Source organism: Peromyscus eremicus, chromosome 1, assembly GCF_949786415.1.
Source record: "Peromyscus eremicus chromosome 1, PerEre_H2_v1, whole genome shotgun sequence".
NCBI lineage: Eukaryota > Metazoa > Chordata > Mammalia > Rodentia > Cricetidae > Peromyscus > Peromyscus eremicus.
The window spans coordinates 181,516,537-181,588,625 of NC_081416.1; the positions used below are offsets into that span (position 1 = coordinate 181,516,537).

The 72,089-nt window shown below is 41.8% G+C and overlaps 3 protein-coding genes across 3 annotated transcripts; all 3 read right to left on the bottom strand.

Moving 5' to 3' along the window:
• Positions 1-1,384: 1,384 nt before the first annotated feature.
• On the bottom strand, positions 1,385-33,581 carry LOC131902818 (leukocyte immunoglobulin-like receptor subfamily A member 6). Its single transcript, XM_059253775.1, has 9 exons — positions 33,554-33,581; positions 30,982-31,042; positions 24,027-24,310; positions 23,436-23,738; positions 22,846-23,130; positions 22,656-22,699; positions 21,020-21,335; positions 20,581-20,883; positions 1,385-1,685 (listed from the first exon to the last, which is right to left on the bottom strand). The coding sequence occupies exons 1-9, from the start codon at positions 33,579-33,581 to the stop codon at positions 1,555-1,557; spliced, it is 1,755 nt and encodes a 584-aa protein (XP_059109758.1). The 3' UTR covers positions 1,385-1,554.
• Positions 33,582-33,596: 15 nt separating this feature from the next.
• Positions 33,597-40,418, bottom strand: LOC131902834 (leukocyte immunoglobulin-like receptor subfamily A member 6). The gene is made up of 8 exons (XM_059253776.1): positions 40,294-40,418; positions 40,101-40,139; positions 39,633-39,917; positions 39,021-39,323; positions 37,456-37,740; positions 36,405-36,707; positions 34,662-34,781; positions 33,597-33,985 (listed from the first exon to the last, which is right to left on the bottom strand). The coding sequence occupies exons 1-8, from the start codon at positions 40,325-40,327 to the stop codon at positions 33,597-33,599; spliced, it is 1,758 nt and encodes a 585-aa protein (XP_059109759.1). The 5' UTR covers positions 40,328-40,418.
• Positions 40,419-45,148: 4,730 nt separating this feature from the next.
• LOC131902850 (leukocyte immunoglobulin-like receptor subfamily A member 5) lies at positions 45,149-46,991 on the bottom strand (the record flags this gene model as incomplete). Its single annotated transcript, XM_059253777.1, has 3 exons — positions 45,149-45,182; positions 45,798-45,936; positions 46,676-46,991. Coding segments are annotated over 3 exons (489 nt in total), but the record flags the coding sequence as incomplete, so codon positions are not given.
• Between the last annotated feature and the right edge of the window lie 25,098 nt (positions 46,992-72,089).

The following is a 72,089-nucleotide window of genomic DNA, read 5'->3' on the forward strand; positions in this document are numbered from 1 at the left end:
GTTGCTTACAATGCTCTTTCTGTTTACTTAGATAATATTGTATCCTTCTGAGGTCTTTGATGTAGTTGAAGACTAGATAGTTATAATTATGATTTTCTTTGGTTATGATAAAAGATAAATTAGATATGAAACTTTAGACTCACAAATATAGAATAGACAAAATATTTTCTTTAATTTTGCCAAATACAAATAGACTAGATATTGTAACAGTAATTCTTGCTAGATAACTATTTTATTATATATAATTTTACTATATTAAAGTTAAAACCTTTCTTTTTGATTAGACAGAAATGGGGAAATGCTGTGGGATAATGATCTTGAACACTGGTTTAATAAAACACTGATTGGCCAGGCAGGAAGTATAGGTGAGGCAAGCAGCCTAGGAGAATGCTGAGAAGAGGAAAGGAGTCAGCAGTCCCCATCCAGACACAGAGGAAACAAGATGAGAAGGCAGAACTGAGAAAAGTTACCGAGCCACATGGCTAAATATAGATAAGAATTATGGGTTAATTTAAGTGTAAGAGTTAGTCAGTAATAAGCCTGAGCTAATGGCCAAGCAATTATAAATAACATAAACCTCTGTGTGTTTGAGTCTGAGCAGCTGCAGAACCAGGCAAGACACATGAAAACTTTCAAATACAATCTCATATGTATGTATCAGTTTCAGTTTAAAAGTCACATTGAACCCATCCCTAGGAGAAGAGCTGTCAGTAGCCCATGCAGATATTATCTCCATCACTAGTTCTACTGATTGATCATGAAAATTCCAAACTCAAGCTTTGCTTTCCCCTTCAATTCATATCATTTCACTTTATATTTCTATAACTTGACAGTTGACACTGTATCATTAAAAAAGAATATAATTAAATTAGCTGATAATTTATGGAAGATGTTAAGGCCAGTATCAGGCAACCCTACCTGCTCATCATTTGATGAGGATGCTATTTGCTATGTGAAAGAATGACAGAGGACCAAAAAAGGAGATAACCTGGTACAGAAAGGAAAGATGGCATTGTGATCATTGAATTGTATGCTAATATAATCCAGTAAGAATTCATCAGGGTCCCTGGGAGATATAGAGTAACTTAGGAGACTGATAACCACATGTATATGAATTTATTGATTTAGGTGTGACCTTACAGATCTCTTCAGGACAGATAGTCTTATAATACACAATGTGGTATGTGGTGATGTATAATAAAGGAAAATATCACATGAGACTGAGGAAAAGCAAAATATATACAGAGGTGAGAATGTAAACCTCATTGGTGACACTAGATGTTACCTTACATCATGGACTTAAAATAGAGGAATGGAAAAATCTTCAAAAGTGCACAACAAAGTACAGGGTAAGAGTCTTAATGTGGTGGTAGAAGAGCCCAATATTTAGGTCTTTTCATGCAACCAAAACACATTATCTTGCCGGATAGTTTATCACAAGTAATTCACAAAATTAAGCACTGAATTTTCTCTTAAAAAGCACCTGAGATCCTCAAATTTATTTCCAAGACTCGATCACCAGACTAGGCATACTATGGTCTCTCCTCTATACTTCTAGGATGAATTCTGGGTCCTTCTCTGGCTGCGGCAAGCCTCAAACAGCAAAATCCCAAGAGCTGTGAGGATCAAGGCAGACATGCCCATCCGGATGAGGTTCTCCACTGTGTGATCCTGGGGCTGTGAGACTGCAGATTGTGAACAAACAAGTCAGGACAAACCAAAGCCACCATAAAATAACTGAATTTCCACTCTGAACAGCTCCCTCCTCATTATTCAACTTGATCTTCTCTATCCATACCCAAACCAGAACTTTTCTTACTCACTTATCATGGCTTCTATTGAGAGCCGCTGGTAGCAAAAGCCCATGGGAGTATACAGCAGTGACAGCTAGAGTTCAGAAGGTCAACCTATCAGAACTAAGGGTTCTGTTAGAGGAAACCCTCATGCAAGGCGTTATGGAATTATCGCCTTTTGAATGAACTGGCTGTCTCTTGTTGCAAACTTCTTGTGCAGTCACGACTATGATTCTCCCCATTTACCATGCATCTCCATGTTAGTGTACATGTAATCTCATGACTGCATCTCAATCTTGGGTACAACTTTCCCTATACATTGGGGTAATTGGACAACTGTCCCCAGCTGTGTTTATTTTTCATTAACATTTATCTGGCAAGGGCAGATAATATTTTGTCTCTGGACAAAAGTATTTCAGCAAAGATACCTTTTTCCAAGGACAAAACTGCACATAGATAAACATTAGCTCATCTCACTCACAGATAGAGAAAAGAACCACTAACAATTAAATCCTCAACCCCTTACCTTCACCCCAGGTTATTTACATAAGACCCTAACTTAAGAGATTTACTGCTCACATTCCTGGGATGATATTTTAGCCATTTGCTAGTTACTGAGTTAAGGTAGTTACTTCCTGCTCACCCCAGGAGATTGCCTACAAGGCCAGACAGGTGATAGGTGTCAAGCTTCCTTCTTGTGAAAATTAAGTTTTAACTCCTCCTCAGCCAGGTGCTATTCCTAGATTTTCTCCTCAGCAATTACTCTGATTGAAAGTGCTTTTACTAACCAAATACTACAAGCTCTGACGTAGGTTGCTTAGCCACCTAGCATATGTCCCTCTCCCTATCAGAAAGCAGCTATAGCTGGGACTAGCAGGAAAAGTGGCACCAAAGACAGTTTACTTTCTTGTGACTTATTGACCCCTAACATTTTACCTAGCCATTTCTAGATTATAGTTTGAGCACATAAATTCCCTAATTGTTCTTAGCCTTTAGTTAACTCTACCAAAGAACTCCCCTTTAGTCACTCCCCTTTTGGGTTGTAATTAGAAGCAGATAATTAATTGTTTTATGTGTGGGTCCTTATCACCTCTCTCTGAGACCCTGAAAACTTCAAGCCTCACATTGCTTTACCAAAGAATTACTGTGTGGGTATATATACTGGTTCTCTGAGAGCACTGGGAGGATTGATGGAGAAGAACAAAGATGAGGATGGAGATGGAAAGAACTAGGTAGAATGATGAAAAAACAGCAGAAGGGACTGAGAGCAGGAGGGACTGAGAGGAGGAGGGAAAGAGAGCTAAGTAAGAGAGCAGGAAAGAAACTGTACAGATAAAATTGCCATAGAAGAATAAAGTGAATGAACTAAAGAACTTAGTGTGCATAGATTCATTGAATATTCCTCAGATTAGAATCCTCAGCTGGTTGGTAGACTCTTCTGCAGACCCTGGGAGGAAACAATATAGGCTAGACCTATTATTGTTTGTGTTAGGCTTCTGTCAAGTTTTGTGGCTGGGTGGTAGTCTCAGTCATTCCTAAGAAACAAAGACATGTTGGATATGTGAAGTACTCAAAAGTACTGATTCTTTTGTGAAGTTTTATCTTCCTTTATCCTGAAAATTAACATTATTCTCATCACATAACTTCAGGAAGATCTGGAATGAATGATTTCTGTGCTGTGGCAGGCTTCCTTGTGGTCTTTGGCTTTGTATCTTCAGCCTGACTGTGCTCTGAATTCAGGACTTCTGGCCATGGCTCTTATTTGTAGCACTCCAGAGAGATCAGATGGAAAAATATGGTCTCTCAGTTCAGAATGAAGTAGCCTTCCTGTGCTCCCAGATCAATCTGAAGTATAGAGTCCTGGAAGCTAATTCCCCTGGAGATTTGTTTGCACTGATTCACCAGCTAAGAACCCAAGATCCAGCTACAAAATTTGTTCTCAGTGGTTCATGAATATCTGGTGCAAAAAATAATGATGTCAACATGCAGAAGAATGCAAATAGATCCATATCTGTCACCATGCACAAAACTCAAGTCCAAGTGAATCAAAGACCTCAACATAAATCCAGTTACACTGAACTTGATAGAAGAGAAAGCAGGAAGTAGTCTTGAACGCATTGGCACAGGAGACCACTCCCTAAATATAACACCAGTAGCACAGACACTGAAACAATTAATAAATGGGACCTCCTGAAACTGAGAAGCTTTTGTAGAGCAAAGGACATAGTCAATAAGACCAAACAACAGCCTACAGAATGGGAAAAGATCTTTACCAACCCCACATCTGACAGACGGCTGATATCCAAAATACATAAAGAACTCAAAAAGCTAGACATCAAAATACTGAACAATCCAATTAAAAAATGGGCTACAGAACTTAACAGAAAATTTTCAACAGAAGAATCTCAAATGGCTAAAAGGCATTTAAGGAATTGCTCAACATCCTTAGACATCAGGAAAATGCAAATCAAAACAACTCTGAGATACCATCTTACATCTGTCAGAATGGCTAAGATCAAACACTCCTCCACTGTTGGTGAGAATGCAAACTTGTACAGCCACTCTGGAAATCAGTATGATAGTTTCTCAGAAAATTGTGAATAAGTCTTTCTCAAGACCCAGTTATACCACTCTTGGGCATATACCCAAATAATGCTCAATGTTACCACAAGGACACATGCTCAACTATGTTCATATCAGCATTATTCATAATAAAAAGAACCTGGAAACAACCTAGATGCCCCTCAACTGAAGAATGGATAAAGAAAATATGGCACATATACACAATGGAGTACTACTTAGCGGTAAAAAAAACAATGACATCATGAAATTGGCAGGCAAATGGATGGAACCAGAAAATATCATCTTGAGTGAGGTAACCAGACTCAGAAGGATAAACATAGTAATCACTCATTCATAAGTGGATACTAAATGTGAGGGAAGGGATGGCCAGACTGCAACCCACAACTCCAGAGAGGCTAGCTAATAGGGAAAGACCTTAGGAGGGTCTTTCACATGGATAACCCTGTGAAGGAGAAGTAGATGAGATCTACATGAGTGTACTGGGTGTGTAGGGGTGACAGAGGGTGAGGAGTAGGGGATGAGAACATAGGGAAATGGGAGGGTCAAGCTGGAACAGGGACAGAGTGGAAGGGCAGGGAGGAAGATACCATGATAGATGAGGACACCATGGGAATAGGAAGAGTCAGGGTGCTGGGGAGGCTCTCAGGAATCCATAAGGATGACCCCACCTTGGTCTGCTGGCAGTGGTCCAGAGGGTGCCTGGACTGGTCTACTCTGGTGACCAGCCTAGCAAATAACCTATCTGTCATCATAGAGCCTTTTTCCAGTGACTGATGGAGGCAGATACAGAGATCCATGGCCAGGCACCAGGCTGAGCTCTGGAAATCCAACTGATAAGAGAGAAGAGAGATACTGCAGGAGAGGGATATGGAGATCATGATGGGAGGACATGTGACTGGCCACACTAGTAAAAGCCGAGGAACTGTGGACTAGTTGCTGTGGAGCCCCCATGGGACTGGACTAGGTCTTCTGGATACAGAAGATGGATGTTTGGCTTGAACTGTTTGGTGGGCACCAGGCAGGGGGATCAGGATCTGTCCCTGGTCTACGGGCAGGCTTCTGGAATCCAGTGCCTGTGGTGTGACACCTTGCACAGCCTTGTTGCAGTGGGAAGGGCCTTGGACCTGCCTAGGCTCAGTGTGCTGAGCTCTGCTGACTCCCTATAGGAGACCTCTATATGGGGGATATGGGGATACAGTGTGGCTTGGGAAAGAGGGTGGGGGGAGGAGGGTGGACGGGGGATCTGTGGATAGTATGTGGAGTGAGTAGAAAATTTCTTAATAAAGAAAAATTTAAAAAAAATAACGATAGTCTGGGGTTCTCTCTCTGAATTCACCCCACCTAGCTCCCATAATGCTTCTGTTTAAATCTTTCTCTAATTATTAAACTGTTAGTAACACAGCAATACAATCACAAAAACATAAAAATATGCTCACAATGTACATGGAAGCAGATATGTTCTAATAAAGAGTTAACCTAAGACTGGCCCCACCTATACTGATTGGAAGAAGAGATGGGTGTCTGAACTCTGGCCTGGACAGTCACACTTGATAGGCTCTAGGCCCCCAGGAGAAAATCCCATGCCCCTTCCCCACCCATCGAAGCACAACCTAGTAATCAGCAGCACCCAGTGGTTCTACAACAGCAAGGGTTGAGCAACCCAGTGCAGATGAAGCAAAAGAAAATGACCTTAAAAATAACATTATGAATATGATACAGGCCCTTAAAGAGGAAGTAAAAACTTCCCTAAAGAAATGGAGAAAAAGACAAACAAAAAACTGGCAAACAATGAATAAATCCGTTAATGAAAGCCAAGAAAAAATAATCATATATGTGTAGAAAACAGTTCAAGACTTGAAAACTGAGATAGAAGCAATAAAGAAAACACAAACCAAGGGAATTCAGGAAGTGAAAATCTGGGTAAATGAACAGAAACTACAGATGCAAGCAAAACAAACAGAATAAAAGAGATGGAAAGAAGAATCTCATGTTGAAGACACAATGGAAGAAATAGATTTATCAGGCAAACAAAATGTTAAATCACATAAATTCTTAACAAAAGTCATCCAGAAAATCTGGGACAATATGAGAAGACCAAACCTAAGAATAATAGGGATAGAAGGAGAAGAATTCCAGCTTAAAGGCACAGAAATTATATTCAACAAAATCATAGAAGAAATATTTCCCTAAAGAAGGAAATGCCTATGAAGGTACAAGTGACTTACAGAACACCAAATAGACTATACTAAAAAAAGTCCCCTCACCATATAATAATTAAAACACTAAATATAAAGAATAAAGAAATAATATGAAAAGCCGCAAAGGAAAAAGCCCACATATAAACACAGACCTATCAGAATTATATACAATTTCTCAATGGAAACTAGGAAAGCCAGAAGGTACTGGACAGATGTTTCACAGACACTAAGGGACTATGGATGCCAGCCCAGACTACTACACCCAGCAAATCTTTCAATTACTATTGACTGAGAAAACAAGATATTCCATGACCAAACCAGATTTAAACAATACGTATCCACAAATCCAGCCCTATGGGAAATACTAGAAGGAAAACTCCAGCCCAAGAAATTTAGCTGCACCCACAAAAACACAGGCAATATATAGCCTCAGACAAGCAAATCCCAAAGAAGAGAAACATAAACACACTGCTGGCACCACCAACAAAACCAAAAATAACAGGAATTAACAATCACTGGTCATTAGTATCTCTTAATATCAGTGGACTCAATTTGCCTATAAAAAGTCATACGCTAACAGAATGGGTAGAAAAACAGGATCCATCATTCTGCTGCATACAAGAAACATACCTCGAGCTCAAAGATAGACATCACCACAGAATAAATTGTTGAGAAAAGATTTTTCCAATCAAATAGACCCAAGAAACAAGCTGGTGTAGCTATCCTAATATCTAAAAGAAGACGTCTAAGTAAAATTAATCAAAAGAAATGGAGAAAGAGATGTAATATTCATCACAGAAAAAAATCCATCAAGATGAAATCTCAATTCTGAACATTTATGCCCCAAATAAAAAGGCACCAACATTTGTAAAAGAAACATTACTGAAGCTTAAATCACACATTAAACTCCACATACTAATAGTGGGAGACTTCAACACCTCAGTCTCACCAATGGAGAGGTCTGCCAGAAATAATTTTAACGGAGAAATATGGGAACTAACAGATGTTATGACTCAAATGGACCTAACAGACATCTATAGAACATTTCACACAAACATAAAAAAAATATATCTTCTCAGCAGTTCATGGAACCTTCTCTAAAATCAAAAACATACTCGGTAACAAAGCAAACCTCAACAGATAGAAGTAAAAATGAAATAACCCCCTATACCTTATTGGATCACCATAGCCTATAGTTATATTTCAACAACAATAAAAATTACAGAAAGCCTACAAACTCATAGAAACTGAACAATGCTCAACTGCACCACATCTGGGTCAAGGAAGAAATAAAGGAAGAAATTAAAGACTTCCTACAATTCAATGAAAATGAATCCACAACATACCCAAACTTATGGGACACTATAAAAGCAGTGCTAAGAGGAAAGTTTATAACACTAAGTGCCCACATAAAAAAGATGGACAAATCTCACACTAGTTACTTGTGAACATACCTGAAAGCTCTAGGACAAAAAAAAAGCAAACTCACTCAGGAGGAGTACATGACATGAAATAATCAAATTAAGGGCTGAAATCAATAAAATGGAAAGAAAGAGACTACTACAAAAAATTCAAAAAACAAAGAGTCGGTCCTTTGAGAATCAACAAGATAGATAAACCCTTATCCAAACTAACCAAAAGATAGAGAGACAATATCCACTTTAACAAAATTAGAAATGAAAAGGGAGACATAAAAACAGACACTGAGAAGATACAAAGAAACATCAGGTCATACTTCAAAAACCTGTACTCCACAAAATTAGAAAATTTAAAAGAAATTGACAATTTCCTGGATAAATAACACATACCAAAATTAAATGAAGACTAGACAAACAATTCAAATAATTCTATAACCTTTAAGGAAATAGCATTCAACAACATTCTCCCAACCAAAAATGCCCAGGACCAGATGGTTTAAGCACAGAATTCTACCTGAATTTCAAAGAAGACATAATAACAATACTCCTCAAATTGTTCCACAAAATAGAAACAGATAAAACATTGCCAGACTCATTTTATGAACCTATAGTTACCCTGATACCCAAGTCACGTGAAGGTTCAATAAAGAAAGAGAATTACAGATCAATCTCTCACATGAACACTGATATTAAATACTGGCAAACCAAATCCAAGAACACATCAAAAACAAATCATCTATCCTGATCAAGTAGGCTTCATCCCAGAGGTGCAGGGATGAATTAACAAATGAAAATCTGTCCTTTTAATCCACAATAAAGAGAAAGTAACAAACACACAAAGAAAAAGAAAAAAACACATGATCATATCATTAGATGCTGAAGAAGCCTTTGACAATATCCAACACCCCTTCATATTAAAGGTCTTGGACAGATCAGGGATACAAGGAACTTACCTAAACATTAAAAAAAAAATAAAAAGCAAGCCAACATTAAACTAAATGGAGAGAAATTCAAAGAGATTCCACTAAAATTGGGAACAATACAATGCTGTCCAATCTCTCCATATCTATTCAATATAGTACTCAACATTCTAGCTAAAGCAATAAGACAACAAAAGGAGATCAAGGGAATACAAATTAAAAAGCAAGAAGTCAGTACCCTTTCAGTAATGTGACAGAATAAAAGATTAACTAAAAAAAAAGATCAGTTCCCTCCTAGATACAAATGTTAAATTGGCTGAGAAAGAAATCAGAGAAATATTTCCCTTTACAATAACCACAAATAACATAAAATATCTAGGGGTAACTCTAACCAAACAAGTAAAAGACCTGTAAGACAAGAATTTTAAGTCTTTGAAGAAAGAAATTGAAGATATCAGAAAATGGCAAGACCTCTCATGCACTGGGAGAGGTAGGATCAACATAATAAAATGGTAACCAATCCTACATCTGACAAAGGGCTGATCTCCAAAATACATAAAAAACTCAAGAAACAATAGAGCAAAATACCAAACAATCTAATTAAAAAACAGAATTCTCAACTGAAGAATCTCAAATGGCCAAAAGACATTTAAGGAATATTTCAACATCCTTAGTCATCAGGAAATGCAAATAAGAACAACTATGAGATACCATCTTATACCTGTCAGAATGGCTAAAATCAAAAACACTGATGTCATCTTATGTTGGAGAAGATGTGGAGTAAGGGGAACACTCCTCCACTGTTGGTGGGAGTGAAAACTTGTACAGCTACCTTAGAAATCAGTATGGTGGTTTGGCAGAAAATTGGTAATCAATTTACCTCAAGACGCAGTAATACTACTCCTGTGAATATACCCAAAAGATGCTCAATCATACCACAAGGATATTTGCTGAACTATGCTTATAGCAACATTATACATAATAGTCAGAACCTTGAAACAACCTAGATGTTCCTTAACCAAGAAATGGATAAAGAAAATGTTGCACATTTACACAATGGAATATTACTCAGTGGTAAAATATAATGACATCATGAAATTTGCAGACAAATGGATGGAATTAGATAAAATCACTCTGTGTGAGGTAACTCAGACCCAGAAAGACAAGTACAGAATGTATTCACTCCTAAGTGGTTATTAGAGGTAAAGCAAAGTATAACCAGGCTACAATACACAACCCCAGAGAAGCTAGGTAAGAAGGAGGACCCTAAGAGGTACATGCATGGATCACTCTAAGAAGGGAAAACAGATAAGATATCCTGGGTAAACTGGGAGGGAGAGTAGTGGGGAGGGTGGAAAGATGGCAGCATGAATAATCAGGATGGCTGAATTGGGGGAGGGACAGAGAGGGAGAGTAAAGAAAGAGATATATTGGGGGACACAGTCAGTTCCTGAGAATGCCCACCCAACTTTGCCCCAGTTGCTGGCCCTCATCAGACCCTGCAATCTACACACCCTGCCCCAATTCTCATCCACTTGAGACCCCAGTCACTTCCTGAGGCTCAGAAACCAAACCACCAGCTCCCATTGGACCAGGAGGTGAGTGACTCTTCTCAAACCCAGAGAGTCCTTCCCCTAGGACCCAAGCCCTGGGACACAGTCAGTTCCCGGGAAACCCCACCCAACTCTGCCCCAGTTGCCAGCCAGCAGGGAAAACTGTGAGAAGGCTCCCCCACTAAACCCCCCATCAGAACCTGCAATCTACATGCCCTTCCCCAATACCCATCCACCTAAGCCCCAGTAACTTCCTGAAGCTCAGAAACCAAACCACCAGCTCTCATTGGACCAAGAGTAACTTCCTGATACAGGGAATCTGCCAGCCCTCATTAGACCAAGAGTGACTTTCTGAGACATAGAATCTGCCAATTCTCATTGGACCAAGACAGCCTTCCTGAGACAAAGAATCTGTCAGCTCTGACTGGACCAAGAGCCCTGAAAAGACCAAGAGTGGCTCTGTGAGCCACAGAATCAACTAGCTTGGGTTGAGCCAAGAGAAGCTCCTGGAGACACAGAATCTGCCTGCTCCAATTAGACCAAGAGCTAAGTGGAGATAGGGGCCCCTGCGACACAGACACAACAAGCACCAAGTGGACCAACAGCAACTCACTCAGACACAGGCACCACTTATACCTATTAGAGGAAGAAATGGGCAGACATCAATGCAAAAATACATACAACAACATAAAGAACAAAAGAGCATCACCAGAACCAAACCCTCCTCCAATATCATGACCTGAACATCACAATGAAGAAGAAGAAGAAGAAGAAGAAGAAGAAGAAGAAGAAGAAGAAGAAGAAGAAGAAGAAAGCAACTATAAAAACAGCTTCATGAAGATGCTAGAGGCCTTTTACAAAAATTAAAAATTCCCTTAAAGAAATGGAGGAAAAGGCAAACAAAAAAATTGGAAGAAATCAATAAATAAATAGAGGAAAAGACAAATAAAAACTGGAAGAAATCAATAAATCCCTTAAAGAAAGCCAAGAATACCATGAAAAAGCAATTAAACATGTGAGGGAAATGGTTTAAGACCTGAAAAGGGAACTAGAAACAATGAAGAAGACACAAACAGAGGGAATGCTAGAAATAGAAAATCTGAGTAAATGAACAGGTACAGAGATGCGAGCAAAACCAACAGAGTACAAGAGATGGAAGAGAGAATCTCTGGTGTAGAGGATACAATAAAGGAAATAGATTCGCCAGTCAAAGAAAATACCAAAGCCAAAAAAGTCATAACACAAAATATCCAGGAAATCTCAAACACCATGAAAAGGCCAAACCTAGGAATAATAGGGATAGAAGAAGCAGAAGAATACCAACTTAAAGGCACAGAAAATATATTCAACAACATCACTGAGGAAACCTTTCCCAACTTAAAGAAGGAAATACCTATGAAGACAAGAAGCCTATAGAACACCAAATATACTAGACCCACCCCCAAAAAAGTACCCACATAATAATTAAACAACTAAACTTACAGAATAAAGAAAGAATATGAAGAGCAGCAAAGGAAAAAGGACAAGTGACTTATAAAGGTAAAATCATCAGAATAACACCTGATTTCTCAATGGAGATTTTGAAAGGCAGAAGGACCTGGACAGATGTGATGCAGACACTAAGAGACCATGGATGTCAGCCTAGACTAATATACCCAGCAAAACTTTCAATCATCATAGATGGAGTGAACAAGACATTCCATGACAAAGCCAGATTTAAACAATATTTATCCACAAACCCAGCCCTACAGAAAGCACTAGAAGGAAAATTCTAAACTAAGGAAGTCAGATACACCCACAAAAACACAGGCAATAAATAGTCCCACAGCAGTAAATCCCCAAAAAGAGAAATATACACATTACCACCAAAAGATAACAGGAATGAACAATCACTGGTCATTAATATCCCTTAATATCAATGAAATTAATTCACCTATAAAAAGACACAGACTAACAGAATGGATACAAAAGCAGGAACTATCTTTCTGCTGCATACAAGAAACACACCTCTACTTCAAAGATAGATACTACCTCAAAGTAAAAGGCTGGGAAAAGTCTTACCAATCAAATGGTCTTAAGAAGCAAGTTGGTGTGGCTGTCCTAATATCCAACAAAATAGACTTCAAACTAAAATCAATCAAAAGAGATCAAGAAGGACATTACATACTCATCACTGGAAATATCCACCAAGATTAAGTTTCAATTCTGAACATTTATGTCCCAAACAAAAGGGCACACACATACGTAAAAGAAACATTACTAAAGCTTAAATCACAGATAAAACCTAAAACATTAATAGTTGGAAGACTTCAACACCCGACTCTCACCACTGGGTAGTTCTCCGATATCGAAACTTAACAGAAAAACAAAGGACTTAACTGATATTATGACTCAAATGGACTTAATCGGTATCTAAGAACATTCCATCCTAACAAAAAAGAATATACCTTCTTCTCAGCACCTCATGGAACCTTCTCTAAAACTGATGACATACTCGGTCAAAAGCAAATCTCAACACATACAAAAAAATTGAAAAACCTCCTGCGTTCTATCAGACCACCATGGTTTAAAGTTAGATTTCAACAACAACGAAAATTACAGAAAGCCTAAAATCTCATGGAAACTTAATAATGCCCAACTGAATCACGAATGGCTCAAGGAAAAAATAAGAAAGAAATTAAAGACTTACTAGAGATCAATGAGAATGAATATTCCACATACCCAAACTTATGGGGCACTATGAAAGCAGTGATAAGAGGAAAAGTCATAGCATTAAATGCCTACATAAAGAAGTTGGAGAAATTTCTCACTAGTGACTTAACAGCACACCTGAAAGCTCTAGAACAAGAAGAAGCAAACTCACCCAGGAGAAATAGACACCAGGAAATAATCAAATTGAGAGCTGAAATCAATAAAATAGAAACAAAGAGAAAAATACAAAGAAGCAATGAAACAAAGAGTTGGTTCTATGAGAAAATCAATAAGATAGACAAACTCTTATCCAGACTAACTAACCAAAAGGCAGAGAGAGCGCATCCAAATTAGCAAAATCAGAAAGAAAAAGGCAGACATAACAACAGACAATGAGGAAATCCAGAGAATCATCATGTCATACTTCAAAAATCTGTACTCCACAAAATTGGGAAATCTAAAAGAAATGGACAATTTTCTGGATAGGGCCCACATACTAATTTAAATTAAGACCAGATAAACTATTTAAATAGTCCATTAACCCCTAAGGAAATAGAAACGATCGTTAAAAGTCTCCCAACCAAAAAAAAGCCCAGGACCAGATCGTTTCAACCCAGAATTCTACCAGATCCTCACAGAAGAGTTAATACCAATACGCTTTAAATTGTTCCACACAAAAGAAACAGAAGGAACATTACCAAACTCCTTCATTGAGGCTACAGTTACTCTAATTCCCAAGCCAAACAAATATACAACAAAGAAACAGAATTACAGACCAATCTCCGTTATGAACATTGATGCAAAAATACTCAGTAAAATATTGGGAAACAGACTCCAAGAACACATCAAAACAATTATCCACCATAATCAAGTAGGTTTCATCCCAGAGATGCAAGGTTGGTTCAACATATGAAAGTCTCTCAATGTAATACACCATAAACAAACTGAAAGAAAAAAACCACATGATCATTTCATTAGCTGCTGAAAAGGCCTTTGACAAAATCCAACACCCTTTCATGGTAAAGGTCTTGAAGAGATCAGGAATACAGGAAACATACCTAAACATAAAAAAGGCAATTTACAGCAAGCCAACAACCAACATCAAATTAAATGGAGAGAAACTCAAAGTGATTCCACTAAAATCAGAAACAAGACAAGGCTTTCCGCTCTCCCCACATTTATTCAACATAGTACTTGAAGTTCTAGCTAGATAAATAAAACAACAAAAAAAGATCAAGGGGATACAAATCGGAAAGGAAGAAGTCAAACTTTCACTATTTGCAGATGATATGTTAGTATACATAAGTGACCCCAAAAATTCGACCAAGGAACTCCTGTAGCTGATAAACACCTTCAGTAATGTGCAGAATACAAGATTAATTCAAAAAAATCAGTAGCCCTCCTATATACAATTGACAAACAGGCTGAGAAAAGAAGTCAGAGAAATGTCACCCTTTACAATAGCCACAAATAATGTAAAATCCCTTGGAGTAACTGTAACTAAGCAAGTGAAGGACCTGTATGACAAGAACTTTAAGTCCCTGAAGAGAGAAATTGAAGAAGACATCAGAAAATGGAAAGGTCTCCCATGCTTATGGATAGGTAGGATTAACATAGTAAAAATGGCTATCTTACCAAAAGCAATCTACAGATTCAATGTAATCCCCATCAAAATCCCAACACAATTCTTCACAGAACTGGAAAGAACAATACTCAATTTCATATGGAAAAACAAAAAACCCAGGATAGCTAAAAGAATCCTGTACAATAAAACAACATCTGGAGGCATCAGAATCCCTGACTTCAAGCAACAGTATAGAGTTACGATAATGACAGCTTGATACTGGCATAAAAACTGACATATGGACCAATGGAATCGAATTGAAGACCCTGACATTAATCCACACAGGTAGGACACCTAATTTTTGACAAAGAAATCAAAAGTGTACAATGGAAAAAAGAAAGCATCTTCAACATATGGCGCTGGTATAACTGGATGTCAGCATGTAGAAGATTGCAAATCGATCCATATCTGTCACCATGCACAAAACTCAAGTCCAAGTGGATCAAAGACCTCAACATAAATCCAGTTACTTGGAACCTGATAGAAGAGAAAGTAGTCTGGAATGCACTGGCACCAGAAATCATTTACTAAATCTAACACCAGTAGCACAGACACTGAGAGCAACAATTAAGAAATCGGACCTCCTGAAACTGAGAAGCTTTCGTAGGGAAAAGGACACTGTCAATAAGACAAAATGACAGCCTACATAATGGAAAAAGATCTTCACCAACCACATATCTAACAGAGGGCTGATATCCAGAATATATAAAAATACTCAAGAAACTAGACATCAAAATACTTAACATACAAATTAAAAATGGACTATAGAGTTAAAACAGTGAATTCTAAACAGAAGAAGCTCATATGGCTGAAATACATTTAAGGAATTGCTCAACATCCTTAATCATCAGGGAAATGAAAATCAAAATGACTCTGAGACACCATCTTACACCTGTCAGAATGGCTAACATCAAAATCACTGGAGACAGCTTATGTGAAGAGGATGTGGAGCAAGGGGAATATTCCTCCACTGTTGGTGGGAATGCAAACTGGTACACCTACTGTGGAGATCAGTATGGTGGTTTCTCAGAAAATTGGGAATCAATCTTCCTCAAAACCCAGCTACACCACTCTTGGGCATATACCCAAGGAATGCTCAATCATACCACAAAAACACATGCTCAACTATGTTCATAGCAGCAGCATTATTTATAATAGCCAGTACCTGGAAACAACCTAGATGTCACTCAGCTCAAGAATGGATAAAGAAAATATAGTACATATACACAATGGAATACTACTCAGCAGAGAAAAACAATGACATCATGAGGTTCACAGGCAAATGGATGGAACTAGAAAATATCGTCCTGAGCGAGGTAACCCAGACTCAGAAAGACAAACATGGTATGTACTCACTCATAAGTGGATGCTAGATGTAAAGCAAAGGATAGCCAGACTGCAACCCACAGCTCCTGGGAGGTTAGTTAGTAAGGAGGTCTGTAGGAATAACACAGTCACTGCCCAGTGACAGAAATGGATGTGATCTACATGAGCAGACTAGGGGTGGGGGTGAGGGTAATGAAGGGCAAGAGTCAGAGGAAAGAGAGCTTAGGTTCTAGCTAGATCAGGAACAGAGTGGAAGATCAAGGAAAGCAATACCATGACAAATGAAGGCACCATGCACATAGAAAGAAACTGAGTGCTAGGGATGTTCCCCAGGAATCCACAATTATGATTCCACAATAGACTACTGGCAATGGTCAAGAGTTCCACTCCCTCCACTCATTCAGTTCCCCACACAGACACATCTACTCTGCTTCAGATTCACTCCCCTTGCCCCAGAAAAGAGCAGGCCACTGAAGGGCATCAATTGAACATGGCACAATACGATACTATGTCCCTGAGCTGACCTACTCTGGGAATCAGAAGGCTGAATACCCTAACTGACATCATAGAACCCTCATCCAGTGACTGATGGAAGCAGATGCAGAGATCCATGACTGGGTCCCAGGCAGAGCTCCAGGAGTCCAATCGATAAGAGAGAGGAGGGATTATATGAGGAAGAGAAATCAAGACCATGATAGGAAAAACTACAGAGACAACTAGCCAAACTAGTGGCAACACATGAACTGTGGACCAATAGTGAGGAGCCCCCAGGGTACTGGACTAGGCCTTCTGGATAAGTGAGACAGTTGTTAAGCTTAAACTGTTTCGGGGGCCCCCAGGAAGTGGGACTGGGACCTGTCTTTAGTGCCTGAGCCAGCTCTTTGGAACCTAACGCCTATGGTGAGACGCTTTTTCACATCCTTGGCATAGGGAGGAGGGGCTTAGACCTGCTCAGCTGAATGAGCCAGGCTCTGCTGACTCCCCATGGGAGATATTGCTTTGGAGGAGGTGGGAATGGGGGTGGGTTGGGGGGAAGGCTGGGGAGTATGAGGAGGGAGGACAGGGGAATCTGTGACTGATGTGTAATATGAATGGAAAATTTCTTAATTTAAATAATAAATAAATAAATAAATAAATAAATAAATAAATAAGTAGGAGATATATTAATAGCTGGAGGCCCTTAGCACCTTCAGGACTAGAAGGGACCCTTATAACACATTGCATATATGTTAAAAATCTTTCAAGAGTTGAAAAAGTCTATACAATACAGGATATTACACATGTTTCAGGTAACATTTTGTGTTCAGATTTTGCAGAAGTGTTTCTAAGCTGATCTGTCCCAGTCTGGACTTTCAGTGAAGCTGGTGCCCTGAGCCCTTGCTTAGATAGCCCACAGTGGGACCCACTTTCCACTGTGACTTAGGCTTCCCACACCCTATTCACCTCCCTTCCTGTCTTTTTTCTGGTGCCTGAGTCTGAGAAGAAGGGAGAGGGTGAGGAGGAAGAGCAGTAGGAAATCGGCCACAGAAACCCTTATCACAGCATTTTGATATCTTTCCAGTGCTATGAGACAAAGGACATCATGAATGAGGAACTGTGAATGAGAATCTACTGTGTGAGAATGAAGAAGCAATCATAGTCTTGATGGAGCTGCACTAGGTCCCCTGCATATATATTATGGTTGTTGGTTTGGTGTTTTGTGGCAACTTCTGACAGTAGTGATGAAGGTGTATCTGACACTTTTGCCTGCCTTTAGGATGCTCTTCTTTCTGTTGGGTGACCTCACCTAACGTTGATGTGACTGTCTATGCCTGATGTTACGGTATCATATTGTGCCATGTTCAATTGATGCCCCTCAGTGGCCTGCTCTTTTCTGGGCAGAGGTAGTGAATCTTAAGCAGAGTGGATGTGTGGGGGACTTGAATGAGTGGAGGGAGGAGAAGCTGCAATTGGGATGCATTTTAAGAGAGAACAATAAGTTAATTAGATAGATAGATAGATAGATAGATAGATAGATAGATAGATAGATAGATGATAGATAGGGGAAGGAAGGAAGAAAGAAAGAAAGAAAGAAAGAAAGAAAGAAAGAAAGAAAGAAAGAAAGAAAGAAAGAAAGAAAGAAAGACAGTAGATAGGTAGATAGATAGATAGGTAGATAGATAGATAGATAGATAGATGGATAGATAGATAGATAGATAGATAGATAGATAGATAGATAGATAGATAGATAGATAGATGATAGAAAACCTATTGTATGAGTACCCCATGTTGGGTCTTTGTATTTGCTGTATCTCATTCTCATAGCCATGCAACAGAGGACCATCTCTGGATACTTTCAGTCAGTTTTCCTGCCCCAGATCAACCTGAAGGATGGTTCATAGCTGAGGATTGAGTCCAGGATATCTGTCCTCCCACTTTGTTCCCTACACCGGAGCTAAACCTCATGAACTGGAAAGAAAGACCTCAATGTCCTGTCCTAGCCCTGTACCACACCTCAACACAATGTCTTCAACACAGTGGTAGATGGGGCAGAACCATTGTGGAACAGGGTTCTAGAATCTTTCTCTATAAGTATGTGAAACAGATGAGATCATAATTAAAAGGAACTTAATGTCTTTGCCAGGACTTCTCCGTTTACATGTGTAGAAATTAAGAACCTCACAAGACAGAGGGTAGTACTTGTCAACCTCTCCAGACAAGAATGTACCAACCACATAACTAGCTTTATTCCTGCTGGACCCACACTGCAGTAGAGTTCCTGCTTAGAACTCTGCTGTCAGACACAACAGGGATGAAGAGCTGTTTTTCATGGCCTGACTCACTTGAATGGTGAAAATCAGGGCAATTGACACCTGCTCCTCTTTCATGTACTTTAGCCTAGGACAGATCAACAGTACCACTCTTCATCAGAATGCCTCATTGCAACCTAGCTTCTGAGCCTCTGGGTTTCTGGAGACCATGTTGGGGTCTCTGCTTCACATTCAGTAGCTTAGTCATCAGACAAGCTGATAAAGGAATGAAGACTCATAGGGACAGAGCATCTGCACATACTCAGGGTGAAGCAACTTTTCTAGATAAAAAAAAAATCTAAAACCTCTATAGAAATGGATTTTTGGACCCTAGGAGACTGTGGGAAATTTGTTGGGGGAATGATGTGTGGAAGCCTACACTAACCATCTCATATCTTCTCAGTCTTATGTCTACACAGCAGCCTCTTCAGAACCTCCCAGCTTCCTACCTGGAATCTCCTAGGTTCCCAAGAAGAGAGTGAGATGGTCATTGAGAAATCTCAGTTCACTTCTAAATCTCTGCATAGGAGACCCTCTTTTCATAACCATCCCTTGGATAAACTTACTCCTATCCCAGCCACAAGCTTCCTAGTTCAATTATCCTGGGTAACCCTTGTAGCCCACAAAAGTCAGGATAACCTCACCTGAGAGTGTGACCTCAATGGGGACACTGGGATATGATAACAGGTAAGGGGATAAGCTCTTAGAAACAAAGCATGTATAAGAACCCCCAAAGACTGGGGTCATAGCACTCATGGAGAATTCTGCCTTATATTGTAGATCTTGAGACATTGATCTTTGTGGCAGGTAGGGATGGGCTACACCTTCCTTGAACAGAAAGAATGTGTCCACTGGGACTGATGATTGACACAGTAGAGTCACATTCTCTCCTGAGGACACAGTAGTCCCTGGATGCACTAAGAGAATGGGTGTAACAGGGAGGTATCCTAAAGATAAAAAAAATAAGTGACTGAAGGGCTACAGTCATTGCTCTAAGCCCCCCTCTTTCAGAACCTAGTCTCTATATTGTAAAAGACAGTCCCTTCTCGACTCTCTTGCTCCTATGCCTGTTCATCCCTGACATGTTCATCATCATCTTGATGATGAATTCCAGGTCTCCACCCAACTTAGTTTGTGCCAAGATGGGTCCATACTAAATGCACTACATTGCTCATCTGTAATCAGGATGTCCAGAGGGTCACTGGGGGCTGACCACTCAGAGGAGAAACTGCTTGCACCAGACCATCTATACTGACCGCCAATGGAGAAATTCACAGAGCTTAAGGTGAAGCTGGCATGAAAATGTCCAGCCTGGGGCTGATGAACATAAACTTGAATGAGGTCACTTCTCCCCTCTTTGAACAGAGCAAATCTGTCATAACTTATCTCAGATGAACACTTGAGTGTCAGGTTCTATCCAGGGGCCAGGACAGGGACTTTTGGGGTCAGCAAAGTGGGCTTCTTTGACAGCCCTGGAAGGAAGAGAGTCAGGAAGTCATCCACCTGGCTCTTGTTACATTCCACATGCCATCATGCTTTGAAAGTGTCATGGCCTTTTCTACTCTGGGCCTTAGGAATCAAGAGTTACCTTCATCCATCATGACCTCAATCCCAACTTGAGGCAGCAGTACTAATGACAAAGAGTGTCTGGTGTCACCCACTTGTGGGAATGTGGACTTTCTTACCTGAGACATGTATCTCCAGAGGGTCACTGGCCTCTGACCACACATTTGAGATATTTATATAGTTTCCATAACATCGGAAGGGCCCATGTGTGCTGGATGTCACAAGGATCAGAGGAAACAGAGCCTGGGACTGTCCAGTGTGTAATAACTGTGCCTTTTGGGACCTGGAGAACTTCAGATCAGCACCAGTCAAAATGAACCCATCATATCCTTTCGATGAGATACACTGAAGGGTCACATTCCCACCTGAGGTCACCACAGGGCTGGGCACAGCTGACAGAGTAGGTTTGCCATGGTAAACACCTAGGAGAGGAGCAGGCAGTCTGTCAAGTAAAACACAGCCAACACTGACTCCAGCATATGGGCTATGGAAGCACACCTATGGAAGATTATTTCCTGTGGACAGAGGCAAAGATTGTGACACTTAGTGTCCTCTCACCTGTCACCACCAGCTCCAGGGAGTCACTGCGCTCTGTCCACCCTGCAGATTCATAAGAGTAACAGCGATATTGCCCTGCATGATGCTTTTCCACGGATGCTATGGAGAACATGACCTTTTTACCAGGATCTTTTGGAATTTGACTGAACCAGGGTGCTGGGCTTCCTTCTTTATACAGGAAATATATTTGGGTTTCCTTGGTCCCCTCACACCAGATGGTCACAGGATTCCCTGTGCTGATGACAGAGCCTGGTTCAGCCCAGAGGGTGGGTTTCTTGAGGTTTCCTATAAGAAAGTGGGTGGGAAAGAGGTGGGACTTTGAGCAGTTTCACAGTAAAAGTCAAACATGCTGCTGATCTTGAAATGTACTCCTAAATATCAAAAGGACCAGTAATGTCATGGGAAGACTCAATCTCATGAGCCTCCCAAGATCTCATCTCACTATGTTCTCCCCTCACTTTCTGTACACTGACTCCCACAGTCTGTAGCACAAATCTTAAAAGGTCTTATTAATAAAAACAAACTTGGTGCCAGTTATTGGGGTGAATGCTAGAAGATCAGAGAAACAGAAGAAGCCACAGCCACCTCACCTTGCCAATTCCTCAGCTGATCCTGTTTTTTCAGACTGGAAGCCTCTGAGTCCTCATCTAGAATAAATCTCAGCTGAACTGTTGCTCAAAAGCCTAAAAGCTTAACCACGCTCTAGTTCCTCATCCTCATGCCTTAAATACCTTTCTGCTTCCTTCCATCACTTCCTGGGATTAAAAGCTCTTGTTACCATGCCTGGCTGTTTTCAGTGTGGCCTTGAACTCACAAAGATCCAGGCAGATATCTACCCCTGGAATGCTAAGATTAAAGGTGTGCGTGCCAGAATTTTCTGGCCTATATATCTAGTGGCTGTTCTGTTCTCTGACCCCAAATAAGTTTATTAGAGTGCACAATATTTTGGGGAACACAATATCACCACATTTCCCCTTTTTGTCTAAAATTTAAAACAGCTTATAACTAATACAAGAAAAACTATATCCAATAAGTATATACAATATACACAGTCAAGAATTACATTCACAATGTCTAGTCCATTAACATTTGACAGATTCAGATGAAAAAACTCTGTTAATATATAACAATGTCCAGTCCTTTAACATTTGACAAATTTAGACAAAAAAATTTCATTGCTTATCGTGTTTAAAACAAGTAGTTCCTTTTTAAAAGTAGATTCAATAATCTCCCTTTTTATTTTATCATATCCAACAGTCTGCATGCTGTGTCAATTATCTCAGGATCCCTGGATTCTCAGACATATCACACATTGTGGTCTCGACAGGAAACCTGTGTGAGCTGCAATGTGATACCACAGAGAGTCTGAGGCTTCCTCACCTGAGACCAGGAGCTCCAGGGGGTTACTCCCTTCTGACCACACCTGAGAATTATTTGTGTAATAGGCATAGCATCTGAACCTCCACCTCTGCCTAGAGGTCACTGGACCCACTGGAAACTCAGCCAGGAACATCCCAGTGTGTGTGTATCTTGAGCTGTGAGGGATGGAGAAATTCTGACCATTCTTTGTTAAAATGAACCAGTCATATCTCTGACTTGAGGTACAAGAGAGGGTCACAGACACTCTTAAGTTTACAACAGGATTATGCATGGTTGACAGGATGGGTTTGTTGTAGACTCCTAGAAGAAACACACATGGAAAATTAAAGGGGATCACAAAGCCTGAATTGCCCCCACCCCATGGCTGTCCTTTGATGGGAGGTACTGTTATTGCAGTCTTTGCTTGAGAGTGACATTTGGGGTTAAGATTTCTGCTATCTTCTCACCTGTCACCACCAGCTCTAAGGTGTCACTGCGCTCTGACCATCCAGCAGAGGTGTAGGTGTAACAGTGATAAATCCCGGCCTGCAATTGTGTCACAGATGGAATGGTGAGTTTTGCCTTATTGTTGTGGGCTATTTGGGCCTCTTGGTCCCAGGGTTCTGGGCTTCCCTCTTTATATATCACATAGATGAGGGTTTCTTGGGTCGCCTGACACCAGATGGTAACAGGACTCCTTGAGGTAATCACAGAGCCAGGATTAGCCCATATGAGGGGTTTGTGAAGGGTCCCTGCAAAGAAGTAGAAAAAAAGGAGGAGCATCTGTTAGGAGAATATCACAGAGAAGGTCAGCTTTGCAGGGACATGTAATCTGATCTGCAATAGCAAAAGGATACATAAAGATCACACTTTTCTATGGCTCTTAGGTTCTACTGTTACTATCAGCCCTGGTTTCCACACCTCAAGTCTAGCTGTATCACACGTTTTATGACATTGGGTGCAGTAGTCTTGGCTCCCATTCACCCACCACATACCAGTTCCTTTCCTGGGATCCTGTGTCAGTTGCAATGTCCATGAAAAGCCTAGGGCTCCTTACCTGAGACCAGAAGCTCTAAGACACTACTGGAAACTGACCACAGCTGGGGGCTGCTCAAGTAATACCCAAAGCAGGTGAACCTCCACCTCTGGTTGGGGGTCACAGGACCCACTGTGAACACGGCTCCAAATAACTCAGGGTGTATTTTCTGTGAGGGCAAACCCTGGGAGAACTTCTCATCTTCCTTCATCAGAATGAACCTGTTATATGGATGTTGTGACACACATTGAAGGGTCACATTTCCTCCAGAGGACACCACTGGGCTGGGAAGGGCTGACAGGGTCACACTGCTCTGGTGAACTCCTAAGAGAGAAGAGGGCAAGAAACATACATGAATTTGTAGTGTATTTGAACAGACCTTCAGATCAACTCAACCTAACGACAGTTCCCAAATCCACTTCCTGACAAGTGTCTGTCCACACACAAAGGCCTTTATTTATTAATTTCAATAACGTTTGCTGTATCCTCATATGCTCATATGACCCATATGAGAAGCATTTTCCCCTCTTCACATATTTAAAAAGGGGAACCTACTGTGAACATACTCCTTTCCTCAAGGCAGATGCTGGGGTTGCAGAGGGGTCCTCTCACCTGTCACCACCATCTCCAGGTAGTCACTGTGTTCTCTTTTGCCATTGGGACTTTTATATTCACACCTGTATTGGCCTCCATTGTACCATCCAACTGATGAGATAGAGAATTTGGCCAAGTTTTTGGTTTCTATTGGGGTTGTTGGTACCAAGCAATCTGGACTTCCTTCTTTGCAGAGACGGTATTCCTTGGCCTCTAAGGGCCCTTGACAGAAGAAGGTCACCTGGTCTCCAGTGGTTACCACATTTCTTGGAAGTGCTCGGAGTATAGCTTTAGAGAAGACCCTGAAAGGAAAATGACAGTTGGTTCCCCAGAATTCCCTCTCAGATATGAGCTCTCAGACACAGGACATTCTCAGGCACCCCCAGCATCAGCCCACACCTGCTGTTCTCCATCTGCTCTGTTCAGGAGTTTTCTGTGGTCCCCACAAATGATCTTCAATCTGGGACAGCTTGTGAAGACACTCACCTGCCAATGCTGGGATCCAGAGGCCCAGATGACTCAGTGCTGCAAAAGAGATACCTGTATTTGCACTGAGATATCAGAAGGTATCCACTTCCCAGCCGTCTAAGTGGCTGAGACTTCCTGAGGGCACAAGGCATGACTGTGGGGTGGATTCCCTCTCAGACAAGAATTCTCCCTCCCCATCTTGGCATCTCACCAACACAGAGCAGGGCTGTGAGTAAAGTTGTCATGGCATCTTCCAGTTGCCACAAGTTTGCAGATAGTTGGTCCCTTTGCCAAATGGAAAGAAAAAAAGTGTATGGGCTATGGAGGCTGTCTTCTTCTTCATGTCATGAAGATATAAAAGGAGCAGCCCTTGAGGAAGAGGAACTCCTCTTCTCAGACATGTGATGCTTCTTTCCCCACTGCTGTGGTGGGTTGGGCTACAGAATATGTGGCCTCTGCCTCTTTCTGGTCCTTTAGCTTTTGTGTTCGTTTCTGAGACAGAATCTCTTGAATCTCATGCAGTTTTAAGTCTTCTTCCTCTTATCCCTCAGCTTCATGTGGATTGGGATTACAAACCAAATCTGATTGTGTAACATCTAATTCTGCCTGAATTCTCCCAGTGACCTCGGACCAAGACATAACACAAAATGAACCTGGTGACATTCTGATGCAGGCCCCTCACCTAAGGGTGCTCAGAGCTGGTTGGTCTTTTTCTCTCAGAGCTTCTTCTTGGTTCTCCTTGTCTCCATCAGCCAGACCGAACTCATGGATGGTTTCCTATCCAGCCCTAGAGATCCTTTGTGAACGTTGTGAAAACCTTTCCAGGAGAAACATGAACAAAGCCTACTCATCCCAACTGTGACAGAAACAGCCAAGACTCCACACAACTCTAACTGGTGAATCAACAAGTTATATTGGGGTTCCTTAGAAGCATGTGGTCAAATGTCTTTGTTTTTGTGTTTTGATTTTGTTTGTGTTCGAGAAAGGATCTTACAATATATTTCTGACTGTCCCAAAACTCACCGTGTAGACAAGATCCACCAATCAGTTTCAGCTCCCAACTGTTGATCCCAATGTGCTCCTCTATGCTAAGCAATATTTGAAACTTTTCAGTGGTTTTATCTCTGAAAAAAAGCTTTGCCTGAAACTTTTAACTGCCTCTAGTTCTGAGAGGAGAGGAGTAGCCTCAGGACCCTCTACACTATGAAAGAATACTGCTGTGTATAGTCAGAGCTACAGAGACTTCAACAGGCCAACAGTCATGTCATGCCTGGAAAGCAGTGACTCAGACCAGGGGAAGATGAAGGATGATGCTCCGGGGAGGATATAGCAGAAGGAGCACACTGACCACCTGACCTATCAGTTCTTCTGGATAAACACAGAAGAAACTACAAGGTTGTCTTAGGTTTTCTATTGTTGTGATTAAATACTATGACCAAAAGGCAAATTGAGGAGGAATATGTTTATTTGGCTTACACTTCAGCAATGCTGTTCATCACTAAAGAAAGTCAGGACAGGAACTCAAACAGGGCAGGATCCTGAGGGCAGGAGCTAATGCAGAAGGCATGAAAGGGAACTGCTTACTGGCTTGCTTTCTCTGGTATGCTCGGCCCAGCTTCTTATTGAACCCAGAACCAGCAGCCCTGGGATGTCACCACCCACCATGGTGTCCTTCCCCAGTGATCACTAATTGAGAAAATGTCTTACAGCTCTATCTCATTGAGGCATTTCCTCAGCTGAGGTTCCTTCATCTGATGACTCTAACTTTTGTCAAGTTGACACAAAAACCCAGCCAGTACACCTGACAGCTTGTAAAGTAGACACACAAACACATCATTATTAATCCACATCCTATCCTTTCTTATTCATCACCAACATCTTAAATAACTTTATAAATCTCACAATCTTTACAAATTCAGTACATAAATTTTTGATACTTAAAAAAAAAACAATCTCTTTAAATACAAAGTCCTTTAAAATTAAAAATCTCTCAAGTGTGGGCTCCAGTAAAATAACTTCAATAGGGAAGAGTCAGGACACAGTCATGATCAAATCAAGGGAAAATGAAAATTGGAACCCTCCAGTGTCTGGGATCCATTCACATTGTCCTGTAATCCTCCAAAGGGCTGGAGTCACTCCTCTGCTTTTGACCTCTGCAGTACACACAGCTCATTTTCTAGGCTCTGACTGGCTCCTCTCCACAGCTACTGTTGTTCTTGGTGATCATTCCCTTGCACTGGCATCTCCAAGCCACGGGGTTCTCTGCTGCAACTGGTCTGCACTTTCAGCAATAGCGTCTCTTAGGCTGTCCTCATGGTGACAAGCCTCCAATTCTTTGCAAGACCACTTCAGCCCAGAGACTTCAACTGCCACTAGGGATGCACCTTAACCAATGGCCTCTGCTTTCCTCTCACACTGTCAGTCCTCAGCTGATCTTCGTGACCCCTTCATGCCTTCAAAACCAGTACCACCTGGGTGACTCATACACATTACCAAGTCAGGCTTCCCCACCATGAACAACCTTGGCCGCCTCTAGAACACAGCTTCTCTGTGATCTCAAGAAATACTTCTAGGCAGATTTCACCTCAGTGATGCTGGTCTCTTCTTAATCTCTGCTAATCATATCTTAGCTCCAGCTGACCAGCTTCAATTTTCCCAGTATCATAAAGGTTTTACTTCAGTAATTCTGGTATCTTCTTAATCACCAATGATTCTTCAGAAAAAGGCTAACAAGAACCACAGGATTGCTTTAGTAGTTTTGGTATCTTGTTAATCACAGTTGATTTTTCAGTCCCAGCTAACTAGATCCACCTGTTCTTAATACAAAAATAGAAAATGGCCTTCATATCATCTTTAAAATTCCCTCTGATATTTTACAAGCCAGTCAGGCCTCCATCTTCTGCATTTCTCTTAATATTTTTATCTTCCAAGTTACCACGGAACATCCCACTGAGGTCTCTCAACACTCAATGGCTCTTCTAGTCGAAAGTTACAATGTCCTTCCACAATCCTCCCAAAAACATTGTCAGGTCTGTCACAGCAATACCCCACTACACTGGTCTTAGTTCATTGGTCTTAGTTAGGGGTTCTATTGCTGTGACAAAAAAACATGACCAAAAGGCAAGTTGGGGAGGAAATATTTTATTTGGCTTACTCTTCAGAATTACTGTTCATTACTAAAGGAAATTGGGATAGGTACACAAACAGGACAGGTTACTAGAGGGAGGAGCTAATGCAGACACCATGGAGGGGAGCTGATTACTGGCTTGCTACCCATGGCTTGCTCAGCCCACCTTCTTATAGACCCCAGGACCAGCAGCCCAGTGAAGGCACCACCAACCATGTGCTGGGCCTTCCCCCTTGATCACTAATTGAGAAAATGACTTACAGTTGGATTTCATGGAGGCATTCCCTCAACTGAGTATCCTTCCTCTGATGACTCTAACTTGTGTCAAGTTGACACACAAAACTAGCCGGCACAGAGGAAAATGAAGAAAACATGGTATTCTCATGGTTCTGTATTTGATACTATTCTGCTAAAAAATCTCGTGTAGATTCATTGGCCTTTTCTTATCAAAATACATGAATTTTATAGGTACATCATCTCAGCATTCTTACCACTTTGGTATTCCTAGTTCATTGTTCAGAATCCTGCTGGATTTTATGAAGGTTGATTTTTATTTAATGCCTGTTTATAAACAAATGTCCATTCCAACTTACATGTTGTTAGCATCTCAACTATGAGCTACAGCATCATGGTGACTGTCTAATATCAGTGTCATTTTCACCACATTTATGGGTTCAGGATGGCTTGTGACTTGGAGGAGCAAGGATTGGTTAACTTTCAGAATGTTTTACAATGCACATGGAAACAAAGTGAGTTTGGTTATGTAAATGTTATGGTTAAAAGGGGCCAGGACTGCTCTCTTGTAAAGTGCTGCAGGCAAATGGATGGATCTAGAAAAAAATCATCCTGAGTGAGGTAACCCAGACTCAGAAAGACAAACATGGTATGTATTCACTCGTAGGTGGATACTAGATATAAAACAAAGGAAGACTAGACTACTACTCACAACTCCAGTGAGCCTACCTAGTAAAGAGGACCCTAAGAAAGACAAAGGGATTGCCCAACAACAGAGAAATGGATGAGATCTACATGAGCAAACTGGTCATGAGTGGGGGTTAATGAAGGGCAAGGGTCCAGGAAAGAGAGCTTAGGGGAGCGGGAGATCCCAGCTGGATCAAGAACAGTGAGGGAGAACAAGGAAAGACAGACCATGCTAAATGAAGACCCCATGGGAATAGGAAGAAGCAAAGTGCTAGAGAGGTCCCCAGAAATCCACAAAGATACCTCCACAATAGACTACTGGCAATGGTGGAGAGAAAGCCCAAACTGACCTACTCTGGTGATAGGATGGCCAAACACCCTAACTGTCATGGTAGAACTCTCATCCAATGACTGATGGAAGCAGATGCAGAGATCCACAGCCAAGCCCCAGGTGTAGCTCCAGGAGACCAATCAGTGAGAAACAGGAGGAATTGTATAGGCCAGAGTTGTTGAGACCTTGATTGGAAAAAGCACAGGGACAAATAGCCAAACCAGTGGAAACACATGAACTATGAATCAATGGCTGATGAGCCCCCAACTGGATCAGGCCCTCTGGATAAGTGAGACAGTTGATTAGCTTGATCTGTTTGGGAGGCCCCCAGACAGTGGGACCAGGACCTGTCCTTAGTGCATGAGCTGGCTGTTTGGAGCCTGGGACCTATGCAGGGACATATTTCTCAGCCTGGGTAAAGGGAGGAGGGGACTGGACCTGCCTCTACTGAATCTACCAGGCTGAGGTGAATCCCCAGGGAAGTCCTGCCCTGGAGGAAATGGGAATGGGGTGATTTGGTGGGAGGCCGAGGGGAGGGCAGGATGAGGGAAGACAGGGGATATGTATGTACTATTAAATTAAATTATAAAATAATAAAAAAATGTAAAGGTCACCAAACTACACTCATGAGCTGAAAAGCAGAACTTAAAACTAAGTTCCCAAAATGCAGAAGGTTCTGTGTTCAATGAAGGAGGTTAACATTGTGCAATCCTTGGACATACACTTGTGAAGGATCATTGCAGGGAGACTTCCTCTTCTGTGGTTGGGTGGGTAGGGTCAGGGCTCCAAAAGATTGTGGGTAACTGTGCTCTATCTGCTGATGGATATTGAGATAGCTCGTCTTACTATCCTTTGCCCACATTGACAGGACTATAAATTTATTCAAGCTTATAACCACAAGCATGTTATCTCATATGTACGTATCAATTTCAGTTTGAAAGTCAGACTGAACCCGTCCCTTGGAGCAGAGTAGCCCGAAGCTCATGCAGATACTTCCAGGTATTATCTCCATCACTAGTTCTACTGATTGACCATGAAAATACCAAACTCAAACTTTGCTTTTCCTTCACTATGTATCAGTTCATTTTCTGTTTCTAAAGCTTGACAATTGACACTGTATCATTATAAAGAAATGTAGTTGGCTTAGCTGGTAATTTTGGAAGATGTAAATCCAATACTAAGCAACCTAACCTGCTCATCCTCTGATGAGGATATTGTATGCTGTATCACAGAATGCTAGCGGACCTAAAAGAAAATGCCCAGATAAAGAAAGGAAAGACTGCATTGGGGACATTGAATTGTGTATTAATATATTCCAGTAGGAATTCATCATGGTCCAAAGGAGATAAAGCAGTAATGTAGGAGGGTGGTAGTCATATGTATATGAATTTTTTTATTTAGGTATGATGTTAAAGATCTCTCCAGGACAGAGAGGCTCATGATGCACAATGTGGTATGTGGTGACAAATAGTAAAGGAAAATATCACATGAGACTGAGGAAAAGCCGAAGATATACAGAGGTGAGGACCAATTCTCACTGGTGAGACTAGATGCTCCTCCATATCATGGACTTAAATAAATGAATGACAATTCTTCAAAAGTCCACAAAAATTAGAGGGTAAGAGTCTTAGTATGGTTGTAGAAGACCTCCACACCACAATATTTGAGATTTTCCTTCACCTAAAACACATTAGCTTGCTGGATCTTTTATCATAAGTGATTTACAAAATTAAGCAGTGAACTTTCTTGTAAAAAACACATAAGATCCTCAAGTTTATTCCCACGACTTGGTCACCAGACAAGGTATATTATAGTCTCTCCTCTTCACTTCTAGGATGAATCCAGGGTCCTTCTCTAGCTGTGACAAGCCTCAAACAGCAAAATCCTAAGACTGTGGGGATTAAGCCAGACATGCTGATCCAGATGAGCTTCTCCACTGTGTGATCCTGGGGAGCTGTGAGCATGGAGATTGTTGACAAACAGGTCAGGACCAACCAAAGCCAGCATAAGATAACTGGATTTCCATTCTGAGCAGTGCCCTCCTCTGTATAGAATTTGGCCTTCTATTTTGATGCCCTAAGCAGAATTTACTCTTTTCCCAGGTATAAGATTCCTAGGTCAATTACCGTGGGTCACCTTCTGAGCTCACAAAGGTCTGGATCACCTCACCTGATCTGGATGGGAACACTGGAGTATGACAACAGGTAAGGAGAAGAACTTTGAGAGGTAAAGCATATGCAAGAACCCCCAAGGTCTGAGGTAACAACAATCATGAAGGATTCTGCCTCATATTGTGGATCTTGAGACTTGATTTTGATGAATGTATGGATGGGCTGCACCTTCCTTGAACAGAAAGAAAGTGTTCGGTGGGACTGATGATTGACACAACAGGGTCACATTCTCTCCTAAGGACACAGTAATTCCAGAATGCACTTGGAGATTAGGTGTGAGGGGGATGTCCTAAAGAGAACACAAATGAGAGTTAAGGACTACAGTCATTCTCTGATGCCCTGTTTCAGAACCTAGTCTCTATATTTTAACAGACAGCCCCTTGTCCATTCTCTGGTTCCTAGACCTATTATTCCCTGAGATGTTCATCATCATTTTGATGATGAATCCCAGGTCTCCTCCCAGCTTAACTTGTACCAGATTTGGTCCATACTAAGTGAACTACATTCCTCATATGTGATCCGGATGTCTAGAGTGTCACTAGGGGCTGACCACACAGAGGATAAGTTGTGTGCCCCAAGGCATCTATTTAACCACCAATGGAGAAATTCACAGAGCCTAAGATGAAGTTGGCATGAAAATATTCAGCCTGAGACTGATGGACAGAGACCTAGGGAACATCACTTTCATCCTCCTTGGACAGAGCAAATCTGTTATAACTCATCACAGAGGGACTTTGGATAGTTAGGTATTCTTTAGGGGCCAGGACAGAGCCTTGTAGGGTTATCAGGGAGGGCTTTCTTGAGAGCCTAGAAGGAGGAAAGAGAGGAAGTCATCCATCGGGCTCTTGCAATACATTCCATATTCCAACCTGCTTTGACAGCTCCATGGCCTTTCATACCCTGGGCCTTAGCAGAAAAGAACACACTTCAGCCGTCATGTCAGAAATCCTCCTTGAGGGTTCTGGAGGTCATATGGGAAAGTGTTTCTGATGTCAAACAGTTGAGTGAATGAAGAGACTGTCTCACCTGAGACATGTATCTCCAAAGGGTTACTGGTCTCTGACAACATATGTTGGGCATTACTACAGTATCCATAACATCTGCAGGGCCCACTCTTGCTGGATGCCACAGAGATGTCAGGAAACAGAACCTGGGACTGTTCACTGTGTGTGATCTGTGCCTTTTGGGACCTGGAGAACTTTGGATGTGCTGTCAAAATAAACCCACTGTAGAGTTTTGATGAGACACACTGGAGGATCAAATTCCCACCTGATGTCACCATAGGGCTGGGAAAGGCTTACAGAGTAGGTTTGTCGTGGTAGACACCTAGAAGAGAAGCAGGCAGCCTGTTAAATGAAACACAGGACAAATTGTATCCAGCAGATGGGCTCTGGAAGTATACTTATGGAAGAATATATCTGAGGAATGAGGCAAAGATTGTGACAGTTAGTGTCCTCTCACCTGTCATCGCCAGCTCCAGTGTGTCACTGTGCTCTGACCAAACAGCAGATTTGTAAGAGCAACAGTGATATTTCCTTCATGATGCTTTTCCATGGTTGTTATGGAGAACATGGCCCTGTTAGCAAGATAGAATCTGTCAGTCCAAGGAAGTTTCAGGCATCCACAGTATCAGCTCACATCTGCTGTTCACTATCTGATCTGTTCAGGAGAGGACTGTGGCCTACACCATAATGTCCAATCAGGGACAGCTGGGAAGACACTCACCCACTAGCACTGGGTTCCTGAGACCCAGATTCAGTCCTGGGAACTCATGATCCAGCCTGTCTGAAGCACTCAAATCCTCTCCCAGCACCCTGTGAGTCAGGAGTGCCAAAGAACCCCACAGGGCACCCTGGGTCTTCATGGTGACAATATGATGATGAGCACGTATATGGTCTTCATGGTGACAATATGATGATGAGCACGTATACGGTCTTCATGGTGACAATATGATGATGAGCACGTATATGGTCTTCATGGTGACAATATGATGATGAGCACGTATATGGTCTTCATGGTGACAGTATGATGATGAGCACGTACATGGTCTTCATGGTGACAATATGATGATGAGCACGTATATGGTCTTCATGGTGACAATATGATGATGAGCACGTATATGGTCTTCATGGTGACAATATGATGATGAGCACGTACATGGTGGTAAAATGTGAGAGGAAGACAGGAGGAGAGGTTCATGTGCTGTGGTGAGAGGCGGTTCTGAAGAAGTGAGAGCGGGGGAGATGGGCAGATGCTTCTACCAGGGCTATTCTAATCTGGATAACCTGTGCTGCCACCCAGGCCAGATGACATCCAAGTCTGGAACCATGTCTGGTGGTGTGGTCCTATCACAGTTGGGGTCTATGTTGTCTATGACTCACAGTGCCAGCAAAGGCCACACAAATGCCCAGAGACTAGGCGACCTCTTGTAGCCATTTTGGTGTTCAAGGCCATGCTGCCACTAGGGCCATGGTGTCATCTGCAACAGGGCTGCTAATGAGGACCATATCTGGGTCTATAGCCTTACCACAGCCGGGGTCTGTGTTGATGTCCATGGCTCCTAATACCATTCAAGGCAATGCCGATGTTAGGGTTCTGGGCTGCCACATGGGGCCATGTTGGTGTCTCAGGGGCACACTTCCACGGGGACCATGTTGATCTGAGTAGCCTGTGCTACCACCTAGGGCCATGGTGACATCTGAGACTGGACTGCTGCTAAGAACCATGTCTGGGTTCTGTGGTCCTATCACAGTTGAGGTCTGTGTTGTCCATGGCCCTTGGTGCCACCAAAGGCCGAAAGGATGCCCAGGATCTAGGCCACATCCTATGACCACGTTGGTGTCAAAGGGACTTGCTTCTGATGGGGCCAAGGTGTCACCTGGGCCAGGGCTGTTGCTAAGGGCTATGTGTGGGTCTGAGGCCCTACTGCAGCCAAAGTCTGTGTTGATATCTGTGGCTCCTGACACCACCAAAAGCAGTGCTGACGCCAGGGGTCAGGGCCACTAGCAGTGGCCATGTTTGATTCCTAGGGCCTTGCTGTCATTGGAAACATGCCAATGCAAGTGGAGGGCACAGCCACATGGGAGCAGGCCTTGGCTGCTGCTGTGGGTCAGGTCTGGATCTGGGACCCAACAGCAGCCAGGATCTGCAGTGCTGTTCACAGCTTGTGTTACCACAGTGTGTCATAGAAACCAAGCTTATTGAAATCCGATGGCATAATGAGCCTGCTCTGTCCCTCCCTGACCCTGCCATAGCTGGCCCTTCCTATTGACAGACACTGGAGATCTGGCACTGTCCCCCCATGGGAGAGCTGACCCCAGCATTTGGAAGTTGCCCCAACACTCACCACATTATGGAATGAAAAGAAAGGAGGGAAAAATCTTCAAATCCACAGCAAGGTAGAATGGAAGACCCGTAATGTGGTGGTAAAGGAGTTTGCTGCCCCAACATTTAGGTCTTTTTCTGCAGCCAAAATAAATTTATTTCCTGGATCATTTCTCACAAGTGATGCCCAATATTAAACATTGAATGTTCTTGTAAAAAAAAAAAACACCTGAGATCCTCAAATTTATTTCCCAGACTTGGTCACCAGGCAAGGACTATGGCTGTCTCTCTTCTTCACTTCTAGGATGCACTTAAGGTCCTTCTCTGGCTGTGGCAAGCCTCAAACAGCAAAATCCCAAGAACTATGAGGATCAAGCCAGCCATGCCCATCCGGATGAGGTTCTCCACGGTGTGATCCTGGGGCTGTGAGGCTGGAGGTTGTGAACAGAAAGGTCAGGACCAACCAAAGCCACCATAAGATGACTGAATTTTCACTCTGACACCTCCCTACCCTGTCTAGAACTTGACCTGGTTCCATACCGTAAGTAGAATTTTCCTTCCTCATCTGTCATGGCTTCTGACATATTTTGTGGTTGCGTAATGGTATCAGGCAACCCTGAGAAACAAAGATTTGCTGGGTGTGTGCAATGCTCAAGAGAAGTGATTCTTTTTGTCAACTTTCATGTTCTTATTTTCTACAAATTCACATTTTTCTCATCATATAACATTATGAAAATGTGGGAAGAATTCTTTCTCTGCAGTAGCAGCTTCCTCCTGTTCTTTGGCTTGATCTCTTCAGCCTGACTATACTCTGAGTTCAGAACCGCTGGTCAAGGCTCTTCTTTGAAACAGAGTTTATCTGATTACAGAGCTCAGATGGAAAAATGTCATTTCCCACTTCACAGTATAGGAGATTTCCTGTGCTCCCAGCTTTGTCTGCAGTATAGAAGTCTGGAGGATAATACTCGCCCCCCAGAAAATTAACCTGCACTGATTCAACAGCTGAGAACCCAAGATCTAGCCACATGGTCTTATTCTTAGGGTCCCTGATTATCAGGTGATCAAAATGGTAACAGTCTGGGCTTCTCTTCCTATACTCACCCCACAAGGTTGCCATGATGCTTCTGTTTAACATTTCACTCACTAATCTTCCCATTGTTGTTAACACAAACAATGCAGTAAAAAAAAACAGAAACATATGCTCACAATGTACATGAATCCAGATATGTTCTAATAAGTACTGAACCTAAATCATCAAAGAATAGGCCAGTATTAAGCAAGTAAATTTTATATTTTAAATTAAATAACACTTGCATCCATATCTGGAAAGGCTATATGAACTCTAGAAGAGAAACCAGTACTGCCATGTTCCTAAACAAATATAATTTCTAACTTTGTTCTAAATGCTTATTGTTATACCCACAGGAAAGTGTAGCTCTCAACCCTCATCAGAAAAGGTTATTTCATAAGAGATGGGGGAAATCATAGAGATCCACAACTATCCAGAGATTTACAGGCCTCTGACCACACATGAGGGTTTTTTATATACTATCTATAACAACTGGAGGGCTCATTCTTGCTGGATGCCACAAAGATCTCTAAAACTGGTCAAAATGGGGATAAGTGGAGTAGGTGTTCCCAGTCCAAACAGACACTTTTATTTGTTTTTCAAGACAAGGTTTCTCTGGGCAGCTCTTTCTATCCTGAAACTCACTTTGTAGACCAGGCTGGCCTTGAACTGAGAGATCCACTGTCTCTGCCTCTCAAGTGCTGGGATTAAAGGCGTGTGCTACTACTGCCTGTCCAAAATGGATACTTTTAAAATACAAATTTTATACCTAAGATTTAAGAAACATCAAGGAAGTCATCCAGGTGGCTCTTGTAATACATTCCATATCCCATCCTGCTCTGAAAGTTAGAAGTACTCTCATATGCTGGGCCTTAGTAGTCAAGAGCTCCCTTCAGCAGTTATGGCTTTGAACCCTCCTTAAGGTAGAATGATTTATGACAAAGGATTTCTGGTGTCAGTTGAGTGAATGAGGCGAATTCCTCACCTGAGACATGTATCTCCAAAGGGTCACTGGCCTCTGACCACACATGTGAAGTATTTGTATAGTATCCATAACATCTGAAGGGACCACTCTTTCTGACTGTCATGGAGATCAGAGGAAACAGAGCCTGGGACTGTCCAGTGTGTAATAACTGTGCCTTTTGGGACCTGGAGAACTTCAGATCTTCTCCAGTCAAAATGAACCCATTGTATCCTTTGGATGAGACACACTGAAGGGTCACATTCCCACCTGAGGTCACCACAGGGCTGGGAAAAGCTGAAAGAGTAGGTTTACCATGGTGGACACCTAGAAAAAGAGGACAGAGCCTGTTAAATGATACATTGTCTCCAGCAGCTGGGCTATGGCTGAAAATGTTTAAAGACATATTTCCTGAGGGAAAATGTAGAGGGCACAATGTAGTCATACTCACAAATAATGTGGGAGAAATTAGATATGTTACTCATGAAGCGTGTCTGCTCAATGGAGGAGATAAATACCTGTTTTCTATCAAGAAAGCTAGGAATGGATGTTGTTAATACCCAAATGACCTTTCCATCTGTAGATCCAAACCTCACCTGAACCCCTCAGGATGTTTATTGCAGACTCTCCCTGCCTAGACCTTTATCATTGGCATTCAGTTAATAAAGATCATCCTTTGGGGAGATGTCACATATACTTTTTAGCCTGCTGACTTTGGCATTACTTCACTCAGAGACCACACCAGAACAAAGGCCCTTAGTATATAAAGTCAGTCTTCATGTTCAAGTGTACTTTGAGTTGAGTTTTGATGCAATTATACATAGTTGTTCACTAGAGTTTTGATTACAACAGTAATCTTTTTTTCCAGATTGTTCTGTGTTTAAATTTGCTTGCAATAAGTGACCTGGTTTCAGACTTTCAAGAGTGTGAACCTTCAACTACTATGTCAGCCTGATCTGAGTTTTCCTTATTACTTCCTTTGGGTCGTTTCCCTGCAAGCCACAGAGTTTTCAGGGGTCCACACAGGAAAAGGTGAAGACAAAGGTGAGGACTGTGACCCTTAATGTCCACTCACCTGTCACCACCAGCTCCAGTGGGTCACTCTTCTCAGTCCACCCAGCAGAGTTATAACAGTAACAGTGATATTGTCCTGCATTATATGCTCTCAAGGACGGGATGATAAACTTGGCCCTGTGATCAGGCAATGGTGCAGTCAATCTGTGCCAGGATTCTGGGCTTCCTTCTTTATACAGGATATACATTTGGGTTTCCATGGTTCCCTCACACCAGATTGTCACAGGATTCCCTGAGGTGATCACAGAGCCTGGCTCAGCCCAGATGGTGGGTTTCTGGAGGGTTCCTGAAAAGAGTTAAGTGACAGGGATGTGGGACTTTAAACAGTTGTACAGTGAATGTGAAACTCAGCCGTGACCCTTGAATAACAGAAGGACACATGGAACCATCTGAAGATCCATCTCTCTGCTAACCTACCAGGTTCCATTCTCACAACACCCCTCATTGGTTTCTGTACCTTGACTCCCACAGTCTGCATCTGTATCTGTGGGCTAATCTACCTGACCTTCCCTGTTCTCACCTTACTTTAGGGTCTCCTGGGGGAAACCTGTTTCAGGTTCAGTGTCATTTAACAGAAAGGCTGGGGCTTCCTCTGAGAATAGATGCTACAGTGTGTCATTACCTTCTGACAACATGTGAGGATAGCTATCGTCCATCTTTTATTGAGTGTGATGGGACCCATTGGAACCTGGCTGGAGAAAGCCCGGTGTATGCATATTGTAAGCACTTGGAGCTGGAGAAAGGCTTATCCTTAATTAAAATCAACCAGTTCTATCTCTGATTTGAGATACATGAGAGGATCACAGAGCCTTCTAAGATTACAACAGGGTTTGGCAGTGAAAACAGGGTGGTTTTTTGTAGACATGTAGGAGAGATACATATGGACTATTAAATGGGTTCACACAGTCTGGGTTGTCCCTCAGACCTGACTAACACATGGATATATTCAGAGCACACTTTTATCTTAAGAGTCACATCTGGGGATCCACATGACTCCAGACTATCCAATCACTTGTTACCACAAGCTCCAGGGTGTCCCTGCATTCTGACAAGACAGCAAAGTTGTAGGAATAACAGCGATATCACACTGCATGCAGTGCTGTCACAGAAGGGATGGTGAATTTTGTCTTATTATTGTGATTCTTTTGGGTCTGTCTGTCCCAGGGTTCTAGTCTTCCATCTTTGTGTAGCACATATCTTAGGGTTTCTCAGGTCCCCTCATACTAGATGGCGACAGGACTGTCTGATGTGATCACAGAGCCTGGCTCAGCCCATAATGGGGGATTACAAAGGGCCCCAGCAAAGCAGTAGAAAGAAAAGAGATGCATCTGTTGGGAGAATTGCACAGAGAACCATTGCAGGGACACGTAAGCTGATGTGCAAGAGCAGAAGGACACATAAAGACCACTGCAGCTGAAGTCTTCCTGTGTCCTGGCCAGTAGGTGCCCAGGACAAATCTCTCCTTCAATAGCCCTGCCTCTCAATCAACCACCTCACATCGGGTCCTTTCCTGGAATCCTGGGTCACTTGTAATTATAGTCAAAGGAAAGTCCTGTACTTTATTACCTGAGACCAGAAGCTCTAAGACGTTACTGGGAACTGACCACAGCTGGGGGATGCTCAAGGAATACCCATAGCATGTGAACCTCCACCTCTGGTCGGGGGTCACAGGACCCACTGTGAACAGGGCTCGAAATTGCTCAGGGTGTATGTACTGTGAGGGCAAAGCCGGGGAGAACTTCTCATCTTCCTTCATCAGAATGAACCCATTATACGAATGTTGTGACACACATTGAATGGTCACATTTCCTCCTGCAGTCACCACTGGACTGTGAAGGGCTGACAGGGTCACATTGCTTTGGTGAACTCCTAAAAGAGAAGAGGGCAAGAAACATGTGACTGTGTAGTGTTTTTAAACAACCTTCAAATCAACTCAGGCTTATTTGAGTCTTTAATTTCAACATAATAACAGTTCCCACATCTACTTCCTGACAGCTATCTAACCACAGACAGAATCCTTTATGTATTAATTTCAATAATGTTTACTGTATCCTCATATGCCCATATGACCCATATGAGAAGCATTTTCCCCTCTTCACATATTTAAAAATGGGGTCCTAGTGTGGACATTCTCCTTTCCTGAAAGCAGGTGCTGGGGTTGTAGAGGGGTCCTCTCACCTGTCACCACCAACTCCAGGTAGTCACTGTGCTCTGTTTTACCATTGGGGCTTTTATATTCACACCTGTATTGGCCTGCATTGTACCATTCAACTGATGAGATAGAGAATTGGTCTAAGTTTTCGGTTTCTAATAGGGTTGTTGGTACCCAGCAATCTGGACTTCCTTCTTTGCAGAGACGGTATTCCTTGGCCTCTAAGGGCCCTTGACAGAAGAATGTCACCTGGTCTCCAGTGGTTACCACATTTCTTGGAAGTGCTCGGAGTATAGGTTTAGAGAAGACCCCTGCAAGGAAAATGACAGTTGGTTCCCCAGAACTCCCTCTCAGATATGAGCTCTCAGACGCAGGACATTCTCGGGCACCCCCAGCATCAGCCCACACCTGCTGTTCTCCATCTGCTCTGTTCAGGAGTTTTCTGTGGTCCCCACAAATGATGTTCAATCTGGGACCGCTGTGAAGACACTCACCTGCCAATGCCGGGATCCAGAGGCCCAGATGACTCAGTGCTGCAAAAGAGATACCTGTGTTTGCACTGAGATATCAGAAGGTATCCACTTCCCAGCCATCTAAGTGGCTGAGACTTCCTGAGGGCACAAGGCATGACTGTGGGGTGGATTCCCTCTCAGACAAGAATTCTCCCTCCCCATCTTGGCATCTCACCAACACAGAGCAGGGCTGTGAGTAAAGTTGTCATGGCATCTTCCAGTTGCCACAAGTTTGCAGATAGTTGGTCCCTTTGCCAAATGGAAAGAAACAAAGTGTATGGGCTATGGAGGCTGTCTTCCCCTTCGTGTCATGAAGATGAAATAGGAGCAGCCCTTGAGGAAGAGGAACTCCTCTTCTCAGACATGTGATGCTTCTTTCCCCACTGCTGTGGTGGGTTGGGCTTCAGAATATGTGGCCTCTGCCTCTTTCTGGTCCTTTAGTTTTTGTGTTTGTTTCTGAGACAGAATCTCTTGAATCTCATGCAGTTTTCAGTCTTCTTCCTCTTATCCCTCAGCTTCATGTGGATTGGGATTACAAACCAAATCTGATTGTGTAACATCTAATTCTGCCTGAATGCTCCCAGTGACCTCGGACCAAGACATAACACAAAATGAACCTGGTGACATTCTGATGCAGGCCCCTCACCTAAGGGTGCTCAGAGCTGGTTGGTCTTTTTCTCTCAGAGCTTCTTCTTGGTTCTCCTTGTCTCCATCAGCCAGACCGAACTCATGGATGGTTTCCTATCCAGCCCTAGAGATCCTTTGTGAACGTTGTGAAAACCTTTCCAGGAGAAACATGAACAAAGCCTACTCATCCCAACTGTGACAGAAACAGCCAAGACTCCACACAACTCTAACTGGTGAATCAACAAGTTATATTGGGGTTCCTTAGAAGCATGTGGTCAAATGTCTTTGTTTTTGTGTTTTGATTTTGTTTGTGTTCGAGAAAGGATCTTACAATGTATTTCTGACTGTCCCAAAACTCACCGTGTAGACAAGATCCACCAATCAGTTTCAGCTCCCAACTGTTGATCCCAATGTGCTCCTCTATGCTAAGCAATATTTGAAACTTTTCAGTGGTTTTATCTCTGAAAAAAGCTTTGCCTGAAACTTGTAACTGCCTCTAGTTCTGAGAGGAGAGGAGTAGCCTCAGGACCCTCTACACTATGAAAGAATACTGCTGTGTATAATCAGAGCTACAGAGACTTCAACAAGCCAACAGTCATGTCATGCCTGGAAAGCAGTGACTCAGACCAGGGGAAGATGAAGGATGATGCTCCTGGGAGGATATAGCAGAAGGAGCACACTGACCACCTGACCTATCAGTTCTTCTGGATAAACACAGAAGAAACTACAAGGTTGTCTTAGGTTTTCTATTGTTGTGATTAAATACTATGACCAAAAGGCAAATTGAGGAGGAATATGTTTATTTGGCTTACACTTCAGCAATGCTGTTCATCACTAAAGAAAGTCAGGACAGGAACTCAAACAGGGCAGGATCCTGGAGGCAGGAGCTGATGCAGAAGGCATGAAAGGGAACTGCTTACTGGCTTGCTTTCTCTGGTATGCTCGGCCCAGCTTCTTATTGAACCGAGGACCAGCAGCCCTGGGATGTCACCACCCACCATGGTGTCCTTCCCCACTGATCACTAATTGAGAAAATGTCTTGCAGCTGTATCTCATTGAGGCATTTCTTCAGCTGAGGTCCCTTCATCTGATGACTCTAACTTTTGTCAAGTTGACACAAAAACCCAGCCAGTACACCTGACAGCTTGTAAAGTAGACACACAAACACATCATTATTAATCCACATCCTATCCTTTCTTATTCATCACCAACATCTTAAATAACTTTAGAAGTCTCACAATCTTTACAAATTCAGTACATAAATTTTCGTCACTTAAAAAAAACAATCTCTTTAAATGCAAAGTCCTTTAAAATTAAAAATCTCTCAAGTATGGGCTCCAGTAAAATAACTCCAATAGGGAAGAGTCAGGACACAGTCATGATCAAATCAAGGGAAAATGAAAATTGGAACCCTCCAGTATCTGGGATCCATTCACATTGTCCTGTAATCCTCCAAAGGGCTGGAGTCACTCCTCTGCTTTTGACCTCTGCAGTACACACAGCTCATTTTCTAGGCTCTGACTGGCTCCTCTCCACAGCTACTGTTGTTCTTGGTGATCATTCCCTTGCACTGGCATCTCCAAGCCACGGGGTTCTCTGCTGCAACTGGTCTGCACTTTCAGCAATAGCGTCTCTTAGGCTGTCCTCATGGTGACAAGCCTCCAATTCTTTGCAAGACCACTTCAGCCCAGAGACTTCAACTGCCACTAGGGATGCACCTTAACCAATGGCCTCTGCTTTCCTCTCACACTGTCAGTCCTCAGCTGATCTTCGTGACCACTTCATGCCTTCAAAACCAGTACCACCTGGGTGACTCATACACATTACCAAGTCAGGCTTCCCCACCATGAACAACGTTGGCCGCCTCTAGAACACAGCTTCTCTGTGATCTCAAGAAATACTTCTAGGCAGATTTCACCTCAGTGATGCTGGCCTCTTCTTAATGTCTGCTAATATCTTAGCTCCAGCTGACCAGCTTCAATTTTCCCAGTATCATAAAGGTTTTACTTCAGTAATTCTGGTATCTTCTTAATCACCAATGATTCTTCAGAAAAGGCTAGCAAGAACCACAGGATTGCTTCAGTAGTTTTGGTATCTTGTTAATCACAGTTGATTTTTCAGTCCCAGCTAACTAGATCCACCTGTTCTTAATACAAAAATAGAAAATGGCCCTCATATCATCTTTAAAATTCCCTCTGATATTTTACAAGCCAGTCAGGCCTCCATCTTCTGCATTTCTCTTAATATTTTTATCTGCCAAGTTCCCACGGAACATCCCACTGAGGTCTCTCAACACTCAATGGCTCTTCTAGTCTAAAGTTACAATGTCCTTCCACAATCCTCCCAAAAACATTGTCAGGTCTGTCACAGCAATACCCCACTACACTGGTCTTAGTTCATTGGTCTTAGTTAGGGTTTCTATTGCTGTGACAAAAAAACCATGACCAAAAGGCAAGTTGGGGAGGAAATGTTTTATTTGGCTTACTCTTCAGAATTACTGTTCATTACTAAAGGAAATTGGGATAGGTACTCAAACAGGACAGGTTACTGGAGGGAGGAGCTAATGCAGAAGCCATGGAGGGGAGCTGATTACCGGCTTGCTACCCATGGCTTGCTCACCCCACCTTCTTATAGACCTCAGGACCAGCAGCTCAGTGAAGGCACCACCAACCATGTGCTGGGCCTTCCCCCTTGATCACTAATTGAGAAAATGACTTACAGTTGGATTTCATGGAGGCATTCCCTCAACTGAGTATCCTTCCTCTGATGACTCTAACTTGTGTCAAGTTGACAAGATCTGGCACTGTTCCCCCCATGGGAGAGCTGACCCCAGCATTTGGAAGTTGCCCCAACACTCACCACATTATGGAATGAAACGAAAGGAGGGAAAAATCTTCAAATCCACAGCAAGGTAGAATGGAAGACCCATAATGTGGTGCTAGAGGAGTTTGCTGCCCCAACATTTAGGTCTTTTTCTGCAGCCAAAATAAATTTATTTCCTGGATCATTTCTCACAAGTGATGCCCAATATTAAACATTGAATGTTCTTGTAAAAAAAACACCTGAGATCCTCAAATTTATTTCCCAGACTTGGTCACCAGGCAAGGACTATGGCTGTCTCTCTTCTTCACTTCTAGGATGCAGTCAAGGTCCTTCTCTGGCTGTGGCAAGCCTCAAACAGCAAAATCCTAAGAACTATGAGGATCAAGCCAGCCATGCCCATCCGGATGAGGTTCTCCACTGTGTGATCCTGGGGCTGTGAGGCTGGAGGTTGTGAACAGAAAGGTCAGGACCAACCAAAGCCACCATAAGATGACTGAATTTTCACTCTGACAGCTCCCTCCCCTGTCTAGAACTTGACCTTCTGGTTCCATACCGTAAGTAGAATTTTCCTTCCTCATCTGTCATGGCTTCTGACATATTTTGTGGTTGCATAATGGTATCAGGCAACCCTGAGAAACAAAGATTTGCTGGGTGTGTGCATTGCTCAAGAGAAGTGATTCTTTTTGTCAAGTTTCATGTTCTTATTTTCTACAAATTCACATTTTTCTCATCATATAACATTATGAAAATGTGGGAAGAATTCTTTCTCTGCAGTAGCAGCTTCCTCCTGTTCTTCGGCTTGATCTCTTCAGCCTGACTACACTCTGAGTTCAGAACCGCTGGTCAAGGCTCTTTTTTGAAACAGAGTTTATCTGATTACAGAGCTCAGATGGAAAAATGTCATTTCCCACTTCACAGTATAGGAGATTTCCTGTGCTCCCAGCTCAGTCTGTAGTATAGAAGTCTGGAGGATAATACCCCCCCCACTAGAAAATTAACCTGCACTATTCAACAGCTGAGAACCCAAGATCTAGCCACATAGTCTTATTCTTAGGGTCCCTGATTATCAGGTGATCAAAATGGTAACAGTCTGGGCTTCTCTTCCTATACTCACCCCACAAGGTTGCCATGATGCTTCTGTTTAACATTTCACTCACTAATCTTTCCATTGTTGTTAACACAAACAATGCAGTAAAAAAGACAGAAACATATGCTCACAATGTACATGAATCCAGATATGTTCTAATAAGTACAGAACCTAAATCATCAAAGAATAGGCCAGTATTAAGCAATTAAATTTTATTTTTTAAATTAAATAACACTCCATCCATATCTGGAAAGGCTATATGAACTCTAGAAGAGAAACCAGTACTGCCAAGTTTCTAGACCAATATAATTTCTAACTCATTCTAAATGCTTATCCTTATACCCACAGGTAAGTGTAGCTTTCAGCCCTCATCTGAAAAGGTTATTTCATAAGAGATGGGGGAAATCATAGAGATCCACAACTATGCAGAGAGTTACAGGCCTCTGACCACACATGAGGGTTTTTTATATACTATCTATAACAACTGGAGGGCTCATTCTTGCTGGATGCCACAAAGATCTCCAAAACTGGTCAAAATGGGGATAAGTGGAGTAGGTGTTCCCAGTCCAAACAGACACTTTTATTTGTTTTTCAAGACAAGGTTTCTCTGGGTAGCTCTTTCTATCCTGAAACTCAATTTGTAGACCAGGCTCACCTCGAACTCAGAGATCCACCTGTCTCTGCCTCTCAAGTGCTGGGATTAAAGGCGTGTGCTACCACTGCCTGTCCAAAATGGATACTTTTAAAATACAAATTTTATACCTAAGATTTAAGAAACATTAAGGAACTCATCCATCTGGCTCTTGTAATACTTTCCATATCCCATCCTGCTCTGAAAGTTCCAAGGCCTCTCATATGCTGGGCCTTAGTAGTCAAGAGCTCCCTTCAGCAGTTATGGCTTTGAACCCTCCTTAAGGTAGAATGGTTTATGACAAAGGATTTCTGGTGTCAGTTGAGTGAATGAGGCGACTTCCTCACCTGAGACATGTATCTCCAAAGGGTCACTGGCCTCTGACCACACATGTGAAGTATTTGTATAGTATCCATAACATCTGAAGGGACCACTCTTGCTGACTGTCATGGAGATCAGAGGAAACAGAGCCTGGGACTGTCCAGTGTGTAATAACTGTGCCTTTTGGGACCTGGAGAACTTCAGATCTTCTCTAGTCAAAATGAACCCATTGTATCCTTTGGATGAGACACACTGAAGGGTCACATTCCCACCTGAGGTCACCACAGGGCTGGGAAAAGCTGAAAGAGTAGGTTTACCATGGTGGACACCTAGAAAAAGAGAACAGAGCCTGTTAAATGATACATTGTCTCCAGCAGCTGGGCTATGGCTGAAAATGTTTACAAATGTATTTCCTGAGGGAAAATATAGAGGGCACAATGTAGTCATGCTCACAAATAATATGGGAGAAATTAGATATGTTACTCATGTAGTGTGTCTGCTCAATGGAGGAGATAAATACCTGTTTTCTATCAAGAAAGCTAGGAGTGGATGTTGTTAATACCCAGGTGGCCTTTCTATCTGTAGATCCAAACCTCACCTGAACCCCTCAGGATGTTTATTGCAGACTTTCCCTCCCTAGAACTTTATCATTGGCATTCAATTAATAAAGATCATCCTTTGGGATATGTCACATATACTTTTTAGCCTGCTGACATTGGCATTAACTCACTCAGAGACCACACCAGAACAAAGGCCCTTAAGATATAAAAATCAATCTTCATGTTCAAATGTACTTTGAGTTGAGTTTTGATGCTATTATGCCTAGCTGTTCACTAGAGTTTTGATTACACAAGTAATCTTATTTTTTTGCAGAATTGTCTGTGTTTAAATTTGCTTGCAATAAGTGACCTGGTTTCAGACTCTTAAGAGTGTGAACTGGCAACTACTATGTCAGCCTGATCTGAGTTTTCCTTATTACTTCACGTGGGTCATTTCCCTGCAAGCCGCAGAGCTTTCAGGGGCCCCCCGGGGAAAATGTAAGGATTTATACCCTTAGTGTCCACTCACCTGTCACCAGGGAGTCACTGCGCTCTGTCCACCCTGTAGATTTGTAAGAGTAACAGCAATATTGCCCTGCATGATGCTTTTCCATGGATGCTATGGAGAACATGGCCTTGTTACCAGGATCTTTGGGAGTTTGACTGTCCCAGGGTGCTGAGCTTCCTTCTTTATACAGGAAATATATTCTGGATTCCTTGGTCCCCTCACACCAAATGGTCACATCATTCCCAGAGGCAATCACAGAGCTTGGTTCAGCCCACAAGGTGGGTTTTTGAAGGTTCCCTGCAAGGAAGCAGGTGAGAAGGAGATGGGACTTTGAACAGTTTCATAGTAAATGTCAAGCATACTTCTGATCTTGAACTTTACTCCTGAATAGCAAAAGGATGAGTAATGCCTTGGGAAGACTCAGTCTCTCGTGACCCTCCAAAGATCCAATCTCACTATGCCCTCCCCTCATTTTTATGCAGTGACTCCCACAGTCTGCATGCTGTGTGAATTGTCTCAGGAGCCCTGGATCCTCAGACACATCACACAACATGGTTTCCACCGGGACCATGTGTCAGGAACAATGTTTCTGCAGAGAGTCTGGAGGCTTCCTCACCTGAGACCAGGAGCTCCAGGGGTTCACTGACTTTAGACCATACCTGAGGATTTCTTGTGTTATAGACATGGCATCTGAATCTTCACCTTTGGTTGGAAGTCACTGGACCCACTTGGAATGTGGACTGGCATGTCCTAGTGTATAAATATTGTGAGCTGCTGAATTCCTGGTCGTCCTTAGTTAAAATGAAACAGTTGTATCTCTGAGTTGAGGTACAAGAGAGGGTCACAGACCCTCCTAAGGAAACAACAGGGTTATGCATCGTTGACAAAGTTGGTTTGGAGTAGACTCCTAGAAGAAGTACATATGGAATATTAAAGAGGCTCACACAGTATGAATTCTCCCCATGGCTGTCATTTGATGGCAGATACCATTATTACTGTCTTTTCTTGAGAATAACATCTGGGGCTAATATTTTTGAGTATCCTCTCACCTATCACTACCAGCTCTAAGGTGTCACTGCCCTCTGACCATCCCAGAGGGGTGTAAGAGTAACAGTGATAGTGTCCTGCATTCAGTTCAGTCATAGATGGAATGGTGAGTTTTGTCTTATTATTGTGGACTGTTTGGATTTGTTGGTCCCAGGGTTCCAGGCTTCCCTCTTTATATATAACATTCATTAGGGTTTCTAGAGTCACCTCACACCATATGGTAACAGGACTCCCTAAGGAGATCACAGAGCTAGGATAAGCCCAGATTGTGGGTTTGTGAAGGGTCCCTGCAAAGAATGAGAGGGAAAAGGGAGATGTATCTGTTAGGAGAATTGCACAGAGAAGGTCACATTTGCCAATGACATGTAAACTGATCTGCAATTGCAGAAGAATACTTAAAGACCTCACTTTCCCCTGGATCTTGGGTTCCACTGTTAATTAAACCCTAGATTTTGCACCTCAATTCAAGCTGTAACACATATCTGTGACACGGACTTCAGTAACCCAGGCTCTTGATCAACTACCACACATCAGGTCCTTTCCTGGGATCCTGTGTCAGTTACAATATCATTCAAAGGAAAGTCCTGTACTTCCTTACCTGAGACCAGGAGTTCTAGGTAGTTGCTGGGCACTGACCATGTCTGAGGGCTGCTCAAATAAAAGCCATAGCATGTGAACCTCCACCTCTGGTTGTGGGTCACAGGACCCACTGTGAACACGGCTCCAAATAGCTCAGTGTATACATTCTGTGAGGGCAAAGCCTTGGAGAACTTCTCATCTTCCTTCATTAGAATGAACATGCTATATGCCTGTTCTGACACACACTTAAGGGTCACATGCCTTCCTGAAGTCACCACAGGACTGGACAGGGATGAAAGGGTGACTTTGTTGGGGAAAACTCTTAGGAGAAAAGAAGAAGCCTGTTAAGTAAACCCATATGGGAAGCATTGTTCCCTTCTTCTCAGATTTGAGAAAAGGTGTCCCCCCAGTGAACAAACTCTTTTGCATAAGACAGAATCTGGGGTTAGTAAAGGTCCTCTCACCTGTTACCACCAGCTCCAGGAAGTCACTATTTTCGGAAATGCCATTGGTGCTAATATAGATGCACTAATAGTGGCCTGCATTGTTCCACTGGACCGATGAGATAGAGAATGTGGCTTTGTTTTCAGTTTGTAAAAGGGTTGTTGGTATTGGGTGATGTGGACTTCCTTCTTTGTAGAGAATATATTCCTTGGCCTCTAAGGGCCCTTCACAGAAGAATGTCACCTGGTTCCCAGTGGCTACCACATTTCTTGGCACTGCCCAGAGTGTAGGTTTAGAGAGGGCCCCTGAAAGAAAATTGACAGCTGCTCTCCCAGAACTCTCCCTCAGATGTAAGCTCTCAGACTTAAGAAATTTCAGTTACCCCCAGCATCACCCAACACCAACTACTCTCCATCTTCTCTGTTGAGGAATTACCTGTGGTCCCCAACAAGGATGTCCAAACTGGGACAGCTGAGAAGACACTCACCTGCCAATACTGGGTTCCTGAGGTCCAGACTCAGTCCTGCAAAAGAGTTAGTTACCTGTGAGTGTTTGCACTGAAACATGAGCATGACCTCCACGTCCAGATGCCTTATAGAGCTGCTGGTACATCCTGATGGCCCAAATCATGGTTGTGAGGTGGATTCGCTATCAGATGAAAATTCTCCATCCCAATTTGGTATCTCACCAAGATATAGCAGAACTGTAAAAAGGGGGGTCATGGCATCTTCCAGTTGCCTCAAATTTGCAGATGATTGGCCTCCTTTCCAAAAACACAGACACAAAACATGTGGCCTATACAGGTTTCTGCTTCCTGTCATGAGGAAGAGGAACTGCTCTAACCCAGCGCCTGACTCTTCTTTCCTGTGCTGTGATGGGTTGGCTTCCAGAATTTGTGACTTCTATCTCTCCCTGGTTCCTTAGTTTTCGTTTCTGTTTCTGACACAGAACCTTTTAAACCTCATGCAAGTCTCAGACTCCTCCTTCTCCTTCAGCTTGCTGTGTGCTGGGATTACAAGCCCAAGTCTGATTGTGGTCTCTTCCTTCAGAACATCTCCACTGTAACCATCTACATCTTCCTGTATGCTCCCACTCACCAAAGACCAGGACTTAATGCAAAATAAACCTGGTGACTTCCTGAGTCAGGACCTTCACTTGAGGGTCTCCAAGGTGGTTGGTCTTTTTCTCTCAGAGCTTCTTCTTGGTTCTCCTTTACTCCTGCAGCTAGACAAAACTCATGGTCAGTTTTCTAGCCTGCCTGGGAGATTCTTTGGGGATGTTGTGTGAACTTTACCTAGGGATACAAGCACAATGCCTACACACCTGACATGAGACAACAGTGATAAGAACAAAGACAAGACTCCACACAAATCTACCTGATGACACAATGAGTTATATTAGGGTTCCTTAGAATCCTGTCATCAGTCTTGGTTTTTTGGAATATTTTGATTTGTTTGTTTACTGAGACAGGGTCTCACTATGTAGCTCTGGCTGTCCTGGAACTCACTATGTAGTCTAGACTAGATCCAGCAACCAGTGTCACACACAACAGCAACATTGGAAACTTTTCAGTGGTTATAGCCATGAAAAAAAAGCTGTGCCTACACCTATTAACTGACAATATTTCTGATAGGAGGGGAGTGGCCTTAGAATCCTCTACACCATGATGGAATATTCATGGGGCCAATCTTGTGCAGGTGACCTGTGTGTAATCAGAGCTACAGAGACTCACAGGACAAGAGTACCACCATGCCTGGAAAGAACTGTTCTACAACAAGGGGAGATGCAGGCTGATGCTGCTGGGATCATACAGAACAGAAGGGACACACTGAGCACCCAATCCTTCAGAGCTCCTTGATGAACACAGGGGAGACATCCATGGAAATGGAGAAAAAAATGTGGTATTCTCGTGACTCTGATTTGAGTCTATGCTAAATAATTCCTATAGACTCATTGCCCATTTCTTTCCAACATACATGATTTCCATAGGAACAACCTCTCAGCATTTTTTCTTCTTAGGTGTTCCTATTTTATTGTTCAGAATCCTTCTGGTTTTTGTGAAGTCTGAATTTGAATTAAGACCTCCTCATCTACAAATGTTCATTCCAATAATGTTGTTGGCATCTCACCTATGAGCCCCAGCACCATCCTGATTGTCTAACATCAGCATCATATTCACCACGCTTTTGGGTTCAGGAGTGCTTGGGACTCAGGTGTACAAGGAATGATTAACTTTCACACTGTTTTATAATGTAGCTTGGATAAAAGAGGGTTTTGGTCATGTAAATGTTATGGTTAAAGGGACTCTCTCTGCTCTCATGTTTTGCAGATAATTAATATATTACATCTAAACTGTGAAGGTCATCAAAATTATGAGCTGAAAAGCAGAAGTGAAAACTAAAGTTCCCCAAATGCAGAAAGTTCTGTGTTCAAGAAAAAAGGCTATTGATCCGGGGTTGGGCGCGGTGGGGGGTGTTGGTCCTGCCTCAATTTGACATGCCAGAGTTTTTTTACTCTATATGGGAGGTTTTACACTCAGAGGAGTATATGGGGGTGGGGAAAAGGTGGGGATTAGCAGGAGGAGGAGAGAGAAGGGAAACTATGGTTAGAATGTAAAATGAAAAAAAACATTTAAAATAAAAAAAAATTAAAGATGAGACAGAGCCTGCCAGCACCCAATTGGACTAAGAGGTGAGTCTTTATCCTCATACCTGAACACCCCAGCCCCTAGGCTTTGGGCCCAGAGGCACAACCCTGCACCCCTACACTACCACCCATTGCAGTCCCAGTTTCAGGCCAGTCAGCAAAGGCAGACCTACTGCAGACAGGTCGGACTACCACCATCCCCCACCAGACCCTGTAACCCAAGCCCCACCTCCCCAAAATCCCACCCATCCTCCGAGACTGCAACTGTTCCTTGAGACAGAGCCTGCCAGCACCAGATTGGACTAAAAGGTGAGTCTTTATCCTCATACCTGAACAAACCAGCCCCTAGGATTTGGGCTCAGGCGCACAACCCTGCTACCCTATACCAGCACCCATTGCAGTCCCAGTTTCAGGCCAGTCGGCAGGCAGACCTACAGCAGACAGGTGAGATTACCACCATCCACCACCAGACCCTGTAAGCCACAAACCCCAGCCCTCCCTACCCATCCACATGCCAAGATTGCAGCTACTCCCTGAGACAGAGCACAAGAGTGCCAATTGGACTAAGAGCTGCTCCCTGAGACAATGAGTCCATCAGCACCCACTAGACCAAGAGATCCCTCTGGAACAAGTGTATCGATCAGACCAAGAGAGCCTCCCTCAGACACAGACACCACTTGTACCAAGTGGAGAAAGAGATGGGTAGACACCAGTGCAAAAATACAGTCAACAACAACAACAAAGGAAAACCATATGGCTCCATCAGAACATACATCAGCAAGACCTGAACATCCCAACACAGAAGAAACAGAAGAAATCGACCTTAAAAATGACCTTAAGAAGATGATAGAGATCTTTAAATAGGAAATGAAAAATTCCCTTAAAGAAATCAAGAAAAAGTAAAACAAAAAATGGGAAGAAATCAGTAAATCCCTTGAAAGCCAAGAGAAAGCAATTAAACAAGTGAGGGAAACAGTTCAAGATTTAAAAACTGAAATTGAGACAATAAAGAAGACACAAGCTGAGGGAATGCTGGAAGTGGAAAATCTGAGTAAACAAACAGGAACTACAGATGCAAGTATAACCAACAGAATGCAAGAGAGGGAAGAGCGGATCTCTGGCTCTTGAAGATAGGGTAGAGGAAATAGATTCTTCAGTCAAAGAAAACACTAAAGCCAAGAAAATCATGACTCCAAATGTCCAGAAAATTTGGGACACCATAAAAAGACCAAACCTAAGAATAATAGGGATAAAAGAAGGAGAAGAATACTAATTCAAAGGCACAGAAGTGGATAGTAGATGTGAGGGAAGGGATGGCCAGACTGCAACCCACAGCACCAGAGAGGCTAGCTAACAGGGAAAGACCCTAGGAGGGACACATGGATGACCCTGTGAAGGAGAAGTGGATGAGATCTATGTGACTGGACTGGGCGTCGGGGGATGGCAGAGGGCGAGGAGTGGGGGATGAGAACATAGGGAAATGGGAGGGTCAAGCTGGAACAGGGACAGAGTGGGAGGGCAGAGAGGAAGATACCATGATAGATGCGGACGTCATGGGAATAGAAAGAGACAGGGTGCTGGGGAGGCTCTAAGGAGTCCACAAGGATGACCCCACCTTGGTCTGCTTGCAGTGGTCCAGAGGGTGCCTGGACTGGTCTACTCTGGTGACCGGTCTAGCAAATAACCTAGCTGTCATCATAGAGCCTTTGTCCAGTGACTGATGGAGGCAGATGCAGAGATCCACAGACAGGCACCAGGCTGAGCTCTGGGAATCCAATCGATGAGAGAGAGGAGGGATTCTGCAGGTGGAGGACATCAAGATCATGATGGGAAGACATACAGAGATGACCAGACACACTAGTGGAAGCCCATGAACTGTAAACTAGTGGCAGTGGAGCCCCCAGGGGACTGGACTAGGCCCTCTGGATATGGAAGAAGGTTGTTTGGCTCAAACTGTTTGGGGGGCACCCAGGCAGGGGGATCAGGTTCTGTCCCTGGTACATGGGCAGGCTTCTGGGAATCCGGTGCCTGTGGTGTGACACCTTGCACAGCCTTGGTGCAGTGGGAAGGGGCTTGGACCTGCCTAGGCTCAGTGTGCCAGGCTCTGCTGACTCCCCATGGGAGACATTGATTTGGTAGATGTGGGGATGTGGGGTGGCTTTGGAGAGAGGGTTGGGGGCTAGAGGAGGGAGGAGGGCAGATCTGTGGGTGGTATGTAGAGTGAGTAGAAAATTTCTTAATAGAAAATGAAAAAAATTAAGATAATTTTGGCCACAGGGGGAAAAAAAGAAAAGAGGTTAACCTTGTTCATCCCTGAACCAGCCTTCTTTTTTTTTTTTTAAATTTTTATTTTGCAATACAATTCAGTTCTACATATCAGCCACAGATTCCCTTGTTCTCCCCCCTCCCGCCCCCCTCACCTTCCCCCCAGCCCGCCCCCCATTCCAATCTCCTCCAGGGCAAAGCCTTCCCCACAGACTGAGATCAACCTGGTGGACTCAGTCCAGGTAGGTCCAGTCCCCTCCTCCCATGCCGAGCCAAGGGACCCTGCATAGGCCCCAGGTTTCAAACAGCCAACTCATGCAATGAGCACAGGACCCGGTGCCACTGCCTGGATGCCTCCCAAACAGATCAGGCCAATCAACTGTCTCACCCACTCAGAGGGCCTGATCCAGTTGGTGACCCCTCAGCCATTGGTTCATAGTTCATGTGTTTCCGTTTGTTTGGCTATTTGTCTCTGTGCTTTATCCGACCTTGGTCTCAACAATTCTCGCTCATATAAACCCTCCTCATTCTCGCTAATTGGACTCCCAGAGATCCACCTGGGGCCTAGTCATGGATCTCTGCATCCAGATCCCTCAGTAGTTGGATGAGGTTTCTAGCACGACAATTAGGGTGTTTGGCCATCCCATCACCAGAGTAGGTCAGTTCGGACTGTCTCTCGACCATTGCCAGCAGTCTGTTGTGGGGGTATCTTTGTGGATTTCTGTGGGCCTCTCTAGCACTTTGTTTCTTCCTATTCTCATGTGGTCTTCATTTACCATGGTCTCCTATTCCTTGTTCTCCCTCTCTGTTGTTGATCCAGCTGGGATCTCCCACTCACCCAAGCTCTCTTTCCCTCGACCCTCGCCCTTCACTACCCCCACTCATGTCCAGGCTGTTCATGTAGATCTCATTCCATTTCTCTGTCGTTGGGCGATCCCTGTGTCTTTCTTGGGGTCCTGTTTTCCAGGTAGCCTGCCTGGTGATGTGAGTAGCAGTCCAGTCATCCTTTGAACCAGCCTTCTTAAGTATCATTGCAGGGAGACTTCCTCCTCCATGGAGGCTGAGTTAGGGTCAGGATCCAAAAGAATATTGGTAACTATGTACTCTCTGTGCTCTATCTGCAGATGGGTACTGCAACATCTCGTATTACTGTCTGGTGCCCACAATGACACTAAAATAGATTATTTCTTACTTTTATCCACAGCTATATTGTCTCATGTGTAGGTATCAGTTTTGTTGTGGGATATTTGTAAACGATGTGAAAAGGCTTTGCTGTGATTGGGATAATGAAAAGCTGAATGGCCAATAGCTAGGCAGGAGGTATAGATGGAACATCTGGGCAGAGAGAGAACTCTGGAAAGAAGAAAAGCAGAATCACAACCAGACAACAGACACATGGAACAAACTGGAGCTGCAAGATGGAAGATAAGTTACAACATGACAGCTAGGTAGGAGAAATAAGCAGGATTTCCAGGGAGAGAAAAGAAGAGGAGGAGAAATCTAAGCATGCAGATTATGCCAGAGAGATTCCAGGAGACTCAGAACAGGTCAAAGCTACAAAATGCAAAAGAGGTAACTGAGCCACATGACATGATGTAGATGAATGAAAATGGGTTAATTTAGGCTATAAGAACTAGTTAGAAACAAGCCTAAGATATAGGCTGATCTTTCATAATTAACAAAGGTCTCCATGTTAATTTGGGAGCTGGCTGATGGGTCAGAGAAAGACTCCTTACATAGGGCATCCAATGTGAAGGCAAGTATTTTCACATAGGACACGAAAAAGCTTTTAAAAAGTTCCAAACATGGAGCCAGATGTGGCTTCCCAATCCTACAATCTCTTGGGTGACCACTGCCTGCTCATTTGAGCCAGTCAGCACCATGTGCAGAGCTGCATGGTGGGTTTAAACTTCCTGTGTTTTCAGAACTAAAAGGCCGGACACCAATAAATACTAGTAGCCCAGGTGACCCAAACTTTCAGAATGCCTCTGTTGCAGATTCCTCAAAATTCTTCATCCAGAACAACTTCAAAGCTGCTTGCTGAGAGGGTTCAGCCTCACAGACTACTCCAGCTAGAATTCAGATAAGTCCTACATTTTCTCATCACATTGAGACTGGACCACAGCTAGCTCTCCCAGGACTTGACCATTATCTTAATTTTCTCAGAGTCCCCTAAAGATTCCATCACCTGCAGACAACGGGAAGCAGTCCAGAGAACGCAATACCCATGTTTCCAAATGTGGGGTAGGTACGTTTTGGTCATTCAGTGGTTTATGGATATCTATCAGCATTTGGATGGTTGGTTGCAAATTGTTAATGGTCATAGTAAAGAAGGTAACTAAGCAAGGGAGATTGGATTCAAGGATCCCTTCTGAAAAAAATGGGGTATAAGGAAATGATAAGGATAAAAGGGTAGATTATTGAATCTACTTTTAGTCTAAGAAGCAAATACTAGTCTCAAATATTTTATATTGGTATGGATTTTTGCAAATTGATGCAAATTTAAAGTTATTTTGCTACACTGTATATATGTTTCTACTCTTCTTTAAGGTATTTGTACGTATGCAACTCATTAAAAATGTAATTTATAATTTAAAAATATAGGTTAGTAGTTATTCATCTATAATAATCAAACTTGTAGTCATGTTAAGTATGTTATCAAGGTTATATATATTTTAGATAGATAAATGGTCCTCAAACAATACAGAGACATACATAATGTACAATTCAAGATGGTTTAATAACCTAAGGCTTTTGTGACAGTAAGACATGTTAGCTCCTGGCAGCACCAATTTATCTCAAAAAAAGTATAATGGGCATCAAAGAACCTACACATGAGGTTTTCTTTGATTTTGGCAAAGTTATCCACTGGCCAAGAAAGCCCTTTCCTTGACTTCTGACAGTATGTTATCCAACTTGGACAATCAGGACACAAAGGGCAACAACTGCAGAACTTTGCCAAGACAAGGTAGGACAGTCCTTAAAAATTCCTGCTTCACAGAAACGCTGTCAGATTTTGTAAGCCTGTAGGCTGAAGACAGATGCCCCGATGTTGCAGAGGAATCTTGGGGTGACAGTCCAGTCAGCCAGACGTCTCAATCATTTCTATAGTTTTGGAAGTTGGAAGTTGTCTGCTCTGCACTTCCTGTTTATTAAGGTAATGTTTTATCCTTTTCAGGTCTTTGATGGGAATAAAATACTAGATAGTTACAGCTATAGTCTTCCTTGTTAACAAATTCAGAAATAAGCTTACATAAAAGATGAAAAGTTTTTGAGGTTTGGAAATATAAAAGCTTAAATTGTTTATCTAAGATGTTTTTAGGTCAAAAAAGTTTTTTTTAGGATGTTAATACAAGTTATAATAGAAGATAGTTTAGATATAAAACATTTGACTTATCAAGATAAGATGATAATGGAGTAATTTCTCCAAATTTGCCAAATGCAATTGGACTGGACTTTGTGAATGTAATTCTTACTTGATAATTGTTCTTAATTTATGTAATTTTATGTATTAGACTTAAAAACCTTTTATTTAGACAAAAAGTGTAAAAATGCTGTGGGACATTTGAACACTGTGTGAAGATATATTGCTATGATGGTCATAACAAAAAGCCAGAATGGCCAATACCTAGGCAGGAGATATAGACCAGACTTCCGGGCAAAGACAGGAAGATGAGATAATTGAGGCATGAAGGAGATGCCGTTGAAATGCAAATTGGGTTGGACACACAGAATTGAGGAGAGATAAAAGCCATGAGGTAGAATGTAGATTAATGAAAAAAATGGGTTAATTTGTTATAAGAGCTAGTGGGACAAGCCTAAAGTAAGGCTGAGTTTGTATAATTAATAAGTCTCCCTGCAATGATACTTAACAAGGATAGGTTCAGGGACTAAATAATATTAGCCTCTTTTCTTTTTTTCCCTGTAGCCAAAATCATCTTTAATTTTTTTATTTAAAGTTTTGTTTTCATTTTATACTCTAACCAGTTTCCCCTCCCCTCCTCCTGCTCATCCCCACCTTCCCTCCACCCCATCCACTCCTCAGAGAGGGTAAGGCCTCCCACAGGGAGTCAAAAAACTCTGTCATGTCAAGTTGAGGCAGGAACAAGTTATAAGAGCTAGTGGGACAAGCCCAAAGTAAGGCTGAGTTTATATAATTAATAAGTCTCTGCATGCCATTATTTTCAGCTGATAGTCCAAAAATGTCTGATTGCACAGTTTCAGTTTAAAAGTCACACTGAACCCATCCCTTGGAGATGAGTATCCAGTAGCTCATGCAGACAGACCAATGTATTATCTCCATCACTAGTTCTACTGATTGACCATGAAAATACCAAGCTCAAGCTTTACTTTCCCTTTAAAAACACATCAGTTCACTTTCGGTTTCTGTAACTTGACAATTGACACTGTATCATTATAAAGAAACCTGGTTAACTTAGATGATGATTTGGAAGACATAAGTCCAATATCAGGCAGCTTCACCTGCTCAACTTCTAATGATGCTGTTTGCTGTGCCAACAAGACTAGAAGACCTAAAATTAAACTCTCAGGTACCGAAAGGAAACTGTGTTGTGGATATTGAATTGTGTACCATTATACTCCAAAAAGAACTCATCAGGGTCTCAGGGAGTTACAGTACTAACTTATAAGATAATACTCATATGTCTAGGGTGTTCTTTATTTAGGCATGTCCTTCAGGATACATACATACACTTGAAGTTCAGATTACAGCATGTGAGTCTTTTTTATTTTATTTTATAATTTAATTTAATTTTACATATCAGCCATGGATTTCTTTGTTCTCCCTCCTCCCACGGGCCCTCCCCCGTTCCCCCCAGCCCACGCCCCATTCCCATCTCCTCCAGGGCAAAGACTCCCCTGGGGATTGAGTTCAACCTGGTAGATTCAGTCCAGGCAAGTTGAGTCTCCTCTTACCAGGCTGAGCTAAGTGTACCTGTATAAACCCCAGGTTCAAAACATCCAACTCATGCACTGAGGACAGGTCCCAGTCCCACTGCCTGGATGCCTCCCAGACAGATCAAGCTAATCAACTGTCTCACTTATCCAGAGGGCCTGATCCAGTTGGGGGCTCCTCAGCTATTGGTTCATAGTTCATGTGTTTCCATTCATTTGGCTATTTGTCCCTGTGCTTTTTCCAATCTTGGAATCAACAATTCTCACTCATACAAACACTCCTCTTTCTCGCCAGTTGAACTCCTGGATCTCCACCTGGGGCCTGGCCATGGATCTCTGCATCGGCTTCCATCAGTCATTGGATGAGGTTTCTAGCATGACAATTAGGGTGTTTGGCCATCCCATCACCAGACTAGGTCAGTTCGAGCTGTCTATCGACCATTGCCAGTAGTCTATTCTGGAGGTATCTTTGTGGATTTCTGTGGACCTCTCTAGCACTCGGCTTCTTCCTATTCTCATGTGGACTTCATTTATCATGGTCTCTTATTCCTTGTTCTCCCTCTCTGTTCTTGATCCAGACGGAATCTCCCGCTCCCCTAAACTCTCTTTCCCTTGACCCTTGCCCTTCATTACCCCCACTCACGACCAAGCTGTTCATGTAGATCTCATCAATTTCTCCATCATTGGGCAATCCCTGTGACTTTCTTGGGGTCCTGTTTTCTAGGTAGCCTCCCTGGTGATGTGAGTAGCAGTTTAGTCATCTTTGTTTTACATCTAGTATCCTCCTATGAGTGAGGACATACCATGTTTGTCTTTCTGAGTCTGGGTTACCTCACTCAGGATGATTTTTTTCTAGATCTATCCATTTGCCTGAAAACCTCATGATGTCATTGTTTTTTCTGCTGAGTAGTATTCCATTGTGTATATGTACCACATTTTATTTATCCATTCTTCAGTTGAAGGACATCTAGGTTGTTTCCAGGTTCTGGCTATTGCAAACAATGCCAATATGAACATAGCTGAGCAAGTGCCCTTGTGGTATGATTGAGCATTCCTTAGGTATATGCCCAAGAGTGGTATAGCTGGGTCTTGGGGGAGATTGATTCCCAATTTTCTAAGAAAGCTCCATATTGATTTCCAAAGTGGTTGTACAAGTTTGCATTCCCACCAGCAGTGGAGGAGAGTTCTCCTAGCTCCACATCCTCTCCAACATAAGCTGTCTTTAGTGTTTTTGATCTTAGCCATTCTGACAGGCATAAGGTGGTATCTCAGAGTCATTTTGATTTGCATTTCCCTGATGATTAGGGATGTTGAGCAATTCCTTAAATGTCTTTCAGCCATTTGAATTTCCTCTGTTGAGAATTCTCAGTTTAGTTCTATAGCCCATTTCTTAATTGGACTGTTGGACATTTTGATGTCTAATTCCTTGAGTTCTTTATATATTCTGGATATCAGTCCTCTGTCAGATGTGAGGTTGGTGAAGACCTTTTCCCATTCTGTAGGCTGTCGCTGTGCCTTGTTGATCATATCATTTGCTCTACAAAAGCTTCTCAGTTTCAAGAGGTCCCATTGATTGATTGTTTCTTTCAGTGTCTGTGCTACTGGTGTTCTATTTAGGAAGTGATCTCCTATGCCAATGCATTCAAGACTACTTCCTACTTTCTCTTCTAGCAGGTTCAGAGTAGCTGGATTTATGTTGAGGTCTTTGATCCACTTGGACTTAAGTTTTGTGCACGGTGATAGATATGGATCTATTTACAGCCTTCTACTCGTTGATATCCAGTTATGCCAGCACCATTTGTTGAAGATGCTTTCTTTTCTCCATTGTACAGTTTTGGCTTCTTTGTCAAAAATTATATATGTTCATAGGTGTGTGGATTAATGTCAGGGTCTTCAATTCGATTCCAATGGTCCACATGTCGGTTTTTATGCCAGTACCAAACTGTTTTTATTACTATAGCTCTATAGTAGAGCTTGAAGTCAGGGATCGTGATGCCTCCAGAGGTTGTTTTATTGTATAGGATTCTTTTGGCTATCCTGAGTTTTTTGTTTTTCCATATGAAGTTGAGTATTATTCTTTCCAGGTCTGTGAAGATTTGGGTTGGTATTTTGATGCGGATTGCATTGAATCTGTACATTAATTTTGGTAAGATTGCCATTTTTACTATGTTAATCCTGCCTCTCCATGAGCATGGGAGATCTTTCCATTTTCTGACATCTTCTTCAATTTCTTTTTTCAGGGACTTAAAGTTCTTGTCATATAGGTCCTTGACTTGCTTGGTTAGTGTTACCCCAAGGTATTTTATATCATTTGTGGCTATTACAAAGGGATATGTATCTCTGATTTCCTTCTCAGCCTGTTTGTCAATTGTATATAGGAGGGCTACTGATTTTTTTGAGTTGATCTTGTATCCTGCTATGTTGCTGAAGGTGTTTATAAGCTGTATCAGTTCCTTGGTTGAATCTTTGGGGTCACTCAAGTATACTATCATGTCATCTGCAAATAGGGAAAGCTTGACTTCTTCCTTTCCAATTCATATCCCCTTAATCTCCTTATGTTGTCTTATTGCTCTGGCTAGAACTTCAAGTACTATATTGAATAAGTATGGGGAGAGTGGACAGCCTTGCCTTTTTCCTGATTTTAGTGGAATTGCTTTGAGTTTCTCTCCATTTAATTTGATGTTGGCTGTTGGCTTGCTGTAAATTGCCTTTATCATGTTTAAGTGTGTTCCCTGTTTTCCTGATCACTCCAAGACCTTTATCATGAAGGGGTGTTGGATTTTGTCAAATGCCTTTTCTGCATCTAGTGGGATGAGCATGTGTTTTTTTTTTCTTTGAGTTTGTTTATATGGTGTATTACATTGACGGACATTCATTTGTTGAACCACCCTTGCATACCTGGGATGAAGCCTACTTGATCATGGTGGATAATTGTTTTGATGTGTTCTTGGAGTCTATTTGCCAGTATTTTCTTGAGTATTTTTGCATCAATATTCATAAGGGATATCGGTCTGTAATTCTCTTTCTTTGTTGCATCCTTGTTTGGTTTAGGAATCAGGGTAATTGTAGCCTCATAGAAGGAGTTTGGTAATGTTCCTTCTGTTTCTATTGTGTGGAACAATTTAAAGAGAATTGGTATTAACTCTTCTTTGAAGATCTGGTAGAATTCTACACTGAAACCATCTGGTCTGGGGATTTTTTTGGTTGGGAGACTTTTAATGACTGATTCTATTTCCTTGGGGTTTATTGGACTATTTAAATAGTTTATCTGGTCTTGATTTAACTTAGGTATGTGGTACCTATCCAGAAAATTATCCATTTCTTTTAGATTTTCCAGTTTTGTGGAGTAGAGGTTTTTGAAGTATGACCTGGTGATTCTCTAGATTTTTTCATTGTCTGTTGTTATGTCCCCCTTTTCATTTCTGATTTTGTTAATTTGGATGCTCTCTCTGTGCCTTTTGGTTAGTTTGGATAAGGGCTTGTCTATCTTGTTGATTTTCTCAAAGAACCAACTCTTTGTTTCGTAAAATTTTTGTATTGTTCTCTTTGTTTCTATTTTATTGATTTCAGCTCTCAATTTGATAATTTCCTGGCATCTATTCTTCCTGGGAGACTTTGCTTCTTCTTGTTCTAGAGCTTTCAGGTGTCCTGTTAAGTCACTAGTGTGAGATTTCTCCAACTTCTTTATGTGGGCATTTAGTGCTATGAATTTCTCTCTTAACACTGCTTTCATAGTGTCCCATAAGTTTTGTATGTGGTGTCTTCATTTTCGTTGATCTCTAGGAAGTCTTTAATTTCTTTCTTTATTTCTTCCTTAACCCATTGGTGATCCAGTTGAGCATTATCAGTTTCCATGAGATTTTAGGTTTTTTGTAGTTTTTGTTGTTGTTGAAATCTAACTTTAAACCATGGTGGTCCGACAGGACACAGGAGGTTATTCCAATTTTTTTGTATCTGTTGAGATTTACTTTGTGGCCAAGTATGTGGTCGATTTTAAAGAATGTCCCATGGGGTGCTGAGAAGAATGTATATTCTTTTTTGTTAGGATGGAATGTTATGTAGATATTGATTAAGTCCATTTGAGTCATAACATCAGTTAAGTCCTTTATTTCTCTGTTAAATTTCGATTTGGAAGATCTGTCCAGTGGTGAAAGTGGGGTGTTGAAGTCTCCCACTATTAATGTGTGGGGTTTTATATGTGGTTTAAACTTTAGTAATGTTTCTTTTACACATGTGTGTGCCCTTGTGTCTGGGGCATAAATGTTCAGAATTGAAACTTCATCTTGGTGGATCGTTCTTGTGATGAGTATGTAATGCCCTTCTTGATCTCTTTGGATTGATTTTAGTTTGAAGTCTATTTTGCTGGATATTAGGATGGCTACACCTGCTTGCTTCATAAGACCATTTGATTGGGAAGTCTGTTCCCAGTCTTTTATTCTTAGGTAGTGTCTATCTTTGAATTTGAGATGTGTTTCTTGTATGCAGCAGAAAGATGGGTCCTGCTTTCACATCCATTCTGTAAGCCTGTGTCTTTTTATAGGTGAATTAAGTCCATTGATATTAAGGGATATTAATGACCAGTGATTGTTCATTCCTGTAATTTTTTGGTGGTAGTGTGTGTGTACTTCTCTTCGTTGGGATTTACTGCTGTGACTTTATCTATTGCCTGTGTTTTCAAGGGTGTATCTGACTTCCTTAGGTTGGAATTTTTCTTCTAGTGCTTTCTGTAGGGCTGGGTTTGTGGATAAGTATTGTTTAAATCTGGCTTTGTCTTGGAATGTCTTGTTCACTCCATCTATGATGATTGGAAGTTTTGCTGGGTATATTAGTCTAGGCTGGCATCCATGGTCTCTTAGTGTCTGCATTACATCTGTCCAGGTCCTTCTGGCTTTCAAAGTCTCCATTGAGAAATTGGGTGTTATTCTGATGGGTTTGCCTTTGTAAGTCACTTGGCCTTTTTCCTTTGCTGCTCTTAATATTCTTTCTTTATTCTGTACATTTAGTTGTTTAATTATTATGTGGCAAGGGGACTTTTTGGGGTGTCTAGTCTGTTTGGTGTTCTATAGGCTTCTTGTATTTTCATAGGCATTTCCTTCTTTAAGTTGAGAACGTTTTCTTCTATGATCTTGTTGAATATATTTTCTGTGCCTTTGAGTTGGTATTCTTCTCCTTCCTCTATCCCTATTATTTGTAGGTTTGGTCTTTTCATGGTGTCCCAAATTTCTTGGACATTTTGGGTCATGACTTTGTTGGCTTTAGTGTTTTCTTTAACTGATGAATCTATTTCTTCTACTGTATCTTCAATGCCAGAGATCCTCTCTTCCATTCTGTTGGTTATACTTGCATCTGAAGTTCCTGTTCGTTTACTCAGATTGGCTGGTGCCAAGGGATGGGATCTAGGGGCAGCCAGCTTGTAAGTCTTCATTGGCCAGCCTGTTGTGTGAAACTACTCCTGGGGAAAGACTGTGAATAAACATCTATTTGTGCTAGGTATGGAACACATGATAGGAAACACCAAAGTCCAACTTCGTGAAACAACACATTTTATAGGGATGTTTAGAGAAATGTGTCACGGGTTGTTTACAGGAACAAGAATCATTAAAATGCAGCTGAGTCACGAAATACAATGCCAGAATGAGTGATGGATCACAAAAACTAGAATCCTGGATATCCTGAGCAACCTGTAGATAGCTTAACAAATTAGGGAGTATCCTTTTCATGTAGCACAGCAGCTGGAGGGCAGCAACAGGAACACCTCAGAACAGAATCTTTTAGTGTTATTGGCAGGAGGAATAGTGGGGAAGTAAGAGCTAAAGAAGACTACACTTGTTCTGAGTTGAGTAAGCATGAATAGGACCATTACAAGACAGAGGTCCCAGGAGAAGGGGGTTTCCAGAAATGTTGACAAGACATATCTGACTCACTAAAGGAAGCTCACACCCTCACAACCTGGGTTGTATTTTAGATTCATATATTTTTGTTTCCCTGACTTCCTCTTTGCTAGAAAAGTCTTCTCCTCCTTATCACACCTGATATTCTTCACCTGAACCTCACCAATACTTCCTCCTCCACCCTTCTCTCCTGGCTACAGTTCCTCATGGGGCACTTCAGATTCTGTTGTAACATTTCAGGCACTGATGCTCACTGGAGGAATGTCACTAGTTTCACTGAAGACAAAGGATAACACAAAACAGTTCAACTACAAACAGATCATAAACTCCTTGCTCTTTCCCTTGGGTAGGATTATATAATTGCTCTTTCTTTCAGGGTTACTGGAGGAATCTTCCTGTCTAGTTACATGGAGGAGTTTTTAAATCTGGGGTCAATCCTCACAGTAAGAGACAATTGATAGAATGGGTTAAGAAAACTAAAGATCAATGAAAAAGCTCTATAGAATTTTGCTACTTTATAATCTAATTAAAAGTAGAATTTTTAAAAAGTTTAATAGAGACACCCTGCATACAAGCAATAGGTTATTTAACAGAAACAGGCATTTCAGAGTCAGAGTTGACAGTCAAAGTGGAACCAGAAGCATCCACCACAACAATACACAGTATTGTCATCAATTTTGGTTTTCCAACAAATAATAAGATGCCATTGATCTCTGGTGCCAATGCGTTCAAGACTACTTCCTACTTTCTCTTCTATCAGGTTCAGTGTAATTGGATTTATGTTGAAGTCTTTGATCCACTTGGACTTGAATTTTGTGCATGGTGACAGATATGGATCTATTTGCAATCCTCTACATGTTGATATCCAGTTATGCCAGAACCATTTGTTGAAGATGCTTTCTTTTCTCCATGGTACAATTTTGGCTTCTTTGTCTAAAATCAGGTGTTCATAGGTGTGCAGATTAATGTCAGAATCTTCAACTCAATTCCACTACTCCACATTTCAGTGTTTATGCCAGTACCGAGCTCTTTTTATTACTATAACCCTATAGTAGAGCTTGATGTCAGGGATTGTGATGCCTCCAGAGTTTGCTTTAGTATAGGGGATACTTTTAGCTATCCTGGGGTTTTTTTGTTTTTGTTTTTCCATATAAAGTTAAGTATTGTTCTTTCCAGGTCTGTGAAGAATTGTGTTGGGATTTTGGTGGGTATTGCATTGAATCTGTAGATTGCTTTTGGTAAGATTGCCATTTTTACTATGTTAATCCTATCTATCCATGAGCATGGAAAATCTTTCCATTTTGTGATATCTTCAATTTCTTCCTTCAGAGACTTAAAGTTTTTATCATACAAGTCTTTCAGTTGCTTAGTTCTAGTTACTCCCAAGGTATTTTATATTATTTGTGGCTATAGTAAAGGGTGATGTTTCTCTGATTTCTTTCTCAGCCCATTTGTCACTTGTATATAGGAGGGCTACTGATTTTTTTAGTCAATCTTTTATGCTGCCACAAACTGAAGGAGTTTATCAGCTGAAGGAGTTCCCTGGTAGAATTTTTGGGGTCACTTATGTACACTATCACATTGTCTCCAAATATTGAAAGTTTGAATTCTTCCTTTCCAATTTCAACCACTTTGATCTCCTTTTGTTGTCTTATTGCTCTGGATAGAACTTCAAGTACTATATTGAATAAATATGGGGAGAGTAGACAGCCTTGTCTTCATTCCAATTTTAGTGGAATTGCTATGAGTTTCTCTCCATTTAACATGATGTTGGCCGTTGGCTTACTGTAAATGGCCTTCATTATGTTTAAGTATGTTCCTTGTATTCCTGATCTCTTTAGGACCTTTATCATGAAGGGGGGTTAGATTTTGTCAAATGTCTTTTCTGCATCTAGTGAGATGAGCATGTGTTTTTTTTTCTTTGAGTTAGTTTATATGGTGTACTACATTGACAGACTTTCGTATGTTGAACCATATGTTGCATCTCTGGGATGAAGCCTATTTGTTCATGTAGGATAATTTTTTTATATTTTCTTTGATTCGGTTTGTCAATATTTTGTTGAGTATTTTTGCATCAATGTTCATGAGGAAGATTGGTCTGTAATTCTCTTTCTTTGTTGCATCTTTGTGTGGTTTGGGTATCAGGGTAACTGTAGCCTCATAAAAAGTGTTTAGTAATGTTCCTTCTGTTTCTATTGTGTAGAACTATTTGAAGAATATTGGAATTAGCTTTCTTTGAAAATCTGTTAGAATTCTGAGCTGAAACTATCTGGTCCTGGGCTTCTTTTGGTTAGGAGACTTTTAATGACTGTTTGTATATTACTTTAGGAGTTATAGGTCTATTTAAACAGTTTATCTGGTCTTGATTTAACTTTGGTATGTGGTACCTATCCAGAAAATTGTCCATTTCTTTCAGATTTTCCAGTTTTGTGGAGAACAGGTGTTTGAAGTATGACCTGATGAATTTCTGGACTTCCTCATTGTCTGTTGTGATGTCCCCCTTTTTATTTCTGATTTTGTTAATTTGGACTCTCTCTCTCCCCGCCTTTTGGTTAATTTGGATAAGGGCTTGTCTATCTTGTTGATTTTTTCAAAGAACCAACTCTGTGTTTCATTGATTCTTTGTATTACTCTCTTTGTTTCTATTTCATTGATTTCAGCCGTTAGTTTGATAATTTCCTGGCATCTATTCCTCCTGGGCGAGTTTGCTTCTTTTTGTTCTAGAGCTTTCAGGTGTGCTATTAAGTCACTAGTGTGAGATATCTCCATCTTTTTTATGTGGGTATTTAGTACTATGATTTTTTTTCTTAGCAGTGCTTTCATAGTATCCCATAAGTTTGGGTATGTTGTACTTTCATTTTCATTTAATTCTAGGAGGTTTTTAATTTCTTTCTTTATTTCTTTCTTGACCCATTGTTGATTCATTTGGGCATTATTCAGTATCCAAAAGATTGTAGGCTTTCCATCTTGAACAAATGGTGCTGGCATAACTGGATATCAATGTGTAGGAGGCTGCAAATAGATCCATATCTATCACCATGCACAAAACTTAAGTCCAAGTGGATCAAGGACCTCAACATAAATCCAGCTACTCTGAACGTGCTAGAAGGGAAAGTAGGAAGTAGTCTTGAATGCATTGGCATAGGAGATCACTTCCTAAATAGAACACCAGTACCTCAGACACTGAAAGAAACAATCAATCAATGGGACCTCTTGAAACTGAGAAGCTTTTGTAGAGCAAAGGATATGGTCAACAAGGCAAAGCGACAGCCTACAGAATAGGAAAAGGTCTTCACCAACCGCACATCTGACAGAGGACTGATATCCAGAATATATAAAGAACTCAAGAAATTAGACATCAAAATGCCCAACAGTCCAATTAAGAAATGGGCTATAGAACTAAACTGAGAATTCTCAACAGAGGAAACTCAAATGGCTGAAAGACATTTAAGGAATTGCTCAACATCCTTAATCATCAGGGAAATGCAAATCAAAACAACTCTGAGATACCACCTTATGCCTGTCAGAATGGCTAAGATCAAAAACACTGAAGACAGCTTATGTTGGAGAGGATGTGGAGCTAGGGGAACTCTCCTCCACTGCTGATGGGAACGCAAGCTTGTATACAGTGTTCTGCCTGTATGTATGCTTGGGCACCAGAAGAGGGTAACAGATCTCATTATAGATGGTTGTGAGCCACCATGTGGTTGCTGGGAATTGAACTCAGGACCTCTGGAAAAGCAGCCAGTGCTCTTAGCCTCTCAGCCATCTCTCCAGCCCGGGAATGCAAGCTTGCACAACTACTTTGGAAATCAATATGGCACTTTCTTAGAAAATTGGGAATCAATCTCCCCCAAGACCCAGCTATACCACTCTTGGGCATATACCCAAGGAATGCTCAATCATACCACAAGGGCACTTGCTCAGCTATGTTCATATCAGCATTGTTTGCAATAGCCAGAACCTAGAAACAACCTAGATGCACTTCAACTGAAGAATGGATAAATAAAATGTGGTACATATACACAGTGGAATACTACTCAGCAGAGAAAACAATGACATCATGAGGTTTTCAGGCAAATGGATGGATCTAGAAAAAAATCATCCTGAGTGAGGTAACCCAGACTCCAAAAGACAAACATGGTATGTACTCACTCATAGGAGGGTACTAGATGTGGAAGAAGGATGACTGGGCTTCTTCTCACATCACCAGGGAGGCTACCTAGAAAACAGAACCCCAAGAAAGACACGGGGATCACCCAATGACAGAGAAATGGATGAGATCTACATGAACAGCCTGGACGTGAGTGGGGGTAATGAAGGGCAAGGGTCAAGGAAAAGAGAGCTTAGGGGAGCAGGAGACCCCATCTGGATCAAGAACAGAGAGTGAGAACAAGGAATAGGAGACCTTGGTAAATGAAGACCACATGAGACTAGGAAGAACCAAAGTGCTAGAGAGGCCCACAGAAATCCACAAAGTTACCCCCACAATAGTCTGCTGGCAATGATCAAGAGACAGCCTGAACTGACCTACTCTGGTGATAGGATGGCCAAACACCTAATTGTCGTGCTAGAAACCCCATCCAATGACTGAGGGAACTGGATACAGAGATCCACAGCTAGTCCCTGGTCAGAGTTCCAGGAGTCCAATTAGCAAGAAAGAGGAGGGTTTATATGAGTGAGAATTGTTGAGACCAAGGTTGGATAAAGCACGGGGACAAATAGCCAAATGAATGGAAACACATGAACTATGAACCAATGGCTGAGGGGCCCCCAACTGGATCAGGCCCTCTGAATAGGTGAGACAGTTGATTGGCTTGATCTATTTGGGAGGCATCCAGGCAGTGGGACTGGGTCCTGTGCTCAGTGCATGAGTTGGCTGTTTGAAACCTGGGGCTTATGCAGGGACGCTTGACTCAGCCTGGGAGGAGGGGACTGGACCTGCCTGGACTGAGTCTACCGGGTTGATCTCAATCCTTGGGGGAGGCTTTGCACTGGAAGAGGTGGGAAAGGGGAATGGGATGGGGGAAGGGGAGGGGGCGGGAGGGGGGAGAACAAGGGAATCTGTGGCTGATATGTAGAACTAAATTATATTGTAAAATAAAATTAAATTAAATTAAAAAATATAATAAAAATAAAAGATTGTAGGTTTTCTGTAATTTTTGTTGTAGTTGAAATCTAACTTTAAGCCATGATGGTCCAATAAAATACAGGAGGTTATTTCAATTTTTTTTGTGTCTGTTGAGATTTACTTTGTAACTGAGCATGTGATCAATTTTAGAGAAGGTTCTATGTGGTGCTGAGGAGAAGGTATATTCTTTGGTGTTAGGGTGGAATGTTCTGTCAATATGTATTAACTCCATTAGAGTCATAACTTTTGTTAGGTCCCTTATTTCGATCCGGCAGATCTGTCCATTGGTGAGAGTGGGATGTTGACCTCTCCCACTAGTAGTGTGTAGGGTTTGACGTGCTATTTAAGCTTTAGTAATGTTTTTGTTGTTGTTGTTGTTGTTGTTGTTGTTGTTGTTGTTGTTGTTGTTACCAATGTGGGTGCCTTTGTTTTGGGTCATAAATATTCAGAATTGAGACTTCATCTTGGTGGATTTCCTTGTGATGAATAATGTCCTTCTCAGTCTCTTTTGATTAATTTTAGTTTGAAATCTATTTTTCAGATATTAGGATAGCTACACCAGCTTGCCTTTAAGTCCATTTGATTGGAAAGTCTTTTCCTAGCCTTTTACTCTGAGGTAGTGTCTGTCTTTAAAGTTGAGGTGTGTTTCTTGTATGCAGCAGTAGAATGGATCCTTTTTTGTATCGATTCTTTTAGCCTTTGTCTTTTTATAGGTGAATTGAGACCATTGATATTAATGACCAGTGATTGTAATGGGAGTTCTTCATTAAGGGATGGATGCAAAGAATCAAGTTTTCCTTATCCAGTGGAGTCAGGTGCTGACAGTGGATATAAACTCTTCTGGGAGTGACTTTGGTCTGGCCTTACCTGTTTGTATACAGTCTCTAGCCTCACAACCCCAGAATCATATAGTGGACAACCTCATTTTGATGGCTATTATTGGCTTAGTCTTCCTGGTTTTGGGGATTCTGCAATTAAAGTCTTGGCACAGCCAGAGATGGACCTGATATGCACCTGGGAGATAAACAGAAGAGACAGCCACATCCTTCTTGGATGGCAGATTCTGAGAAATAGGCCTCAGGATTCAAAGGGTTTCTGTTAGAAAATCTGGGTTTTATGTTAGAAACTGTTTTCAGTATTGGTCAGGGAGCAAATGTGTTTTGTTTTCAGGGAGAGGTCTGGGTGTTGGGGTACAGAGCTTTTCCCTACTAGATCAAGTTTCTTTTTACCATGTTGTGGACTTTTTTTGACTGATGTCTTCTCTCTCCTTACTACATGACACAAAGGGAAAATCCTTCCCTAGAGCCTGGTTGCATTCTTACTCTCATGCATCTTTTAATTTCTCTCACTATAATGTAACATTTTCCTTAATTATAAATCACCACACTCCCCCTTGCACTTCGAGATTCTGTCTTTTCTAGTGAGAACATTGTATTTGGCTCAATAATAACTATGAGCATAAATAAGTTTCTAAGAAGAAACATGACTGAATAAAAGATCAAGTACTGGAACACACTCTGGGACCCTCAAACCCTTCAATCTTCACTATATGCTCATGTGTGGTTTTTCCTTTAATGTAAATACTTGCCACTCATCAACACACTGGTGTTTGAAGGAGTTCTCTGGTGGGCTACTGTTGACATGGCTTTTTTCTAAACATGTTCTGATATGCAACATTTCCTGATTGCTGTATATAATGTAATCTCTTCCTGGTCTACTTCATAACATACATGAAAAAACATGTGTGAGAAATTTGGAAATGATACATGATATTGATGTACTTTCAATCAAATTCAATTAGGGCACTGGATAAATGGCTCAGTGGTCAAGAACACTGTCTGCTCCTCCAGAGGACCCTGTCTCAGTTTCCAGCATCCACAGGGTGCCATACAACTCCAAGTCCAAAGAATCCAACATCTCCTAGCCTTGTGGATTTGAACTTTAATGCAGGTATAACATCCATATACACACATCCAAATAAAAAATAAAATCGGAAAAAATAATCACTGTTTAATTCTACAAAGTTATTTTGTGAAATAAGTTAGAATTTCAACATAGACAACCAGGCAACAAGCAAAATTGACAGATGTAGACCTTCCTTCTGTATATGTGAACCTTCATTTCCTGGTCTTACTTCATTACTTGGGACTTCAAGTACAAGGTTGAATTTTCCTGGAGAGACTGGGTATTGCTGTGTTCTTCCCAACTGAATGTGAAATATCTCATTTCTCACCATCAAAAATATGGTGCTAATTTTAGGTTTCTTTAATACGACCTTATTCAACAGAGAGAGTTATCTATCCTTAGTTTATGGTGAGTGTTCATTATAAACAGATTTGGGGCATTGGCAGATGTTATTTCTCTATTTCCCTTCATACCTTTATCATGTTTATTTCCACTTTTACTGTGTTGCTGATGGGTGATATTGGCTATTGGGTTGTTGAACCAGCTTTATATAACAGGGTAAATCTTGGTTGGTCATGATGTATTAATATTTTTTTTTTAATTTTTATTTTGC

Excerpts from the sequence above, each read along its gene's own strand:
- LOC131902818 (XM_059253775.1), bottom strand. The coding sequence starts at position 33,581 with ATGGACATCAACACAGACCCCGGCTGTG. Across the intron at positions 23,739-24,026 it reads CCTGGAGATGGTGGTGACAG|GAGTTCACCAGAGCAGTGTG; the intron begins GTGAGAGGACCC and ends CTTCTCTCTTAG. Across the intron at positions 23,131-23,435 it reads CTTAGAGCTTCTGGTCTCAG|GGACCCTTCACAAACCCCTC; the intron begins GTAAGGAGCCCT and ends ACTTCTTTGCAG.
- LOC131902834 (XM_059253776.1), bottom strand. The coding sequence starts at position 40,327 with ATGACAACTTTACTCACAGCCCTGCTCTGTGTTG. Across the intron at positions 36,708-37,455 it reads ACTGGAGCTGGTGGTGACAG|GTGTCCACCATGGTAAACCT; the intron begins GTGAGTGGACAT and ends CTCTTTTTCTAG. Across the intron at positions 33,986-34,661 it reads CAGCCAGAGAAGGACCTTAA|GAGCCACAGATATCAACACA; the intron begins GTGCATCCTAGA and ends TGGTGGTGTCAG.